The following is a 72089-nucleotide window of genomic DNA, read 5'->3' as shown; positions in this document are numbered from 1 at the left end:
ATCAGATACTTTGGTCATCCTGATAAGCCCTTAGAAACAGTTATCACTGGAGTGTTTATGTAATTGTATTTAATGCCTTGCTTGTTCTTTGATTATTTGTGTTTATTGTCTTGCTTGTTCCTTGACTATTTGCATCTATTGTATTGCTAGACCTTCAACCTAGAACTGACCTTAACACATGCATGTAATTAAAATAGTATTAAAGCAAAGGGGATGGGATGGGGGTTTTAGGGAGGGGCAATGGGGAAAGTGGATGGCATCTGTATTATAAATAAATAAAATTTAAAAATTAATGCAGAGACTGTCACCCAGCAAATATACAATGCGTGTTAATCATTGATGTTGTGGAATCACTGAGTATTAATAGAATATTTGGCACATGTTAAGAATTGTAAAGTCTTTGAAGTATTCACAGTTCAATAATTTGAACAACAAAGCAAAGGAGACTCCATTGAAGACTCCTCATTAGTAAATAAAATTCTCTGTCATTTAAATACATTTCGTGTTTATACAGTCGTAATAAAATTAACATTTATTTTATTTACATTAGCAATTAAAGAGTTTGCATAATTTTGATGATTGATTTGGTTGTATATAACTTTATTATATATAGTAAGTGCTCGTTGCTTAGGGACCTGTACATTCTGCCTGAATTCTGTAGGCTGTCAGGTCCTTACTCTGCTTCACTTACCTGTACTCACACATGGACTATCTTCATCTGGGAGATTTCTTGGAGGCTGATGTGGCTGGAGCTCTTCTGTGGAAGGACTTCTTTGTTCATAAGTATTCAAGGACTCTTTGTTTCTACATGGTATTGGCTCATTAAGGATGTCCTTGCCTATTTCTTTGCTAGTTAAGTTTCCTGTCAGTGACTTCTATGGAGTAAGTGATTATGACAATTGTTCTTGTATCTCACTTATGAATATTCACTGGTAGATGTCACATGGAGAAGACAGAGTTATTGTGGGAAAGGTCTAAATAAGACATGACATGCTTTGTAATTTGATTCATTGACAGATACCAATGGTTGTCAACATGCAGACAGTGATGTTTCTTATGATGTGAATTGTGTTCGACTGCGAACTATGCTTCACAGAGACTCTACTTCCTTATACGATGAGAGATTGTAGTACAGTAAAAGAGAGTGTGCTTAAAATTGGAAGTTGTCACTTGCCACTATTACTTTTGCTAAAGTTAGAATAGTAGTAGGTCAATACAAAAATGCCTGATATAATAGTGTAGCAGGAAGTATAAAAAGAAATGCCAGGCTTTCCCCACTACTGCTGCCAGTTCTCTGTCCCGGTGTGATCCCTTCTCTTCCAGTACTACTGTAAGCACCAGTGGGCCACCTGGCCCCAGCGGTGTGTTCTCATCTCCGCAGACCCTTGGTCTAAGACCCCTGAGACGTGGTCACTGCCTCTGCCTGCCAACTCCGCTGCCTCCACGGCTCTAGGCCGTGTAATGACCATCTACCCTCGAAGTCAGATATCACAATATCCAGTAACCCAGTAAAATCAAAACACTTGAAGCTTATAATTAACAGTCAGATTTATATATCAACAATTGTCAAATTACCAGATGCTCATACAATAATTTCAAGGCCAATTGATAATGGTGCAAGCTGCCGCTGTAGAATAGACAAATTATCACAATTATTCTAACCTTATAAGATATTCACTACTACCTGTGGCTATTTAAAGCCACGCTGGTTCAGGATCTTCTCCCTGTCTGTCTTGATTCCGTCCCCTTTCTTCTCTCAGTCTCTTCCTCCCTTCCTTTCTCCCCCACCCCCCCCCCCGCCCTGCAACTCTTAGCTCCACCTTTCTTTTCCCTGTCCAATTACAGGCTTCCTGCTGCAGTAATATTTAAATAGGACAGGGAAATTCCTGCCACATAATCGAACCTTCTGACCAGAAGTGATCTTAGAATAAAAGTGTTTATTTGCTTTATTAGATTCATGTTTACGATTTTGAGAATTCCATTTTAAAATTATTTTTATTTATTTATTATTAAAAATAGATTCTCCTTGCATACAGAACATCACAATCAGAGTTTCCCCTCCCTCCACTACTCCCACCTCTTCCCCTTTCATTTCTTTTTTCAGAAAACTACAGGGATCTAAGAGATGATAGTCAAACCAGACTAAACAAGAAACAGCAAGGAAAGGCAAAAGCCCTCATATTGATGCTAGACTAAGCAATCCAATAGGAAGAAATGAGTATCAAGAACAAGTAAAAGAGTGAGATATATACCCAGTCCCGCTGTTAGGAGTTCCACAAAAACACCAAGTTAAGAGCATAACAATATGCAAAGGACCTGTTACAGACCCATGCAGGCTACCATAATTGCTGTTTTATTTGCTGAGCCTGTACTGCCAATATTGCTGAGCCTGTACTGCCAACATTGAATGGTTTCTTTCATCTTTAGAGGTTACTTTCCACTGATAGGAAATGAAGATAGGAGCTCAAAGCAGTGACATGAAACAGGAAATAAAGCAGATAATATTCAGGATTGATATTTACTTGCTCACACTAAGGCTCATTTCAACTGCTTTTCTTATAGATTGTCCTTGAGGTGGTACCATTGTGGTTGATCTCTCCTACAATGATTAGTAGTTAAGAAAATACCCCCACCGAAATGCTCACAGGCTAACAGATACAGGTAGTGTGTCATCTGAGTTTTCCTCTCCCCAAATGTGTCAAGTTGACAACTGAGATTATCCATCATAAATATTATAAAAATAATAATTCATGAGCTACTGGAAAATATTACAGAATGTAGTCATTTTCATTTCCATTGATCAGGATTCCAGGAAAAGAAAAATTACTTTGTTTATAAAGGTAAGACCATGATGTACTTGCTTGCAGGCCATTTTCATTTATTTCATATTTAAAGTTATCTAAATGAACCTTATTTTCTAATTAAGGAATTCTTTCATGGTCAGCAAATTGCTTTCAAGTTTGGCCTGTAAGTCTACAAAATGTCCCCATCATATTCTGACTCAAACATAATAAAGCAAATTTCTTTATTCATAAGAAGAATGTTTTCTGTCCAGAATTGCTTTTGATTAGTGTGGGGTTACATTACTGGGAAAGAACCCTGAGTGTATTTTGTCAAAGTGCAGTAATTGTACTGGAAATAAGACGGCAATGGGGTTTGATTGCTTTGACTTTAATGGCTGTAAAAGCCATAGGGAAATAGACTTTGTGCTACTTTTACACAGAATAATGACTGCCCATTGCATGCCACTGTTGTGCTCTTAATTTGGGTAAGAGATAATGCTGGGTGTGTACTTAGGGCCTTTCTATTCTGAAGCTCCACATTACCATTTTGAGTGTGCTGCCAGTGTATATGGAACAGTCAGTGAAGATGGTCTTGACCTTCTGCATGCACATCTAAATGGCAAGAAGCTTATTCAGGGGGTGAGACACAGTCATAGGTTCAAAAAGAGGCAGCTATATAATGACACAAAGCAAATTCCAGCAAAGCTTCTCAGCATAAATGTAGCTCTCTCTTGCCTTATCACTACACACGCAGAATGCCAATTCTGTTGAGTCATTGTGGATTCCTTTATTCTTCTAAAGAAGATACATGTCTCCATTAATGTGTACGTTTGTAAAGGGACTGCATTACCATATACTATAAAGTCTATACTTAAGAAAAAATATGCTTTGTATTAAATTATTTGGGTTTATTTCTAAAAAATGACCAAAGACTCTTCTAATTTCTCATTTTGTGGTGTGTTTTGAGTATATATTGGTCCCATTGACGTTTAAGATTGTGTTTCCAGTGACTCTTTTATTTGGAGAGTTAAGGAACTTACAAGGTGGAGCCTACCTGGCAGAAATGGGTCACTATGAGCAGATGACAAAATCTCTAGCCTTGTTCTACTTCCCACTCAGCCTCTGGTTCTCAAGTTTGCCGTAGTGAAAAAAGAGAGCTTATTCCTGCTGTAATGTGCTTTTCCAATTGTCATCTAGGTCTTCTCCATGATGGACTATGTCCCTCTGGACAATAAGCCAAGAGGAGCACTCTCTGTATTAGCACTCACCTTGCTCAAACACACTAGAATACTTTAACACTGTAAGGAGGAAGTATCTAAGACATATTGGTAGTTCAAAATGATGCAGCTGTTTTAGAATATTAGAACAAAATTGAAGCTTGACTGACACCGAGGAAATAGAGAAAAATTGAAAAAGGCATCAGGGCAGCTGGAAATACTCATAGGATACATGTAGTTGAGAGATTCAAATGCTTTGTTCCCCAATATGTAATGAAATATAAGAAAGTAAAGGATAGTTGACTGACAAGGACCTAGAGAGGTGGCCATCATGAGGGATTCCTTTTGATAGATAATACGGACAACTTAGTCCTGTCCAAGAAAATTTTGAAATTCAGTCATGATTAACTTGTTGCTAAAATATAGTTATCAGTGATTCAGTTTACTCTAAAAATGTTCAGTCAAGATGTCACGTCCTAAAACCTAGAAATAATAATAAAATCAAATTACAAGTCATCCTGTGATATTAGAAAAATTCAAGTAGCAAACACCCTAATGTGCTCTTTGGATTACCTTTATTTAATACCAGAATTATCTCAGATCAAAAGTTATTTTACAATTAATTTCATGCAAATGAATAGACTTTTCAAATTCCCCAGAGGATTGGGTTTTATAATATGAATTAGATCTTCAGTATTATCCTGAAGTAATCCATTTTCATTTTGCCAGAAGTTATATACTTATTTTATTTTGTTGCTAGCTCTTTTTAAAAGATTTATTTAGTTTTCATTTTATGTGTTTCAGGTTTTGCCTACATTTATGTGTGCCCACGTGTGTGTGTGTGTACATATATGTACTCTGTGTGTGTGTGTGTGTGTGTTTGTATCTGTAAGCCCAGAGGCCTGAGAGTATGTCAGATCCCCTAGAATTGGACATTCAAATAGTTGAGAACAGTCATGTGAGTGCTGCAGTGCTCTTGACTAATGAGCTATCACTTTAGTCCCTTTGGTTCATTCTTTGAACAAAATTCTGTTCTGTTATCTAATAGAACCCAAATGATCAAAAATATTTTTCTTTGTTCTGTGGTTAGATAAGCACTTGCCAAATGAGTAACCTTAAAGGGTTAATCTTTTTCATAAAATTTTTATTAATTACTTGGGAGTTTTACATCATGAACTCCAAGCATACTCACTTTCCAGCCCTCCCAGGTCTGTCTCCACATTTGTGGCCTCCACTCTCCAAGAAGAATGAGCAGGAGAAGAAGGAGGTGAAGGAGGAGGAAAAAGAAAAGAAGAAGAAAGAAGAAGAGGAGGAGGCAAAAATCAAGTACAATTTGTGCTATCTATATACTCACTGGATCATGGTCAACCTTCTATGTTCAGCCCCCTTAAAGAAAACTGAGACTATGAGAATCCATTAGTTGTGAAGAACTAAGTTTCACCATCCTTATATTAATTTTTAAGAGTTCATTTTGGTGGCTTTCTGTCTAGGCTGTTACCCTTTTTGGTGTGGTGTGGATTAGGGTTGTCACAGTAGCTTTATATGCCTCTCTTTCATAACTGAGTATTCAATCATCATTACCATGCCAAGAGTAGCTTCTTTGCCATTTACAGTCTCTGTCTGAGGCCATGTTGATGTCTGAGTACATGTTTCTGTCCAGGGCTATGTCTGCCTGCAAAAGCCTACTGCCAGACTCTGTGTTCATGTTTGTAGCCAATGTTATTACCAAATACCATGTCTTTGATCTGTACTGCAGCCTGAAGTCATGTTGATGTTTGTTTGTTGTTCTGCTGTAGAGAGTTTAAGTAATTTTGATAAATAAATTAGAGTAATTTCCTCAAAATAAGAAGACATAGTAAAATGTATGTGATATGCAACTACAAATACTAAAATAAAATATATTTTCTATTTTTCTGTTTTTAAGGACAAGTTTAGATAAAAATTAAATTAAATTATTGATTTCTTATTTCTTCTTATTGTGATATCAGTGTTGGGAAATTCTCCTACCTATATGTATTTCATGCTAAAGGCAAATTTAAAGGAAGGAATGGCCAGCCAGCCCAAACTGTACGTTGCCTTGAAAGCTGGCATGTTGGTTATAGGCAAATGGGAGAATGATTTTAATATCTAGGGTGCAGCACTTTTCTTTCTTATTCTTCATCTCTTTTTGGGTGACAGCAATTTATTAAATATCAATGCACAATGATTTTCAAACATAGCTAAAATTTTGTTTTCAAAGAAGCCCAATATAAAAACAATATGTGAGGTGAATAAATCAAATGCTATATTTAAAATAATACTAATGTCTATTACTTATTAACTGGTAGCACTGAACTACCAATTTTACATTCAAGCAACAGAGTTTGTAAAGAAAAGTACTCAGAGACTTGGGTGTAAATTACCCACCCAACAGAGAGAAAAATAAAGACATAACTTAAACCTTGTAACTATAGCAGAAAATCTCAGTTCTTTTATTACTATGGACATAGTTTCATGTAGGACAGCTTTCTCATACATCAACTTCATAAATATTAAATGTTCAAAACAGAGAATTCCAAACATCTCTAGAAGTCAGTATTAAAAGATGTTATGATTTATGCTTATAAAATCTCTTAAGTTTTAATGATTGTATATACATTCATTGATGAAAACTACAAATTATTAGTTAAATTGCTTTTTAACTGAGAGTAGTAATAAGATAGTTAAAACACATAGGATAAAATATTTCAATGCTTTAGCCCCTACTGTGTGCCGGCTTCAAAGAAGAGTATCCTCATATACTAATGTGTTTACTTGTCTAAATCACATGGAAACCACATCAAACAAATGGATATTTTATCTTCTTCATCAGCATCTTACCAAATAGAAAGCTCAGGAACAAAGAAGAACAGGAAGTTGTGTATCGTCATATAAACAGGAGCTACTTTGTAGACCCATGGTTTCCATATGGATAGTATAAAATCTTAACCACTTGACCCAAATGCTTTTTTTAAATGGCATTTCCTGCAATAAAGTTAACTTGATTAAAGAGAATTTAATAGCACATTTCCACCTACAGCAATAGTACATTAAACTTCAAAGAAAGAAATGTTTACTAAATCACCTAATTCCAAGATCTAGTTGGGTACATCAGTTATTACTGCTTAATTTGACAGAAGGTCATCTGTCCTTTGTGAGCGATAATGAGTTATTAATTAGTATTGAGATACCAAAAGTATGCTGATATCACTATATTTGTTTAAAATTTATGTTGTACAAATTATTTTTAGCAATAATTACCCTAGTAGAAATTCTGAAATAATATTAATGATAAAAAACACAGTGGTCCTAGAATATTAAGACTATGTACTGAACATTAAGTTGAAGTGAAAGAGAGAGTTGAAGAGGAAGAAATGGATAAAAGCTTGTATATTATTGGGAAGAATCTGTTTTGCCTTCATTGTTCTCTCAGGTACAAATGTCCTTATGCTAGGCAGGGGATTTGTGAGTATGAGAGGTTTGGGAAGGACACCAAGAAGCAGAAGTGATTTTAGAATGAGTAAATTCCTAAGAAGGTTTGTCAGAGAAAAGTTTGAAGTAGTAGATGAAATAAAGAAATGGAATGTAAGCCTAAGGCAGAAGATAAAGGACAGATGACAGGGACCTGAAGCATCACTAATAAGTAAGAGTTATCAAATAAAGACTATAGTACATGAAGTCAACAGGAAAAAATATTATGATCATCAGTGTGGAAGTGACTAGAGAAATTTGAGTGGGAGCTGTAAGAGGTTACTTGGCAATACATATAAGATATGGAGAAAAGAATCCAGTGTGTGTGTGTGTGTGTGTGTGTGTGTGTGTGTATGTGTGATGTTGTCAAGGTCTGTATATGTTCATGTATAATGCTTATATAAGATGAATTGAAAGTTTGATATTGGATGCTAAAGTCATGAACTATAAAGTTATTAACATATATTTACAGTAGTAAGATACACAAATAATTATAAGAACACATAATCTAATATGAACAAAGAAATTTGGCCTTTAAATGACAGTGTCATAACTCAGTCATACTTTATCTGCTTAAAGGAATTTGTTATAATTTACATGTCTCCCAGTATAGGGACCACCCAGTTGCCACAGTTGTACAATAAAATTAAAACTAAGAAAGAGCATTTGTCCCTGTATCCATTAATTACCAATGTCCAAATCCTTTTCACTGTATGAATGACTCTTATTGTCACTCAATGAGGTTAATGTAGACAAATAATGCCCAAGAAATCATCTCCACTAATAATGAATTCTTAAAAATACATGTGGCCACCTATATAAGTATATACATTTTGTTCAAAAATGCTATCAAACACATGAGGTGAAGCACTAGGGTGTCAATGTGGTACATTCACCAGTTTCTAATGATTGGGCCCATCACCTGAATCTCTGACCTAGGAAGCATAATGTGTCATGAATTCTTTATTAAGGTTCACATCTAAAAGCAGGTGATGTTATGGACCTTGGTATAATCTTTAATCTATGAAAGAAAGAGATAAAAGCAGAAATATTAAGCTGAGAGAGCTGGCAAGAATATATATTTTCTGATTTGATCTACGGGATCCTATCTAGTAATGCATATCTGAGTTAACCATTCAACCAGGAATAGAGGGTACAACCTTGCCTAGTACCCACCTCCATCACTTCTGTTTCTCAATATTGACAATTCTGAGATTTCTCACAGGGTTGAGTCATATAAGAATAGCTAACAAGTGTTAAGGAAAACATTTGAACATTCAGTATGAAATACATATGTACAGTATACATCTTTTGTACTGGAGTACAAAGAGCTCAGTATCTGAGTAGTTCATGTATGCAATGGCCCTTACCAACCTCAGTGAGTACCTTTTTCAGTCCCAGAATCACAGCACTGACCAAATTCAATTAAAACCTGAATTTGATTACAGCTTTGTTACAAAGCTAATCAGTCTTTGATCACATATAAACAATCACATATTGCATATACACTGGCTAATGCAGCTTGGTATGATAACATATACTTTTGTTAGTATCATCATTACAAAGTAAACACATATTCCTTTTGTTGGAATGAAAAAAAGTCCAAGGCAAATAGTTGAAACTTTAAAATGAATACAGAGAGAAGTACAACGTTAATTACAGACTAATTCCCAAAATGAATATCAAACTAACTGTGCCATCAAGTATTAGAACTGTCACTTCTGTGGCTGAGGTATAAAACGTCTGCTGTGTTTCAAAGCTCTGTATCCTAGAATTTCTGTTTCAAAGACCACTAGATGTATGCTTTTTTTCTTCACAAATAGAAATGAAGGAAAATAAAGATGAGTGCCAGGAAAACAGGTCTCCAGACATTTTACATATTTTATGTCACATGGTTGACCAAGCACAGATGAAAGGTGCTGTCCACACCAGGTTTAAGCACAGAGACATGTTCAAAAGGTTTATGGAGTAATGTGATCTGAACTTCAGACTCTAGACCTATGAAGCATAACCTTTTGATTTGTCCTACTGGTATCACATCAGAAATGCATGTATATAAAAACATTAGGCCTGTGATTATTTATTAATGAGGCAGAACTTAGAGTTATACGCAAAGAATTAAATAAAAGGATTCATACGAGCCATAAAGAAGTCTGGTTAATTTAAATAAAGTGAGAAAAAGCATCAGCATTGGAATGATCATTAATATGTCCATGAATGGACCTTGGTTCTCCACAATATGAGGGTTAAACTTCACATTTTCTCTAGAAACGTTTTACACACTGAGCACACTTAGTGAATTATGGATTAGCAGTATAACTGAAGCAGATACTGGTGATTGCTCCCCATATTCCCCTTGGATGACACAGTTTCTTCCCACAAACTGAAGATCTGTTCTTCTGTAGGGGAAGATATATCCCTCTCACTGGAAACTGTCTTGACTTTGAAGGAAATCTGTGTCCCAAGATGATACAGTCACAAGTTAGTGAGCAGTGCTCCATGACTGGTACACATGATCCTGTTTGTTTACTGCAGTTTGTATGGTTACTCATGAGCATCTGAACTCTTGAGGGGCTTTTCTGTGGCTTCTGCTGCACCTGTCATGTTTGTCATCAATTATTTTTGACCCGCATTGCTGTTCTGAAGATGAATCTTGGGTTACATATAGCTTAGGAAGTTCCCTAAAGTTGCTTCTCATTGAGTGTTTATAAAGCTCATTATTAAACTACAAAGTTTCTTCACCTTGCAACTATTGTACCAAACTATTTTTCCACAAATTCTATGCTTTGTAACAGAAAGCCCTAAATAATAATTTTAATGCCATTAAAATATTTTTCAAACCCTTACAATGCCCAAATTTAAATCATTGTTTTTTCCATTGAATTGAGCTTCCTATGCTCAATTTACATCATAGTGTATACTGTCACTGGTTTTGAAATGCTATTGCTGTTTGACAATGTATTTTAATCAGGACTTGTAAAATATTTGTTTGTCCTGAATATTATGTTGAATAAATTGTACATTAATGTGTTAGTTCATAGAAAAATAGAACAATTAAGCATCCAATACCAGGGTGACATTTATCAGACTATTTTCGCTGTGAGTTTAAATGACAACTGTGGAGTAATCCAATTTGTGTTTCCAGCAGCTTGTGGAAGCATCAAGGTGCCTGCCGTGCTTGTGAATGAGCTGCCAGTGTGAGGCACTGATTCTAAAAGGCATTCTGCTCAGATATCAATTTTGTACACTTTCCCAGATCAAATCAAGCTATTAAGGAATGTAGCTTCTCTAGAATTAGCTGCAAGAAGCATTAAGCAAAGCACAGCTTCCATGCCACTTGTAGAGAAAAATGACCAGGAGAACATTGTTTAAAAGCATTCTTCTCAACTGGAGAAAGTACACACATTTTATTTTATAACTCTCATCACAGCATCCTGCTATAAGAACAAGGGTCTGAGAAGATAGAAGTGAAATCGAAGAAAACAACCAATTCCCCTACAGATTTCTCTACTTGATCCCAGGTGTCTGCAATTTCACATCATTGTGTTTGGTTTTTAGTTAGTTAATTTTTTATTGAAGTGGTTTATCTTCTCATAAAACATATCTTGATTATGCTCCCCCTACCCTACTCTTCTCAGTTTGTCCTCATCACCCTTACTTTCTGGATCCACTCCTGTTCCGTCTCTTATTAAAAAAGAAGAAGCTTTAAAGAGATAATAAAACTTAAAAAATATAATATAATAAGATGAAGCAAAAACTTTCACATCAAAGTTGGACATAGCAACCCAACAGGAGGAAAAGAGTACCAAGAGCAGGCAGAAGAGTTAGAGACCTACTCATTTTCAGTCAGAAGTCTCATAAAATTACTAAGCTAATAGCTATAATGTACATGGAAAGGATCCAGTGTAGTTGATTTTAGCCTTTCTGAATGTCTAAGATGGAATATCAAAGTATCTTTGCTTTGCAGTTCATAGGTGGCTAAAAATATTGAACATTTCTTCAAGTATTTCTTGGTCATTGGAGATTTCTCAATTGAGAAATTTCACACATTCCTCCCATTTGCTCCCCTCCCCTTCTCAGAAAAAAAGAGAGCCCTCTTAGGTACCACTCCACCCTGGGAAATCTAGTTCCAGCAGGACTAGGCACATCCTCTCTCACTAAGTCCCAACCAGGAATTTCCAGGTAGGTGGAAGGGGACCCAGTGGCTGGAAGCAGAGACTGAATAGTCCCTATTTTACTTGTTAGGGACCCACATGAAGACCAAACTGCAATTAACTCCAAGTGTGTTGCAGATCTAGGTCCAGACAGACATGTATGGTATATACGCACTTCTGAGTGAACACTAGGCATAAAATGTAGAATAACCAAGGTACAGCCCACAGACTTGAAGAAACTGGAGTCTTAATAAGGAGGTCTTAAGGGAGGATGCATGAATCTCACTCAGAAACTAAATAGTCATCAAAGGTAATGGGGAGGGTGTGAGGAGGGGAGCAGAGCTGGTGACCAGGTGTTGGCAGAGGGAAAGAAGAGAGCTGAAAGTGAGAATGGATATGCAACTCATTTTTAAATTAGAGTATTTTAGTTTTTATATCTAGATTCATGAATTTTTTATATATTTATATATTTTAGATATTAGTCCACTACTGGATGTGGAGTTGAAAAAACCTTTTCCCATTCTGAAGGTTGCTGCTTTGACTAATCATCTGTGTTTCACAAAGTTCCATTTGTTAAATGTTGACCTTAGTGCTTGCATTATTAGTGTTATGTTAAAAAAACTCATTTCCTGTTCCAGTTCATTCAAGGCTATTACTTTCTTTTGTATCAGATTCAGTGTATCAGGTTTTATGTTGATATCTTTGACTTGACCTGACTTGGACTTGAATTTTGTACAGTGGGATATGCAGACATCAGTGTGACCAGCACCATTTGTTGAATATACTTTCCTTTTCCAGTATGTATTTTTAGCTTCTTTATCGAAATCAGGTGTTCATGTGTGCTCAGATTCATGTCTGCATCTTCAACTCCATTCCATTGATCATCGTAGCTGTTTTTAAGGCAAAAACATGGTTACTTTTTAAATAATAATAATAATAATTATTATTATTACTATAGATGTGTAGTACTACTTGACATCAGGGATAGTGATACTTCCTGTGGTGATATTATTGTTTAGATTTGTTTTAGCTGTCCTGTTTGTTTGTTTGTTTGTTTTGGTTTGTCCATTTGAAGCTCAGAATTGTCCTTTCCTAGTCTATAAACAATTTGTTAGGATTTTGATGGGGATTGAATTGAAACAATGGAATGTTTTTGGCAGGACGGTCATTTTTACTATGTTAATTCCACAAAACCAAGAACATGGAAGATATTCTTTACTTCAAGTTTTTATCATTCTACTCTAAGCAAACAGGTGAGGTAATATAAAATACCAAGTACACCAAGCTATTTTTATATTATGTGAGGCTATTGTGAAAGGTGTTGTTTCCTGACATTTGTTATTTTTATGTAGGAGAGCTACTGATTTTCTGTTGCTGTTATTGTTGCTGTTAGTTTTGTATCCAGCCACTTTGCAGAAAGTCTTCATCAGCTATAGAAATTCCGTGGTGGGATTTTTAAGATCATCTATGTATACTACCATATCATCTTCCAATTATACTTTAAGTTCTTTCCAATTTATGTTGTTTTTATCTTTTTCAGTTGTGTTACTGCTCTAGCTAAAACTTCAAGTACAGGATATGTACAAGGACTAGATATGAAGTGAGTGGACAATCTTCTCTTTTTCCTGATTTTCATGGAATTGTTTTGAATATCTCTTCATTCAATTTTATACTGCCTATAAGCTTGCAGTCCATTTCGTTTATCATGTATAGTTTATCACTTTAATCCTTAATTTCTCCAGGACTTTTTACCAGGGATGGGTGTATAGAGACATATAGAGACATTCAGTGAGATCAGCACTATTTGTCGAAGATGCTTTCTCAAAGAAAGTTGTTATTGGTTAAACAGCATGGTATTTTTTATTATGAATATAACAGAAATAAATATTATTTGATATATTAAGATTAGTGTATTTAGCATTTGGGATTGGAAAGGGATATAATTATTAAATAAAAATAATGTCATTTTAGAGTTCAAAATTCTGTACTTTTTTTCTTTACTCATCCAACACATCTCAGTAAAATTAAAGAAAAATTTAAAAGCAAGTATATAGGATAAGTGTAAGTGCAAACAAGTCCTCCAAAAGTGGAAGAGGGAGCTTAGGGTTTTAGCGGGGGCATGTTGTTCTAAACTGTCAATACTATTTACCAACAGGTTTTTATTAAATTTACAAATCAAAGTTCTTTTATGGGTTAAATACTGCCATCCCAGAAGTCTAGATGTAACAGTCCATGTTAATGTCTCTGTCCACACTCAAATTCTGAAATTAATAAAATCTCAGAGTCCCTCAGACTTTTTATTGCTTAACTAAAGTACCTGGTTTTGAGTCAACACAAGTTGCACAGACAACACAGACTTCAGAATATATTCATAATAATACAGTGCTGCTGATGCAGTCTGCTTGATTATGACCCTAAATGAGAAGTTTTTGTTACGTTCAATAAAAATTGTGTTCTCTTATTTCTATGATAATTTAGAAATAGCTTTATTCATTCATTGATATTTTCAGATATTTGTAAAATGATTTCATGTTCATCTGTAAGTACCTTCCTCTTCAATTCCTTTAGTACCCAACCACGTCTCCCTCCCAACTTAACGTCTGCTCTCTTTGTTATTCTCATTAACCTTTGAAGTCCCGTTAATAGTTAATCCTGTCTGTATTTTCATAAGTATTTGAATATCCCCTTGTAATCATATATTAAAAATGTCAAATCTGTGGGAGGTGAAGAGGTTGCTCAGTGCTTAAGAGCAGTGACTGTTCTCACAGAAGACCTGGGTTCAATTCTCAGGACCCACATGGCCAGCTCACAGCTGTCTGTAATTCCAGCTTTAGGAGATCCAACAACCTCACACAGACACACTTGCAGTAAAAACATCAAGTCATATAAAATAAAGTTAAACTATTTTTTAAAACCCGAGACATCTGTGATATAGGGAAAACAATGCAGAGATTCGTTCGTGTCAAAGATAAGATAGAAGATAAATTGTAGATAGGTATATAAATGATAGATGATGAGAAAATTCACATATTATATAACTAAAACATATAAAAGTACTATTCACTTTTTTTCCTGCACTTAAAATTGGTTCTTGAATCTATTAATAGCAGAAAATCATCTCATGCTAGGTCAGATCCAGACTTAGATGGTCTGTGACATTTGATTCCCCATTTTTCCATTTCTGTATGCAGGGGCAGAAGTTGGAGGTGGCTGTATATTACTTAGTGTCTGCTCATATTTAGGTCACTGTTGACAGGATAGTATTCTGATTAAGGCTTAATTTCTGTATCATTCAAAAGATATAGAACATATCTGTTTCTTAGCATTAATAATTCAGTTCAATTATTTAATTAATTTACATACCTAAAACTGATTAGCGTGTGGTAAGTGATGGCAGGACCTTGGCAAATTTCCACCAGCTTCTTGTGCAATATAATTGCCCAGTATCCTTGCCAGCATATTTTTGAGTGGATATATGATGTCTTGAATATCTATAGTCTCCAGTCACTCAGTGTGCAGAGATAGAAACCCCAATGTCAACCTTTTTGGGTGCTAGTGTGCCTCTTAGGTTTGTGATCCCTTGTGCTTACAACCTAATTAATGTTTGGGGCCTTTTCTATGCAATCATTCCCACACTTCCACATTGATAGCCCTGCCTTCACTACAGATGTTAGAAAAGCTAGAAAGAAGTTCTCTGTCTTCTGAGAGTTAGCTAAACATGTTCCTAAAGATTGCATCTTTGTATTAAGTCACCCGTCAAGATTTTAAAACTTCCAGAAGGAAAGGCTTTGCTTTGATTGGTATCAACGATGTTCCACATTACTGCTTTTCAGTGTTTCTGGCTCCTTTCTTCATTGATCTTGCTACTAAGGAGATTATGATGGGTGGTCAAGAACTTGCTTGAAATTTGCTAGAGATCCTAACACTCTAACATTAAGTCTTGAAGGGTCCAAAAAACGCCTAAAATGAGTCTTTTCTCAGTGATCCAATAATGAAGGCCCTAGACTGCCCCTATGAGCTTTCAGTCTGGAATTTAGTTGGTTCTGAGGAGGACATGAGGACTCTTTAATAGTGGCATGGATCATCGCAGGTGTTTCAACACATGGGATTCAACATCTGACCATTGGGATGCTTTCAACTGTGTTGATGTGTTTATAAATTCTAAACTGAATACCCCGAAGAGATATTGCAGGAGGCCGATTTGTGAGAAGTGAGGGGGGTGGGACTTCTGATATATCCTTAGAATGAGACTGTTCATATCTTTAAGTTGACATTTTCTAAACTTTTCCAGTAACCCACATCCACATAACCATCATTACTACTAGGTTTACACACTTATTTTGTATTTCTTGGTATGTAAAACTAAAAAGAAAAAAAGAAAAAGAAAATATAGAAAGCACCTTTTCCTGCTATTAACTATAGAATGCCATATAGAAATCTTTCTCATTCTACCTCTCTCAATATTATCCCATGTGCTTTTTAAATCTAAACATCGAAAAGCTTAATGTTTATAGGATTCGATGATGCTGCATAAAGACACTTGTTTGCTAACTTTAAAAAAATAATTGCTTCAATTTTAAGGCTTTTATAAAGAAACAGAGATATTAAAATGGACATTTCATATTTTTATCTTTGAGTAAATAAATTTTGTTCAACACGAGCATTGTGAAAGTTACTAAAGTTAAGACATCATTTCCCATAGGATTTAAACCATTGGAGTTTGTGGTGACATTTATCACTAGGAACAAGAATTTTACTGAAGAGGAATAAACACATTTACAATGTGTCTAAATAATGTCTGAGGCCAATTTTCATTTGCATGCTAGTGACCCCTTCCACTCTTTCTTACAACTTTCCCTTCAACTGCATGATGTTTATTGGTTCATTATTTGTAAAATAGTAAAACCTCAGCTTAAAAAAAATGCATTGTGTCTTTAATTTAAAACCACCTAAGGGCCCTATGGGGTATATTAAATCTGTCTCTTTGCCGTATATCTTGATGTACATTTTACTTGAAACCAGGTGTTTTGTATATTGAACTTTTTAACACTGCAGGGAGGTAAGTATTCACAGCTGGAGTTTTATGCTTCGCACATTTTCATGTTTGAGAACAAGAAGGAACCCCTAGGAAAAACCCCTCCAGCCTGAAGAGAGGCCAAACAAAGCGCTTCTGTATCTAGTGGCAGGACACGGATATGATGAAGTCACTGATAGCAGCCCTGAATGCAAAATAGCTGCCAGGGAAACCTAGACAAAAAGTTTAAGGGAATCCAAACGCACAGGTTCTCAGATCAATCACAAGGGAGAAGGTTGTCACTGCAGAGAGCCACTAAAAGGCAGCTTCAAAGGCTTAAAGAGAGGGGAGACAAGCTTTTGTCCGACAGGCTTTTGTCTTCTTAACCAACATTGGAAGCCAGCTCCCATCGACTGAAAGGCCAAGTTAATCTATTTCTAGTGAACATTGTTCCGCTGTGTTTAGTTAGCCTCAGATCATTAAAGAAAAATAAGTAGGTTGGCATGACCCAAAAAAAAAAAAAGTCGTGATTTTCCAGTAGGGTACATTTGTATAAATTGAATATTTTGCATAAGTTCTTGTGTGAAAGAGAGCAAAGAAGTGCCTCACCCCACAAAATAAATGTACACAGCCCAGTGTTTCTTAGCCTTAACAGCGAACTTGGTGTTTGCAGATCAAGTAATGAGACGATAGCTTAAAAGTTATACCTTTGTGGTAATGACCCGTTCTCTTCTGGATCCAGTTTCTTCTCTGAAGTCTTTTTAATAATCTTACAACATAAAAGTGTTCTAACACTGTTTAATTAGGCTTCCCAGAGATATTTATCATGGCATTACAGGGGGATTTCTTTCTTTGAGGAGTATAAGAGTCACTGAGTGGTTCAGGTGGGTTCTGTGCTGGGAATAAAGGAGGTAGCACGCTGATGAAGATACAAATTCTCTATCGCGTATTATGATGGAATTCTAATGCTGCCTAGACACAGAAAAAAAAAGTTCATTTTAGCTCAGATGGCCTCAGATAGTGTACACTCTACAAATGCATCTACCATTCCATATGAAGTACAATACTGATTATTTAAGATTATCACCCTTTGAGAGCAGGTACCTTTAACAGGCACAGTGCAAACTGTGCCATTTTTGTTTTAGTTAAGTGAATAATTCCCACTTTGCCCTAAGACCTCAAAGACCAGTATTGCAGAATTGCATTCTGCAAGACCCCTACAGTGGGCACAGTAAGATTCCATGCCAAGGAGAAAAAAATATATAACTGCTTAAAAGTGAAAGAATAATCCACCAAGAGAGAATACGCCTTAATGTCACCAGTAGGTACAAAGGAAAGAGTAACCTGCATATGACAGGAGGCAATAAAACTAAAAAGGAATTTGACAGCGCTATTTGGAGTAAATTGACTAATTCTTCAAACTTAAATCTAAGCCTACTAAGTTTGGCTATTAATTCTCTGAATATATTTTTTAATACTTTGAACCACAAAAGGTCACTTGGATTGTTCATCAGTTCAAGCTGGGAGCTGGGAGTGTTGTAAAATGTAGAGAAAAAAAAATTCATTTCCCTGGCTTTTTAGAGCACACCATTGCTTTATAGATGTAACAGAAAGCCTGTATGTGATTGTGAACAAGTAAATTGAGGGATTAAATTCAGGACTTACAGACACTGTGGTTGATCCATTTGGGATAGTTGCCCAAATAAAAAAACACGACTATTAAGTCAATGGCATGATTATGATATAGAACCACATGGATAACAACACAGGATGACATTGAATGTGGCTGGGAGAGTTTTTCTTATTCATGCGTCTTATTTTTTCTCTTTCTTATACATGTGCATATACATATTTAGACACATAATATATACATACCTATGACTTTGTGCACAGTTGTGTACATATTTTTTACTTATACTTCCAGCAATTATTTGTGTGTATTTTTTTACACTCCCTAGAGAACAAATTATTTAGGTCATAATAGAAATTTTTCATAGTTAGAATGAACCTGATTATTTAAAATCATATGTTCTACTAATCCCACATGAATCAGAATTGGAAATCTGGAGAATTTATGAGCTCTTGGGAAATTCAAGAATGTTTTTTTTCATTTCTTAACTTTCTTTCCAATTAAGATACAGTAATTTAACAGTGAAATTTTGAAAATGAAATGTGTATAGACATAAATAAGTGGTAAAATATTCCTCAAAACAATCTATTATTAAACACTTCAAATATTACTAAATATTTCAAAGACACCAATGGACTGATTATTGAGTGATCACCCCTGAGTATAATCCAATGTTTTCACTATAAAGATGCATTTCTAATCTGTATAGACCATGTTGACTGAATCACACTTCAAATATACTCCTGACAGCTTAATTCTCTTTTGTCTTTTCTAATTTTCTCTTGTTGTCATGGATATTTGCATTAAAGAACTAAGAAATTATAGTTTTGAGTTATGGTTTATTTTTAAACCAACCATTAAAAAAAAGAAAAAAAGAATGTTTATTGGCTACAGACTGTAGCCAGTGAGTATATAGGAACTAAAGAAATAAACTAAGACCAGATCTACTTTACATGGATCTCAAAGACCAGTGTAACTCCTAGATAAACTAGATCAGTCTGTGAGCCTGTGGGATTCCTATTGCAAAATGAACAACTAACAAGAAAGAATCTTACAGTTCTTACAAAGTGTTTGATTTTACTCTATTGTTTAAACATCTGATTAGTGTCAATAAGTGTGTGAAGAAATAAGTCACATTATACTTGATTAAATGATCTGTTCAATAATTTATGCGTTACTCAAATGATTTTCAATCATCCACTGTATAATGGGACTTTGTTAGCAACTATGTTTACAAATATACTTGAGATACTTTTCTAATGGGCATAAGTGCTATCTCCTTGTTTCTAGATTAATTTGTTTGTTTAAATACAGGGGAAAGAAAACAGAAAAGCAACAAGTAACTTGAATGGCATGTATAAAATGCTGGCTGCAGTTTTAGAAGAAATGTTTGCATTTATAAGGATATTTAATGAAACTTGCATGAACTGTTATCTAAATAAGGGGTGTATCATTTAATAGCACTTACTGGACATTGAGCTTTCTTGTCCCCTTCCACTCTGGCCCCATGTTAGTTTTTTCTTTTTAGTGTAAAACAATAAGTAAAATCTTTTTCAAGAAATCATCTAAACATCAAGTGGAGATATTGCTTAGAGTGCCAGATTTCTAATTGTTGAGGTAACATTAAAAACACAGACCTAGGCACTGAAGGGCATTGGATCTTAACGAGGCATACATAGGAGATGCCAGGACCTGGTGTGAGCAAGGTAAATTGTGTTATGGCAGAGGGGGCAGCAGAACTGTATTTCAAATTGCATATTTTACCTCTAGATTACCTCTATGCTCACATGTGTACAAACTACAAATCTTCACCAACAATTAAATCACAGGTTAAGTTTTGCAGCTGAGATGCGTAATGTGCCATCATTGATAAGATTTCTCTGACATCATATCTGATAACCTGTTCCACAGAGCACTGGATGGAAGTGAAATAACAACTTGAGATCTTAGTTCATTGAGGCTGATTGAGGATTGTCACTAGCACTGGATCAGGACCTCTTCCTTTAGTCCAAGATGATAAAGCCAGGCAGAGATCAGGAAGTAGCAAAGAAAGGTGGTTTAATTAGGGTTCCTAGTGCTGTGGTGAAACACCATGATCAATAACAACTTGAGGATGCAAGGGTTATGTTGCCTGATAATTAGGAATGGAAGTCAGCAGGTTGCCAAGGTAGTAGGAATTTAGAGGCAGAAACTGAAGCAGAGGCCATGGAGGAATGATATTACTAGCCTAGTTTTTAAAACATCCCCATCCTACTTTCTTATGTAACCCAGGACCACCTTTCCATGGAGGTACCACTCCCAATGGGCTAGATCCTCTTACATTTACCACTAATTAAGAAAAATGCCCCACAGGCTTACCCATAGGCCAATCTGATGGAATTTTCTCAGTTGAAGTTCCCCTTCCAAAAGACTCTAGTTTATATAAAGTTGACATGAACCTATCCAGCATATTTGGTGTAAACCTAGTCAAAATATGATTCTCAATACCTGCCTCAGAGACAATTTTCCTCCAACTATGTCTCATTTTCTAAAGCTAACCTCTCAAGCAACACAAGATGGGGGCTGAGTAGGAGACATTTCATTCATTAACAATAGCAGGCAGTGTCCAAGCAACAATGAATTCTGGATAGAATGCCTTTGGGGAGGCAGCCTTAGATGGTTCAATTTAATCTTTTAATCTGAATTTCTCTGAGCTAATGTGATAATGTCTATCCACATAGAGCACACATCATCACATCAATACAAACATGGAGAAAGGAAAAGAAAGGAAGAAGAAACAAAACATCTTTCTCTGCTTCCTCTTTCCACTGCTAATATTGACTACCACCAAGAATGCATAGAGAATTGTTAATAATCTAGACGAAAACCTTCATTTTTACTTTGAGATGTTAGCAAACTTGAGTGTCAATAACACAAACTGGGTATGATGATGTGACTCACATTTATATTCATAAATGATATTTATTTATTTGTTTCTTTTACAAGGAGAAAAATAAATGTTAATTTGTTATCTCAATAAATCATAAAAGTTTGCTATTTGGGCATGTTGCATATACTTCAAAAGTTAAATATTTCATTAGCTACATATATTATGTTAAATTAATTTGCTTAATACAGAGAAGGAACTTCAACAAGTTTAGAAAATTAAACTATGTAAAATTAGGCCTTTACTAATCAAAAATAATTGCCTAGGCAGAAGTAAAGGCACATTTTATTAAGAGTATTTGTAATTTTGTTTGTTCCAAATATTTATATTTCCAAGTTTTATATTTTAGAATCTTTCGCAAAATTAAAAAACTGTTAATAGAATATATTTTGAATATTTTTTTTGTCCTGCCAACCCTGATTTGTTTACAGACAAGTGAGAAAGGAGATGTTTTAAAAGTTGGTTATAATATTTAGCTATCTGTACTTTATACTTATGTGTACTTTATACTTCTTAGTAGATAAACTATCAGGAAGATATATTTATATATATATGTAATCTATATGTAATCTATTTATATATATATATATATATATATATATATATATATATATATATATATATGTAATCTCACAGTACATAACTTATAACTTGACCATGATAAATAGAGTTTTAAGTCTTGCCTGGTAAGGATTTAATCCAGCATAAACTGGGCTGTTTTGTCAGCAATCAAAAGAAAATCCTTAGATTCTCACAACAGAAAGCTCCAAACGAAGCAAGATAAAACATGCATTAGGAGCTCTGTATTGCAAGCTCAAAAACAGGAACATCTGTGAAAAAGGCATTTACTACTGCTGAAAAGTTCACTATGCCAAATTCACTACATACATGTCTTACCAATCACCCTAGGCAGACAGGTAGTTTTCCAGAGCTGATGCATGTGTTCAATTCTCTCTCTGTACTCCGATTCTCATAGGTGGCCAAATGCTATGAAAATCATCGGAAAATGAAGGCTTCATTTTGATGCTTCGGTTTGATGGTGATGTTGTTTCTCGATATGCATATAGTACAACATGTTTTTATTTATGTGCTATATAGCATGTTCATATACGTCTATACAGAAACGCAGATTTTTTTTTTTAGTCATCCTCAGTGTTTCAGTAAGTAGGAACTAACATCTTTGCCATAATTCCCAATCTTTTGCTGTGGTTTTCATCATATTTTTGTAAGTATGAGTTTCCCCTACCCAATTCATATTCCCGCAGTTTTTAATTCCTTGAGAATGTCTGACAACCAAAGTTCACTGAGTTCATTGGAATTTAAGATTTCCATCTTTGAATAAGGCGTGTATCACCTCTGGTGAAATCATTACAAATGAATGCCAATAATATCCAAGAAGACAGAGTCTTAATATAAACCAAATGGCATCCCTTGAGGGAGAAAAAAGAGCTTACCAAGGGCTTAGATGTACATGTGTTCACAATGATGATTACCCAGCATGGAGATCTCAGAACAAGGCTGCTTGTTTACAGTGGATGTAATGAGGTTTCTGTGCTAGAGTTCAACTCCTTTTAGAATTCTGAACAAAGAAAGGGAGCATTGGAAGAGCCCTTCAAGTTACACCATAAATTGGACTTGCTGCCAAAATAGGGAGGAATCTAAGGCCTTGACTCGGGTAAGTGGTTCTTAGTGAAGTTCATGACAAAATAATGAAAGCTGGGGTGTTTTTACAAAGAACATATGCTATGCACTGTGCTCCTTTCATACTTAAAGTGGTCCACATTTATTTTTAGCGTTGTGTATGCAAACATGCCTAAGGAACAGAAAAGATGCAACACTATATACATTGTTTGATAAAGCCTCTTAAAAGGAGTCAATGTTATCATCAGCTAAATGTACTTAAGTCAGCAAGATGACAAATTTTGCCTATGAAGTGAGCTGAAGTGTCACAGAAATGCTAAACTTCTAGGGGTAAATATACACATGTTCTGATTTCAGCATTTTAAACATCTTTGAAAATTCAAATACAGAATCAAAACTCCATGATAGATAAACATGACTGAAAGGAAACATAGTGCTTGCTAAGTGACAGACAATAAATATATAGACATAAATTATAAATCAGATAATTAAGAGAAGAAAGTTAATGCTTCTCTGAAAGTGACTAATAATGCTGGCAAATGTGTCGTTGTTTAGTTGGCTCAGAAATAGATAATTGTTTCCTTTTCTTTCAAATCTGAAAAAGTCAAAGACGCACAAATCAATGACCTACTGAAATGGGTTTTTCAATAGATTAAAGCATCCAATTAGAACCTCATAAGTGCCACGTGTGGTCAACAGTGTCTCAGACACTTCCTCACTCATACATCTGCTGGGGTCAAAGCCTTTGAGTTGATTTTCTGCTAGCAACAAAACAGAAAATACCAGAGGGTAGAAAGGTTGACATTTGTATAGTGACTTGATTGCAATAGTCATCATTTTGAAGTTAGTGTTTCTTAAATCTTTCTCATTTACTGTCTTTGAGAAAACAAATAGACATATTCTAGATCCAATTTAGTAAATTTATGTAGGGGTATGCTAGGTGTTGCAGAAGTACTCCAGTCAAAAGCCAGCAAGAAAATCCTACAGGCTTAGAGAGGCAAAAAATCTATCTACCACTTCAGTGGGTTGAGAGGATCTTTCATCTATGATCAAGCAACAGATAGGAACACAGTCCTAGGCAGTATTGACAGAAGAGGGATTAACTACATAGGCCCAACATTTCCCCCTACAGAAATGGATAAATGATCAAGATGCATTTCTTTTGGTTCTTAAGTTTGTGGCAATATTTTCAGGTCAGAATTGCAAAACATTGGTAATTCTACTACACAATTAATACTCTTAGCACTAGTCTTGTGTGATTTTGTGTCTGAGTATGTGTGTCTTTGTCATGGTTGCAGCTTAACTTGGAAAAGATGAGAGTCTGATATACATCTTAAATCAGGTCTTGCAAGCAATGAGTGTATACACATGCATTTGTACCTCCTATATCTGTAGAAACACGAATGCCTATATACATAATGCAATATATTTATGTATGACTATGATATATTCATTTGTTCATAAAACATGGGCAAAAGTTACTTATTTAGATATAAATAATACTAATTAAAATGTATTATTCTAAATTTTGAAAATGAGACTAAAATAAATCCTGTTAATATACAAACATGTCTATAGTTTTATATATATATATATATCCATAAATCTTTTAAAAAGACAATAATATATTCACAAATAACATTAAAAATTAGGAAAATGTAAAAAGAAATTAATAAAATTATATGTACTTATTGGTATTTACATGTAAACATATCACTTTGATAGGCATTTGTTCAAATGGATGAGTGTCATTTCTTGGTATATAGATGTAATTGTTTATGTATATATGTTTATGCATTTCAAATTCAAATTCTCTTTTCCATGAAAAACAATTTAAGGGTGTTTTCTTTTTGACAACCTCTGTAACATTTCTTGTAACAATTATGTTTATTAAAGTTATATTTTAAGATGACCACTATTATTTTCACAGACGAGCCAAGTTTTAGGAAACTCAGGAACATTTTATAGCACTTGACTTAAGAAACAAAATCATAATTATGAGATGATCAGGTAAAATTGACAGTGTAACTGATCAACAAACTTGGTGCCCATTAGTTTCTTCTTCCATAGTGGAGAGCAGGTCTTGATAGAACACTATGGCTGCCCAAGATTTGGCTCACTGTGAGCCACCATGTGGTTGCTTGGAATTGAACTCAGGACCCTTGGAAGAGTAGGCAGTGATTTTAACCACTAAGCCATCTCACTAGACTTTCTACTGTACCTTAATATTAGGTTTAAGAAAGATTTAAAATTACCCATGTTTGTATTAGTTTTCCAAGTTGAGAAAAATAATTAAAGACTTTAAATAAAGGAAGACATTATATCTTCAAATTTTTAAAAGAACTATACCAGATGGCAGGCTATTAAGCAAACAAACAGAGTCCACAAAAGTGTTTTGCGCAAATACAATAAACAACAAAAAAATCAGGGAATAAGTTATGATTATCATGATTATCAAAGGACAACAGAGAATCCTATTGTGGCAAGAGAATGTTCTATGGAAGTTGAGTTTAGAAATCATGACATATTTACTCTTCCTCATGCCTGGAACCCTGAACAGTTGGCAGGTGTTAGGAAAGATTGTGTTTATGATACATGTTCTTTTCTTCAATTATATAATTAAGTTTATAGCATCACAGGTGAAATATGGAAAATGCAAAAAATGTGTGTGTGCATGTGTGTTTGTGTGCATGTGTGTGTGTGTGATGATAATAGAGAAGAGGTTGTGAATTTGAATGGAAGTGCGTGTGTACTTTAGGGGTTGGTAATGAAGAGGAAAGAATGAAAATGATATAAATACCATACTGTTGTATGACTTATTAAGAATAACTAGAACTTAAATGTAAGTACATATACTTAACATGTTGCTATAAACACTTCTATTCCTTTTGTTTTAATTTGTAAACATATAATTGACCTACACAACACTATACAAATCAGTAGAGATTTTCTTTTGTGAGCCCCTCCCCTTTGTTTCACTGTCTTCAGAATCTATCTGTTTGGCCTCTGTGACTACTCTCTGTCTCCTGAACAAAGAGAGACTGTGGTTACATATTTCCCCAATTGTAATGTCTTCTTTGTATCAGTTCAAGTATAATTCATAGGGGATTCTTCATACACTGTGGTTGTCCCATGTCTCAGAAGCACTGCATATGGTGTCATCACATCTGGGTTTTACTGTAGGGACACACTTTTCATAAGAATTAGTGCTTTAGAAGTTAGTTTTAGCAAGTGCTAACACTAAGATGCACCTTGAGCTATTAATTCAGTTTATTTTCTTAAAGAGTGTGTACAATTCATCATATCTAGGGTTTCCTGATTTTTCTTTTGTGTTTATTTTGAGATTTTTTTCTTATGCCCACTTCTCAATCACTCACATACACGTCTTCTTTTAGTGCAGATTTCTAATACTGTTGCATACTAGAATTTATGTGTATTGATACCACTTCCATATTCAATGTTCCTGCGGTTTGTTTATCTTTCTTAGATTATTATTTGCTTAGCTTCAGTATAGATGTTTTGTTGTTTTGTTTTTGTCATTGCCATTCTGACGAGAGATAAAAGGCCCTTCAATGTGGATCCTGAGCTCAGAAATACCACAAACAGATTTTGTGTGGGGAAATCTTGATGTGCTTAGTCTTTTCTAGTTTCAGGAACATGATACAGGACAACTAATTCAGCAATTCAGACAGGAAGTTTTTCTGACCATCACTTTTTTTTTGTAGACTTGAGATGAAACATCTTACATTCTATGCTTACTCATTTTTTGAAACAAATGATGTCCCAGTCACAAGATGTATATATCTCAGAGGTTTATCTCTGCTAACAGGCTTACTGGAAGTAATTTTTCTTTCTTACATGAAATATATCTGTTAGTCTTTATCCCTCATCCAGTGTTCTCAAGTGGCAATTTTTCACCAGGGTAGATCCATGGAACTGACATATCCTGTGTAGACAGCCATCTATAAGCCATAGGTATACATTAGAATGGAGCTCCTCTCTAATGTATCTTTATAGTCCTTGGGATTTTGATACTTAGGGAAGCTAAAATAATGAGAGGAGCTTCTTTGTAGAAGAGTCATGGCTAGTGTAATGTTACTGATGATTACATATCAATGTGTGGCTTTCTACATTTCACCAACTACCATTTCTGTCAACAGAAAACCAGACAATATTCAACAGAACTGTTCCTTGTCTACATCTCATCATAATATGTGACAATTTTGACACATTAATTAGGATTTTAAAGAAATTACCTGAAATTGTAACTTTAAGTGAAAAAGCTTCATTAGATGCTTATTTGAATGCCATGAATAAAAAGTCAGAGCCAAGAGTGATTCCATATCAATCCTTCTTCACTTTCTTGGGATCACACAGAAATGTGGTTTTCTCTTTGTTCTTTACTGCTAAGAAGTTTGCCTTTAATTTGATTTCCTGTTCAGTGTTACCTCAAGCAGAGTCAACCACTTTTCAGACAGCTCTTGTGTTGTTCTATGCCTCTCTTCCATTGTCACATTTTTCTATTGAACAGGTGAATTTTATTTATTTAACTAGTGGATACCACAAGATTATTTCAAATTCTAAATTATAACTAATCTATGGAGTAATAATAATTATACCTAATAAGTAGGGGTAAAATTATCACACTAGAAGGTTTACTAATTGGCTCTCTATTCGTCATTGAATTCTAGTCTTCTTAATTAAATTAAATTCCAAAGGATGCCTTTGAGGAGTCTAAGTTAATAGCTTCCACATTGTTCTCTCTTACACTTAAAAATCAATTGCCAAACGTTCAGTTTCACATACCTACATTTGTAAAGTTGTCCAAAATTTGACAGAAACTACATCATCCCACATCACATGAAACCTCACTTCTCTGTGTCAATGGTGCTTAACATTAAGAGCAGACCTTTATATCTTAGCTATGTTTCCTATAAAATTGCAAGGGGGTGTTGTGTTCAAGATTAGAAATCTATAATTAATTGGACTTTGAAACTTTTATCAGTATTACTTTGTTAAACTGCTTCTGATAAAGTAAAGGGCTATATTACAACACGATATAATAAATGAATACTATCTACTATTTATTTTAATTATTTATTTTATTTATTTTATATTATTTACTTTATTTCATTTATTTATCTGCAGGATATTAGGATGTTGCAGGTATCTGCAGTCTGTCTATGTGCTGGCAAAACTAACCTACATTATGACATATTCACAAGGCAGAACATTTTACTTACCACCCTGATGGTTTAGCCTGATAGGTCACACAACTGCTTCTTGGGCTAAAATATGAGAATAAAGCATTTGATATAAAAGCCACAATTCTAAAATTTTGAGGCTGAAAATTCCCCTTTATCAGCACTCCTGCTGCTGGATGAGCAAATGGCAGTGACCTGTGGGCAGAACACTCTTAGACCAGGGTGCTGACAAGGCCTGGTTCATAGATTCAACTACTGCAAGGACTACTTAGCTTTATGCTGCTTGATGAATTTCAACTGCTCCCTAACCCCAACTAGCTACAGTGCCAAATGTCATTAAACATAAGGATGCCAGAATGAGAGTGTGGGTTGAGGAGAGAAACTCCTTGCCCTCTCATGGAAGAAAGAACTCAACATATGTTTCTCTGACAAGGCTCAGTGACTTTATCTACACATGAAGAACATCACTTCTTGGACACAAACCAAATGAGGTCTATTCTACTCATGCATGGAATGCTATTCAGCTAAGTCAGCTACAGCAGCTCTAGTACCAGGCATTCCCTGCTCAGCACAGCAAAATAGCATATGGCTTTAATTAACAGTATAAACCCTAAATATCAGGTAGCTGAAGCAGTTTCCATGAGTAATTCTTCATAAATCAGACTGGTAATGACATAACTTTGGTGATCCATTATCATAGCAAAAGCAGTGAGCCTATATGGGTGCTATATTCCATGAAGACAGATGCTTATGTAAAATGTAGTTACTAATACTAATGTATGAAATATATGATATTAGATGATAATATTAATATCAATAAATTGTCTTTAAAAAGTAAACATAAATATCAAGTATAATGCATGATATTGGATATTTTCCTTGTTGGTGAGGCCCGTAGATAACATGTTAATTCTAACTAACTAAAATACAAATAACAGATATGCTTGCCTATATATATCAGTATGGCCTCAGAATACTCGTTAGAAATTATAGTGTTTTCTAGAATTACAAGACAGTTCTTCTTCCTAATAGATCTTTTTATAATTCATTTTGCTTTAATTAAGCATATCTCTGTATTGTCTGTGTATTTGTAGGTGGCTACCTGATGAGGCTATAGGTGTGAGATATACTTGGAGTTGGAGTTACAGGAGCTTTTGAATCACCTGATGTGGTCATTCAGAATTTGCTATTAACAGCTAAGTCATCCATCCAACCCCCTTGATATTTTATACTAAAAAATGTTCACAGAGGACATTGCTTAAAACTGGGCTTGACATCTGAAAGACCTGAGTAAGTGGGAAAGAGGGAGATTAACAAGGCTGTGGGTGAAAATAGGCAATGTCTAAACTCTGTGGTGAGGTGTGGTGATGCCTGCGATCTCATTTTCACCTTGTAGAGATTTGGAAACTCCAAATCAGATTATCTACAGAGAATACTGACGTTCAAGAAACCTGATATGAACAAATGGGTATAGTAGAGAATAGCTGGCTCCTCTTTTAAGACTTTGGACCTACAAACTCAAACTGAAAAATAATTAATACTAATCCATTTTATCATGCCATAGAACCACATCTAGCCATATACAGTCAAATCAATCTATTTGCTTTTTGCTTTTGTAACCGATTCATGTTACGTAGTGCTGTCTGGCTTGGTATTCTCTACATATCCTTTAAACTCACAGATATTCTCCTGCTTCAGTCTCCAGAGGTATATATCAACACATCTTAATCTACTCTAGCTCAATTAAGAAACTCTATGCATTTATGAGTGTGTATATATGTATATACATGTATATGGTTCGTAAATATGTATATATGCAACAATAATTAATGAAAAAGAATCCATATAATTTAAAGAGCTCTAGGGGATATATGGAAAGGTTTTTAGGAAGGAAATGAAAGCAGAAAATTATGTAATTATTATTTCAATAAGTAATTATTTTCAAAATAGTATTTCTGTAATCACAGAAGATTGAGATGACTTTCTATCAGTGAGTAAAATAGAATCCCACAGGGAGAAATAAGGAAATTCAAGTTGTCCCCCATTAAGTCAATAATCATCTCTTGTCCACTACATGTATATGCTTTCCTAAAGTCCTATCTTACTTGACATAAGGACAATGTGACATTTATTATTTATCGCTGAGAAAACCACAGTCACAAAAGCAGCACCTCATGAACTACTTATCATACCAACTTTAGAGCCTCTAAAGGAAGGAAAGTATCATGCTATGGAATTATACTCTCTGAGATACATTCATTAAGTACCATCTCCTTAGAAACAGTAACAGTTTAAGCCACCAGATTGTCACATGACCTCTGCATGTCTTTCCATATTGAATTCAGTCTCTTACTGTTTCATCCTACCACAATTGTTCTTCTCAAATGATTGTGGTGGTCATTCAAGCTATAAATCAGATTAGGGTAAAACCATTTCTGAAACAGCTTGTTGCTCTCTTATGCTAATTTTTTAAAAGGCAGAGTTTTATAAATCAGTGTATTTCATACACTATTCATCTGTTCTGAAACTTTCAGGCAAAATCTAAGGTTTTATGCACACACACACACACACACACACACACAATCTCTCTCATACACACACACTCACACACAGGTTTATGTGTCACTATCTTTTAAAAACTTCTACAAGAACATGAGACACTCTTCCTGGATACCTACTTGCCATTCTGGTCTGGTAACCAAGCAGGCTATCTTCACTCCTTTTCCCTGCCTACAATTTTAATATGCCAGTCTCATTCACAGCCTAATAGCAGACCACCTGCAGTGGACTGTCTTTCTTCTCTTCCTACATTCTCTGTGGATGCCACTAATCCTTCTACCAAACCTAGCTCTCCTTTCTCCTGTAGACACTTTCAGCCCCTCACCCATTCCACCCTTCTAGATAATCCCTATTTCATGTCAGTTTCTAATACCTAGAACCATATTCTACCCAAAACCTCCAGTGGCCATACTTGAATGAAACTCAAAAGGATTCTGTACTAGGCAACACACAACCACCACACTCTTCTAAGATCCAGCAACCAAGGAATAGAAAACACATCCAACAAAGATACCTAGAATTAAATTCACCACAAACCCAGACACATATACAACAGGATACAAGCAAAATCTGTAACAGCTAGGACAACAGGTTTCTTTTAGGATATAGCAACCATATCACAGTAGGCCCTAAAATATCATATAACTGGAACAGAAGGCAAGAACTACAAAATAGTTATTATGAATAGGTTCAAGAACTAAATAAACCCATGATGAAGTCTAGTAAAACACAATCTGTGGAACAAAGCAAAGAAAACTGTTCAGTACATGTAAGGATAAATAGAAACTAAAAAAGACCCTGAGGTAAACTAGAAATTCTAATAAGAACCTCAGAGGCAAGTCTCGCCAACACAATATTAGAGATGATTAAAAAAATTCTTGTTTATTGAAGAAAAATTTAAGAAAGAGATATTATAAAGCAATATTAAATCTAAAATAGCCATACACAAAATATCCAGGACATCTGGGACACTATGTAAAGACCAAATAAATGAAGAATAATAGAAATAGGAATAGGGAAAAGGAGAAGAAACCCATGTCAAAGGAAAAGAAAACAATTCAACAAAAACCATAGAAGACAAATTTTCTAACCTAAAGAAGCAGCTGCCTATGAGGGCACAAGAAACACAAAAACAAAAAAATACACTGAACCAGAAAAGAAACTAGCAATGACAAATAATAGTCAAAACACTAAACATACAAAGCAAAGAAAGAACATTAAAGTTGCAATAGAAGAAGACCAATTAACATAAAGACAGGATTATTAGAATAACACCTGAGTTCTTATAACAGATGAGCCAGGGCAGATAAGTTACAAACTCTAAGACACCACAGATGCCAGCCCAGACTGCTATTCCAAACTATTCTTTCAATTAAAATATATGAAGAAAGGCATTCTATTAAAAAAAACTATTAAAAATTATCTATGTACAAATCCATCTCTACAGAAGATGCTAGAGAGAAAACTTCATCTGGTAGAGGGTAATCACATCCAGAAAAGCACACAGAATTAATAATCTCAGATTGACAAATAGCAAGAGGAAATATATCATAACAACAAAACAAAAAGAATCAACAAACACTGGTCATTGATATTTCTCAATATCAATGGTATCAATTCCCCCAGGTTACAGAATAACAGATTTGAAAAAAATGTCCAACCTTCTGCTGCACTCAAGAAAATATACTTTAACGTCTTGGATAAACATTACCTCTAAATAAAAGAAGGAAAAAGAAACTCTAAGAAAAAGGGCCCAAGAAGCTAACAGGTATATCCATTTTAATAACTGTCAAAATTTAACAGCAAAACAAATCAGAAGAGATAGAGAAAGATATCACATCCTCATTAAAGGAAAATCTACCAGGGGAACACTGTAATTAATAAATCTATACACCAAATACAATGATGCCCAATTTCTTAAAAGAAATTCCATCTCATATTGATCCTCACACAATGACAGTGGGAGACTTCAACATCCCCTTTTCTCCAAGAAAAAAAAATAACAAAGACATATTGGAGCTACTTGATATTATAAACCAAATGAACCAAACAGATAACTCCAGAACCCTTCACCAAAACACAAAAAAAATACTTTCTTCTCAGTACCGTATGAATTTCCTCCAAAATTAACCACATATGTGGTTACAAGGCAAGTCTCATCAGACACAAGAAAATTGAAATAACATTCTGTATGCTATCTGACCACCATGTATTAAACCTGAATATGAAAACAGCAGTAATCTTACAAACTCAGGAAAACTGAAAAGCCCACTATGAATAAAAATGTGTCAGGACATAAATTTCAAAAAAATTTAAAGTTTTTAGAAAAAGAAAAAAACCACAACATTTCCCAAACTGAAAATAGTTCTGAGTTAAGTTCATAGTACTAAATGCCTACATTAAAAGAATGTATGAATGGATGAATGAATGACAGAAAGAAAGAAAAAATAAAAACCCTGGAGAAGAGATCTCCTTTTAGAATCGTAAAAGCACACTTGAAACTTTAAAATAGAAAGAAAAAAATAAATCCGTACAGACTAAGTGGGAAGAAGTACTCAAACTCAAGACTGCAATAATTAATAAAATAGAAATAAAAATCTACAAAAACCCCAACGAAACATAGTTGGTTCTTTGAAAAGAACAAGTAAGATTGACAAACCCTTAGCCAAATTAGCTATTATTTGGAAGCCAAATTATTTGGAAGAAGGTCCAAATATTTAAAATTAGAGAAGAAAATGGAGACAAAAAATAGTTATCAAGGAAATCATGAGAATCATAAGATATACGTTAAAAACTTATACTCCACCAAAGTAGAAAATATAAACGTGGATAATTTTCTTGATATATACCACCTACCAAATGATCAAATGAACATTTTAAACAGAGTTGTAAGATGTAGTGAAATAGCAGCAATAATAAAAGTATCCAAACCTAAAAATAAATAGACAGATGGTAGATAGATAGATGATGTCTAGATAGATAGATAGATAGATAGATGATAGATAGATAGATAGATGATGGATAGATAGATAGATAGATAGATAGATAGATAGATAGATAGATGATAGATAGATATAGATAGATAGATGATAGATAGATAGATAGATAGAAAGATAGATAGATAGATTATTGATAGATAGACAATAGATAGATTGTTAGACAGATGATAGATAAAAGAAAATGAAAATAAGCCAAGGGCCAGGTTTTAGTGCAGTTAGTAGAGAATCCTACCAGTCTTTTAGAAAGAGGTTCATTCAGAGAAAATGCACCTAACCCTCAAGAGACTGGAGGCCTCAGGGAGTTTAGAGGTCTGGTGGGGTGGAGGGTAGGGGGTGTTAGGGACATCATTGTGGAGACAGGGTTAAAAAACAGTCAGAGGGTAGGTTGGGAGGGGACAAAATCTGAAGTGTAAAAATGATTAAATAAAATTTAAAAAAAGACATAGAATGAACATTGCTGAATTCTTTTCATGTAGTTATAATTACCCCAAACCTAAACCACATAACATTTCACCAAATAAAGAACAATACAGACTAATTGCCCAATGAACATTGATGCAAAATTTATTAATAAAGCACTTGTAAAGCCAATACAAGAATGAGCAGTACAAATGGCGACTTAGAGGGATGAGGACTGCGAGAGAAGGAATACATGAAGGGATAGCTAAAGCTCAGAGCCATTTGAGGGGTTGTGTGGAAATCCGGTTCAGTAAAAATCTCCTTAACATATAGAAAAATATGAAATCAGTCGAAATGGAATTGCCAAATAAACAGAGAAAACTAAGGCTCAATCTGAAATGTCTTTTGGCCAAATGAATCAAACAAATGGGTTACATCTAATTAAGTTCTTGCACAAGTAGGGTCCCATAGAATTCCAAAACAACCCAGGCTATTGCTAAAGCTCTTGGTGGGGCTCTCCAGAAAGTAATAGTTTCTCTCTATTGCTGAATAAAACACCTACACAACTTATTGAAATGAAGACATTGAGCTGGTTCCTACCTAGACCCTTCACCCCTATGCTAGTGTTCATGTTACTAGAATGTACTCTATGGTCTACCAAAGGAGAATGATAAACCTGAAGCCTTCTGCAAATCCTATGATTTATAACGATAACCTACCTGAAAGAAGTGCTAGTTGCACAAAATATCTGATTTGAATTAAAGCTCACTCCATGAGATAGACCCCATCCCTGACACTGCTAAAGTTGACTAAGGAAACGAGACTAGATAGGCAAAAGATCTAGCTAAAAAAAAAATAAAATAAAATTTGCTTTAAAAATAACCTAGGAATTATAACAACGTATTTTTATAATCATTTTTTTTCACAAAAAACAAAACAAAACAAAAAACCACAAGGCAGACATGTGTGTAAGTGTATGTGTTCAACTATTTTCATTTGATAAAAATAAAGTATATTATGATTTGAACCAAACCTAAAACATTATTTATGGAAAATGCACAACTAGAAACTGTCTAATAAATATAGTTTACTTTTTCCAAAAATTTGATTACATGTAAGTGTGAAAACATGGAAATTAATAAAGAATTTTAGTATTATAACTTTTCTGTGTTTAATTTAATTTGAAAGTAAGCCAGGATGATAATGATGTGATTCTCAGTTTATATTTTTTCTTGTATTTAAGTAAAATATTTTTAGAATAGAAGACTATTATAAAAGACATTCTTATATTATCATTGATAATGCTAAAATTCCACTATACACCAAAAAAAATTTAGAAATGTAGAGCCTAAAATAACTTTCATATTCTTGATTTGTACTGTCTATCCATATGATAATTCAAACAAGAATAGTGTAACAGGTATTTTTTTTAGTGTTAGTCCTGAGTCATTGAATGGGGAATTAGAAGTCCATAGACATTTATCACAATAACTTACAGGAGAAGTAAGCATAATATTAGAAGTGAAGGATAAAGATTGTGAGACAAAGGAGGTCATAGTTCGGTTGTTATTTCATTTTTCCCAGTTCATATTTTTGTATCTTTGGATTCCATGCTGAAGAAAAAAATGTTAGAGAGGGGAAAAGTTACTTTTGCAAAGATAGTCACTGACTTCTTGATTTTTAAAGATTGTGAATGATTCAAGGAGTTTTCCTTGGTGATTTCAATCCCAGCAACTTTGATTTTAACATCTGACTTCTGAGTCTGATCTCAATGTAAAACGTGATGGAAAGAAATTTACGTGGGGTATACTGCGCAGAATGAGATGACCTTCAGATAGTCTGAGACCTGACTCTGAATGTTTCAGATGTTTGTTTTGTGTTTGGTCATGTCCTCCTCCTTGTACAAACCAGCTTCATGCTACTGTGAGGATTAAATAGGTTCCAAGTATTTATGTGTGTAGCCTCTGGCATATTATTTAAAACTTACTAAAGTATAGAATCGAAAGCTATTTATACTTCAGTAGAATCTCTTTAAGTAAGTAGGTTGATGTCTGCCTGGAGCGTTGGGAATCCAAACTTTTCTGAGATTCTCTCTCTCTTTCAGATCTAAGTATTTGGATTATCATATGGTCCTTATTTCATGACCTATGATGCTTACAGCATCACAACTCACGCAGGACTTTACTTAATCCCTTGTGTGTAATATTTCTAGCATTTCCTTTTGCAAAGGCTCTGCAGTTCATTCTCTGGGACCCTGTATGGACTGAAAAGAGAAGAATTATTTTATAGTATCAAATGTAATTTGTTTAAATTGTGATTAGGAAATCTGGTTTTCAGGAAATATAAACTAAGATATACCATATACAATTATATATAATTATACAACCAAGCATTGATATTCATTAAAATCACCACTCAGCAATATTCTATCACATTCTTCTAGATGTTGGTGTTAAATTCTGTCATCCAAGGTGCTATCTGGGACATTTTAAAGATACTTTTTTTCTAGTTACATAACACATCAGCAGTCTTCTCATGGAAGGTTGGGATGCCCTTGCCGCTTGTTGAGATAAATCCTGATTGGTAATTGGAGAGAAATTCTATATAGTAGCATTAATAGCTCACATTACATGTGTCATGAGTGCAACCCTAAATATTACACCTAAGAAATTCATTTGATGCAAATCTGATGCCATTTATCTCAAGTAACACATAGTTATCAAGATAGATGACTGCCCCTCACTCAGATAATTTAAGAATATTTGAGGCACTATTCTATTTATTAATATTTTAAGTTCCTAAAATATTGTTGTAGGAAAGAAATTAAAAAGTCTGAACTATGGCCATACAACTACTGAATCACAAGTAAGTCTTACAAGAACTTCTGAGCCTCAATTGTATGGATTTTTTAATAGAACAAATGATTCTCATATTTGTTAAAATAAAACTCTGTATTCATCTTAGAATGTGTAATTTTTATAAGTTATAAAGTATGTATTTCCCCATTTTAGATGGTGGCCCAGTAGAGCTTAAAGTTTGCTAAGTACAATCAACCACCAGGTAAGATTCCAGTATGGACTGGAGGTAGGGCTGTCTAAATCCCACCCTGTTCATCTGAGGTCCTGCTGGCAATTGATGGCTTAAGGGGGAGGACAGCCAGTTCTCTTCAGGAATATTGCCCCTGAGAAGCTTCCCATGTTCTCTTACATTGTTCCACACCTATGTACATACAGGCAACACTAAAGTGAATGCAGATACTAATGTAGACCACCTCTGTACATGTAGTTTCTCAGAAATCAAACACAGTCTCTTTTGTTGCCTAAAGGCACATTCATTATATTTTGACCCTCTTTAACCCATCATCCCATATCAGAATACATGAATTACTACTAGATGGTTTGTGGTATCATGTTTTGTTCTACTGGGACCTTCGGAAAACTCCTCTGCTTAAACCTTCCTGGAGTGAGTGTCCAAAATATATCCCATTCATTTATCAAATACAACACTGTCTTAAATCCCTTCTTTGCCTTCCTTTTGCTCAAATAGATCAGTGCATCTGTTCCTGTTTTCCTAGCTACTATTCGTTTCCACATTCTACTGTAATTTTTTCTGTCTGAATTTCTTTCTAGGAGTAAGAGGATCATTTTGTCGATTTCTATATTCTCAGCAGAGACTACTGACTCATTTTGGAGTAGCTAAGCATGTCACCATTTAGTTGACTTAATAAAAAATCCATACCAAATCAAGAAAATGGAATGTTTGCATCTTAAAATTAAAAAGAAAGTGAACAAAACAACAGTGATAAATCTGTGTAGGAATAAAACTGGTATTAGGTTTGATCTAGTCTGTATTCTGTATAGTGGCCTATATTTAGTTCTATGCTGCTTTCGAGGGGGGATATTTAAATTTTTCCTACTCACCCTACTTCAGTGTGCTGATCTGTATAGGGTTATTTCTGTGGTAATTGGGACTTTCAGCAACTGTAATAATGTAAGTTTCAGTCATTTACAGGCTGCTCAGACTACTGATTCACAATAGGAGCAGCCCCTGACAATGGAGTGCAATGACAGAATTGAATTGGGCCTTTCAATTCTGATTTGACTTGATTGCCCAGGGTAGAGAGAGAAAGGTAATTATAGGACCCAGAGAAGTATATCATGACAATGACACTTAATAACTTGCTCTGAGATATGATTTTTCCATGATAACTACATGAAGAATAGAGATTTTAAACCCTCAAGAGTAAAATTACCTTAGACAAATATAATATTTTCTCTGTTTGTTCGTTAAAGCACTTTAGGCACTTATTAAGCAATTCTTGGTAGTTTTATCCTAATCCTAACTTATTCATGCTACAACTTACTTCATTTTCACTTATCATTTGCATGTAGTAGTATATTTGCTTCTTGAGTAAATTTAGTCAGTATAAATGTAAGCATCTATGCCCCCATTCTTAACTGTTTATATTACCTATGAAAACAAAAGAACAAGTTACCAGTGCTTCAAAAATACTTTTTCCTAATCCATAAAAATGACTTAAACAATTGTAATAGCTATCCAGTATTGTTAAACTTAACCTCAGACTTCACGTCTTTGTGATGTTCTCGTGTTTACAATAGTGCCACTCAGGATTCCAGAAAGGAGGTTCGACAATTGTGCTGTTGTTGCTCATATCAAGTTCATGTGAACAAGGTTTTCTGAGTGTCCAAAATAACCCAATTTTTAATCTTATTTTTTCAGTGCTGAGGAATGTAGGGCCCCACATTGGCTGAGCAAACCCTCTGCCATACCAGACTTATTTTCAGTCCCTCCTGATTGTTTCCACAATGTGTCAAAATAAATCTATCTAATGATACCAAGAGGGAAATTCAGTACCAACAAATTTTAAAAAAAGTTTATCAAGATACTTTTTTTGTGAAAAATGAAACACAATGAATATTAATTGTATAGAACACAACTAGAATAACTAGAGACTGTATTTAAAATCTGTATTGATATAATATTTAGAGTATAGTACGTAAACTTTCTCTGATTTTATTATAATTCTAAATATAAAAATATTCTTTAATAACATTAGTTATCAATTTAGGATAAAATGGTTAGTCCTCTTCATCCACTATAGGGTGGATATTGCATTTATACTCATATTTTCCCATGACTCAAAGGAATAGTCCCTAGGATCAGTTTGTTGGAAGACACTAAACTTATCATTTTAGACTTATCTTATTTCTAATGCCAACTATAAAAAAATCAACATTAAAAATATAAAAACTGTGACAAATATTTTTACTTACTCTGAGTTTGCAAAATTTTTCTGTGATCAAATATACAATGTTGTACTTTACATTGCATAAAGGTCAAAATATAAAAAGGAAATTATTAGGCAACCATTAAACAGTGAGAAGCTGAATATGTGTATGAAAAATTTTGCCAAATACTACAAAATACATCTGAATCTGACGTTACCTGTCACATCTCCATGCAGCAGCTGCTGTGATTGAACCATTTATATTTAATGTGATTATTAATATCATAGTATTCACGCCTACATTGCCGTTTCTTGGTAGCTTCTTTTTTATTTGTTCCTCATCCAACACCCTTTATGCTGACATTCCAGCTTTTAAACAAGAGCATTTGAAATAAATCCATACCCATATTTTCTAGTAGCTTATTTTTACATTTCCTTTACAAAGTGTATGTGGTTGCTTTAAAGTTACAATTTCCATTTTTAAATGTTCTTTGTTGAAATCATGTCATACAGCTTCTCACATCGTATCAGCTCTTCGTAACATCCCTTCCCACACCCGTTCTGCAACCCTGCCATTTTACATATCCTATAGAAACAAAATACTCGCAATAAAAATTTGTTTTAAGAAATAGTTACTTTCAAAAGTAGAATAAAATAAGTAAAACGGTAGCTTGACTGAATATCTTTGTGTCAGCTGCTCGGAGAGTTCTAGGAGATCTCAGAGCCTGGACTTCTCGAAGTTCATTATTATCTATAAAATTTTTTCTATTTTTCTTTTCTTTAAACATTGAAACTTTCTATCAGTTTATTTTCTATGTAGACTTTTTCGTGGTATTTTTGTCTTAGTTTTATCCTTTTATATATTTCACTACGCTAACTTTTTTATTTGCAGGCTGTTGAAAAACTTGTTCTCTTCTTTTCCTCAGTGCTTCAAGATAATCTATCTTTCTGTCATATATATATATATATATATATATATATATAAAAATCTGGCTTCTTTCATATATTTAATTATTGTGACTTATTTAAGACGTCTGTCTCATTTTTCTTTGTTGTGGTAGTTATCAGGGTAGTCTCTGTCACTCGTTGGTTTCTGGTATGGTGTTGGTTGGTACTGTTGTGTTAAATATTTAATAATGGCCTCCGGTCAAGCTGACTATCTAAGCTGTGGTGGCTCTGCCTAGCTCAACCACCATGTTTCTCAGCTGGAGGCCACATGTGCGCTGTAGCTAGAAATGGCCTGCCAGAAACATCAGCCCTGCCACCCACAAGATTTCAACGTGGAAGATGGCTCTGCCAATCTTCCATGCTGTCTCTGCAAGGCCAGAGACAGCATTGCCCAGACCATCTCGCCATCCACGCCAGCCCCTAGAAAAAAATGAGACTCCAATGCTTATATGTTTGGTAAAGCTCAATAACAATATGCTCATATAAAGAGAGTTGTTTCCAAATTAGCTAACCTAAATAAAAGTAGTTACCCGGACCACTCTCCATACCTGCCAGGCTTTCCGTCCTCCTACATCTCTGCCCCTCTAGCTCCTCCTCTTCCTCTCCTAACTCCTCCCACCTTAGCTCCTCCTACAGGTGCTTAATGAAATCCTTGACCATCATATTTTATGTTTCCTTTGCATTACTATGCTCATGAAGTTTTTCATTTTAAGAAATGGTTTCAGTTTCAGCTACCATAGTCAGAAATGTGGCAGTATTTCAAGGTAGTGACTGTGAGGTCGTCAATGTTAGCAATCATGACAAGCCCCTGAGATAATCAGCCTGCAAACAGAAATGTACTCTGGTTCAGAGTTTTGAGATTTCCATGCAATGGCTGGTGGGATTTGTTTTGAGCACTTCATTGAGAATGGCAGAAACACATAAACACACAGATAGAGCGAGAGTGAGAGCGAGAGCAAGAGAGCGAGAGGGAGGAATGCACTTAGGAGCAAGTTGAAAGAGGGGAGACAGAAAGAAAAAAAGAAACTGAGTGTATTGGGTCAGTAGTTGTTGATTGTATCCTAATGCTAAAATGGTTTCCTAAAGATGTGGTTGCTCCTATTGAGCAGATGCCCACATACTCACAAGATGACATGTGAAATATCTCCCAAATTTAACTGTTCAATAAAAGCTAGAACCTCAGAAAAATGTATTATGTTAAAAAAAATAAAGAGCCATGTTAATAAATAAATAAATAAATAAGCCATGTTTAAAAAAAAGTATCCATGTTAAAAAAAAAAAAAGCTAGAACCTTTCATTAGGAGTAAGGTGGGACTGGAGGTTCAGGAGGTGGTTGTAGGGGGAGAGGTAGAGGAGGACTGTTAGAGAGGAGAAAGCTACCATGGACCAGAACCATGTGGCCAGGAGAAACAGAGAATAACAAGGGGCTTGTGATGGTTGGTATATGCTCAGCCCAGGGAGTGTGTCACTATGGATGTGAGCTTTAAGACCCTCACTCTATCTGCCTAGAAGTCAGTATTCTGCTAGCAGCCTTCAGATGAAGATGTAGAACTCTCAGCTCCTCCTGCACCATGTCTGCCTGGATGCTGTCATATTCCTCCCTTGATGTTAATGGACTGAACCTCTGAACCTGTAAGTCTCAATTAAAAGTTGTCCTTATAAGAATTACCATGGTTATGTTTTCTGTTCACAACAATAAAATGGTAACTCAAGCAGTAGTTGGTACCAAAGACTGGGATATTGCTGTGATAGGCCTGACCATGTTTGTTTGGAAGAATGTAGATTTTGGAACTTTGGATTTGGAAAGCATTGGAATGCTTTAAATGGGGATTAATGGACTATTTTGGAAAGAATATGGAAGACTTTGTTGCTGTAAGTGATTTGAACTATACCTACCTGCTCCAAGATGTTTCAATGTAGAGTTTCAATATGTGGCCTAGAGACAGTTTTTGTGGTATATTGTTGAAGAATGTGACTACTTTTTGCCCTGGTCTGAAGAATCTGCCTGAGGATAAGGTGAAGAGACTCAGATTAATTGCATTGACAAAAGAAGTCTCAAAACTGTATGTTGTAAAATCTATTGTATAGTTACTGAAGTTCACTCTTGTGAATAACATTTTAATGAAAAGGAGCAAGTTGAAAAACAAAACATATAAATTATATGGTTCTAGTATTAAAGGGACAACAGGAAGTTAAATGGAGCTGAATCCTGTGTTCAAGGATATTAAATTGAATTAAGAAAGTAATGACCTTGAAGCAAGATCTCACCCAGCTAAATTTACATCCAAGAATGGTAGTACAAGCCTTTAATCCCAGGTAGTGAAGACGCAGATCAACAGAAAACTAGTGACAATGTAGTAGAACAAGGAGGCCCTGTTTCCGTGCCAGCAAGCAGCAGAACTCCACAGGTTTGGCCATGTGGGTCTGTCTTTAGAGTCCAGAATAGAAAGGACTACTGGGACAATTGATTCTGGTTAGCTGGAGCTAAGAAATTAGTGGTGATTAAGAAGAGGGCAGCATCTCTGAGGTCAAATCTTCTGGGATGTGTTTTCTGAGAGCACAAAGAAGCTGTGTTCCAGAGAGAGCCAAGGTTGTACCTCCTGCACCAGCTGTACTTGGCAATGTTTAAGAGTCACCAGGTAGTACTGGTCAAGGCATGAAAGGATCATGGAGAACAGCTGTGGCTTGACATTGTGAGAGGCCATGGAAGTCCATTAGTGAAAGCACAGCTTCAGTTGCAGTTGATGGTCCAGGACTGAAGGGGTCTGGCAAAGGAGTTGAGGCTTGGCACCATGAAGAGAGCCTATGAGAGGCTACAGGTGAAGCTTAGTTACATCAGAAGATTCTAGTATCTTGGAGATGTCAGTACCATGGGATGATCTCCAAGAACAGCAGCAGCAGTGGAGTAGATCAAACTGAGCTTAAAGTGTTACATAGGGCAGAGCTGGAGAAATGACACCAGCTTGCTGGAGGAGCCCAGACACTGACGCAAGAAGCTATAACACTGAAGTTGCCTTGGATACCCCAAAATGTTTGAGATGCCATAGCCACCGTGGGATATCTGCTGAGGAAAGCTGCTAACAGGGAGTGGAACCAGCCCAGGAGAAAGAAGCTTATTGCAGTCAACAAAGATGAAAAAGGAGTTAGAGATCTGAAGACTGCTTTGCCATCAGACATGGAGATGCAGAGTTTGGAGTTTGCCCAGCTGGTTTCTTGTCTTGCTTTAGGAATTACAGTTAAGTGATTGGATGAATCTCAGAAGAGACTTTGAACTTTGGACTTTTAGCATTGTTGAGATTGCTGTAGACTATGGGAACTTTTGAAGTTGAAATAAATATATTTTGTATTATGCTATGATTAAGTATGGCCCCCATAGACTTATATGTCTGGAAAAGCCTATGGGGGCCAGTGAATGGAATATGATGGTTTGTATATGTTTGGTCTAGGGAATGGCACTATTAGAAGTTGTGATCTTGTTGAAGTAGGTGTGTCACTATGGGTGTGGGCATTAAAACCCTCATCCTAGCTGCCTGTAAGCCAATATTCTGCTAGCAGCCTTCAGATCAAGATGTAGAACTCAGCTCCTCCTGTACTATGTTTGCCTATGCTCCTGCCTTGATGATAATGGACTAAACCTCTGAACCTATAAGTACCAATTAAATGTTGTCCTTATTAGAGTTGCCTTGGTCATGGTGTCTGTTCACAGCAATAAAACGCTAACTAAAACAGGGCTTTATAGCTGGGGAATTAGAATAGCCAGATCTGTCTAATCTAGGCACTTGGCTTTTAAGCAAATTATCTGGATTGTATGTCTTTTGTACAGGCTTATTAGAACTATAATTCCAACAACAGATGGGTGACTAGGAAGAAGAAAGAGAATCATGATAAGGATTCAGGTGAGGATGAGGAACAAGAGATTAGAGATTTTGCCTTGTCATTATTTGCTCTAAAGACAGTGTCTGTATGACCTTAAGACTTCTCACTCAGCTTCACCGCAGTTCCAACACTTCTCAATATTGACGTTTCAAGGACAAACCCCTCAGAAGATAAACCTTTTGGTGAAACTGAATTTGCTTGACCTAGATCTGCCTTTGCTTTGCTCCTGGAGGTAGTCTTTGTGGCTTTTTGCTGTACCCCCATGTTATTTTCCTCAGCAGTTCTCACTGTAATGATGGAGGGTGAGGAATGACAGCTATCTGAGGCCCTGAGAAGCTTCAGTTTGAGGCAGACACTATATGACTGAATCCATGCTGCTACCTAAGTAGTTTTGCTAATATAAATACAATATAATAGATCAGCATACTAGATATGTAATCCAAAGTTTTGGGGATGCTGATTCTTGTACTTTAAGTCTAGGAAATAACCTAGAAATTCCTAAATATTTTTATTCGTAATCTCTTTTTCTCTCTTTTATCTTTAAGTACACCAATTGAAATAGGTAGATTATAGCTAGAACTGCCTATTTGTTTAATATTGATCATAAATCTATTATCTATCATCAGACAATTTGTTTCTATTTATCTCCTTGTGCATCATCTATTTATCATTTATCTACCTATCAATCTAAGATGGTTACATAGATAGCCAACCTTCATTAGACAGGCTTTATCTAGCAATTTATGGGAGCCAATACAGAGCACTACTGCAAAACATTGGGCAGAGTCACGGAGTCTAATGGAAAAGAGGGAGTAAGAATTGTAGAAGTCAGGGGGTCAAGGACATCATGAGAACACATCCGTAGAATAAATTAAGCTGTGTAAATAGGGGCTCACATAAACTAAAGCTGTAACCACAGACTCTGCATGGGTCTCAGCTAGGTCAACTGCATATATATTATGGTTGTATATTTTGGGTATAGCTTCTTTGGGAATCCTAACTGTAGAATGAAGGGTGATCCTGACTCTTTTTCCTGAACTTGGAACCATTTTCCTCCCACTTCTTTGCATCATCCATTTTGATGTAATGATTTGTGCCAAAGTCTGATTATAATATGTTATTTCTTGTTCAGTTGATGTTCCTTGTGAGGCCCTCTCTTTTCTGACAGTAAATGGAGGAAGAGTGGATCAGATGGACATGGTAGGTAAAGGGAAACTAGGAGATGAAGAAGGAAGGGAAGGTGTGGTTGGATGTTGTTGTTATAATTATTTAAACTCAGCCTCTGGTTAAGCCGACTATCTAAGCTGTGGTGGCTCTGCCTAGCTCAGCCACCATGTTTCTCAGCCGGAGGCCATGTGTGTGCCACAGCTAGAAATGGCCAAAAAGAAACATCAGCCCTGCCACCCACGAGACGCCACTGGCAGAACCATCTCCCACGCTGTATCCGCAAGGCTGGGCATTGCCCAGACCATCCCGCCATCCACATGGGTCCAGTAGAAAGATGAGACTCTAATGCTTAAAGATTAATCAAAGGCTTATATATTTGGTAATGATTAGTAACATGATACCCATACAATCGGAAGTGTAACCCAATACCCAACCTAGATATACCAACTACCTTTGACTGCTACAGACACGTGAACATCCACCTCCATCTCTTCTCTGTCTCTCCTCCTCTCCTAGCTCCTCCTCTTCCTTTTCCTCCTCTCCTCCTTACTCCTCCTCTTCCTCTTCCTCTCCTAACTCCTCCCACCTTAGCTCCTCCTACAGGATGCAATGTATAAAAGAAGAATTATATATATGTTATAAAATTATATATATATATATGTGAAATTCATGATCAATATTTAGTAAATCGAAAGATCTGTCTATAATTTATCTTTATATCATACATATAGTACATATGATATATATACATCCATTTATTTATTATAATTTTGTATCCATTATAATGGGATCTTTAGGAAAAATTTTCATTTTATTGTCAGAATATTATTAATTTTCTCAAAAGAAATAGGAAATTTGACCATGTGACTATGATTGAGAAGTAAGTTATGAGTCCTCATGTCACTTGTTACCTGACTGAGTCATAATCTGTCCCATTTCTTGTTTCTGTGTAACTTCCATTTTCCATTCTTAACACTACCACTGGTGTTTGTGTCTATGAGTTTTTTACTCTTTTTCCTTATGTTTAATCTTATATTCTTTTATGATGTTGCGTTGCTATCCATGATCTATCTCAGAAGCATAAAATTGTACTACTCATACTGATTTTACTTGCTTTATTTTTAATACAGAAATGAATAAGAAACAAATATTTTTTATCTGCAAACGTTGCTTGCCATTTAATAAAAATTAATTTTAACATGAATTTCTTTAAAAAACTTGTTTCTTTATGCAGGACTATTTCTCCTTCATAGGAAATCAGTTATTTAAATTTTATTTATTTATTTATTTATTTATTTAGAATAGGTGTCTTATGTTCCAGGATGGGGTTGAATTCTCTAGCTAAGGATTACCTCACACTTCTAATAGCTTCTTGTCGTCATGTACAAGCTTTGGAATTGCAGATGTCCACAACCACACTTGATACTGGAGAAGTAGTCCAATTCCTTCCTGTAAGTTAAGAAATCTACTAATTGAGCTGCTGCCAAAATATTATCTCATCTCCTTTATTGATATGCATGTTAGAGTTACAGTCACCTTCTTCCACCATAAAGTATGTTAATACATGTAAGGTTATGGCAAAAATGATAACATGCTCAGAATTTCGCTTTAGAACACAGTGATTATTTGTTACCTAGAAATCAATATTTGGAATGATTGTATAATTCACAAGGGTCATGCAGATAATGAGTACAACAAAGATCTGAATTGATTTCACTTGTTCTAAAGTGGAGTTTCATTCCCATTAGATACAACATATTTGGTCGTGAGTACTTTCAGCTAATCATGATCTCTACAGTAAGTCTGAGTATATTCCTCACTGTATAAGTCCTCAACACAAACCCACTGTAACTCTTCACTTAGGATAAGTCTGAATCATTTGTATTTTGAAAAAAATTCAGAATACATTGATACCATTAGCAAAAATAATAATAAAAAAAAAAGTGTTCCAAAACACAGCTTGAAAGCAAATAGAAAGGTGTGAGCACTCTTACTGGGAAAGTAAGTTGCAGAATAAATATCATCTTTATAATTTGTCAACAGTACTTAGGTTCCTGTATTGTGTTAGTTCAGCATCTTGACACGTGTGCAAACCAAGCCTAAAGCAATACTGTAGACAGCACAGAGTAGCACTGAATTTAAGGGGCGCTTACAAGGGTCAGGAAACTTCCGTTCTTGTCTTCAAATTTCACCAGCAGCATCACTTAGGTCAATCAATTCTGAGCTCTGTTTTCTTTTTCAGTGAGATGAAAGATTTAGTCCGAATATCTTTAAGTCTGAAAATCTATATCTATGATTTTAAGTGTGTTAGGACAGACAGTGTGGGGCTCTGAATGCCAACCTAAGGATAACAGACTTGATCCTGTAGTAAATGGGAGGTATTCAGTGATTCCAGTCTTGGCAATAGTTATCTGAAAGACTTAAGGTAGGAGTTAGCATAGGAAAACAGTTACATGCTGAGTTGCCACTACAATGGATAGAAAATGCCTGTACTAGAGACTAACACATAGCAACAGAAGGGACAGATCTAGAGCCCAGTGTCTGCTGTAATTTGGAAGAAGTTTTGGAAGTGTCTTAGGAATTTGAGGCTACGCTTCGGTATACATATAGTTCATGTTCATTCATGTTTTTGGAACTTCCATAACAGGTTTGCCCACTTGACTTTCAATTATGAAAAACAGGGAATCACAGGTTTTTAGAGTTACGTGGCTCCAGAAGTATCCACCCCACGAAATGTCTTAGGCATTTATTTATAGTGAGAAGGTTGACCATACAAGTTCAAAATTATTCATGATTATCCTGACAATCTGTGGATAAATTGATTTTTATGGCAGAAAGTATTGTCATTGCACATAGAGTTAAGGATTCATTCAAATGTCTGTGAGCCAGAGAGATTATTCTAGAGAAGGAAGTGTGGTCATTATAATGTCTTTTCAAGAGACTAAGGCTGGAGAGTACTTTCTCAGTGATTTCAAATAAAAAAGAATTCCTAATAATGGTGAGAACTTGGCAGAGGAAACATATGGCACAAAGAATGTTCTTGAAGCTGATAAAGTATAAAAACAACAAATACAATTTTCTGTGGCGCCGACAGCAAGGAACCTTCAGTCAAGCCCAGGGGAAACACTTGAGACATCAGAAGTCATGAATTATATGATAATGTATTCTTGTTGATTGAATACTAGAAGTTTTTGATGATTTTTGTACCATCAATATGAAGCAAAAACAATATTTGTGAAAACAACCTAAATTACTAATGACAACTGTAATACTACTGAGTTTTTCTATATACATGTTAATATATGCTTGTATGTTAGCATGCAAATATATATATATATATATATATATAACATTTGTGTTATGCAGGAAAATAAGAAAGTTTTATAAATAGCTGTAATAATATTTTATAATCCTAATTAATTATTATTAATATATATATGAAAGATTAGTATTTTATTCTGAGCTATGGGTACTATGATTTAACTATCACTGAAAATATGTTTAATCTGTTTATATGGATGAAAGATAAGAAAAAATGAAGTGTAGTACTAACGTACTTAATTATATATAGATCATTTCTACATAATAAGAATTAGAAATTCTTATTTAGTAAACTCATTTAGAATTGGACATAGCTACAGACACAAAGATGTGTAAAGTATTTTCTATGTTTAGCACAGTCTAAGTTCTGAATACAAAATGGATGTTAAAAACTAGGGAAAGAGTATACTCCATAAAGCTATCCTATGACATTTACATGTGCACCATGGCAAATACATGATTCCCCAAACACACACACATACAATAGTAATAGTACATTGAAATTATTTTAGCTATGAATTATACTCAAAATTAGTATTATGTCACATATCACAATTATAATATTCTCATGTACTGTTTTCATATTTATTCAAAAAATAAAATAATTCTAAGTAAGTTTAGCAAAGTTTCTATATATTTTCAAGTTCTAGAATTTAAAAGGTACTAACATATTGCTTACGATATTCCATATATAGAGCAGATTGAGAGAATTTGTTCAGTAAAACCTATTTATGTGTTCTTTGTGCCCTCACTACAGCTCTAATTAAACCCTAGAGGTAAAATAATAAACTGTGTCTGATTAATTTAACCAGCAGCTATGGCTGCAGTCATCCTTCCTGACCCCTAATTTAACATATTGACCCTTTCTATAAGTAAAACCAGAGGAAGCTAGAATTAGAAAGACTTTATTACTTCACCTTTTTTATTTTTTATTTTAATATGTCTTACTTGAAGCATTATAGAGACCAGAACACTGGATTCACATAACTTATATTAGTAATATCAGTGGATGAGGTCAAGTTAGAAAGATATAATTATTTCATGGAAATGAGCTATAGGAAAGCAAAAGTATGACAACCTTAGGAATGAGTATTACTTACTATTTTCTCAGGCTATTTTATCTACCCAAAATTCCTTATTCATTAAAAATACAAATATATACAAGAAAGTCATATGACTACATTCAAACATAGACCATACAAGGCACTACATGGTCATGTGCTTTGTTTTTAAGAACATAATGTTAAAAAGAATCCATTCTCCTAGTGATTATCATCCATACTAGACTGTTACTGATTCCAGCTCCTTTGTTTTTTTTTGTTTGTTTGGTAAGGATTTTTATTTTAGTAGGGTGTTTTGTCTCTGTGTTGGTGGTGTGTGTGTGCATGCATGTGTGTGTGTATGTGTGCTTGTGTCTGTGTATGTGTGTGTGTTTGTATATGTGTGTGTGTGTGTACATGCACATGTATGTGCTTTGTGCATGCAGTATTCATGGCAGCCACAAAATGCACTGGATTTCCTGGAACTGATATCATCTACAGTTGGTTGTGAGTCACTATGTTGATTCTGGGAACTGAATCATGGTCCCTTCCAAACTTTTAACCACTAAAGTGTCACTCCAGTCTCAGATATATTTTTTGGCACCTAGAATTTAACCCACAGAAAAAGAATGTGGAAAAATTTAAGTTAGTAGTACAAGGCACCTAAATCTAAATTAATTGATTCATGTATCACTAGAAACATAGTTACATTTAAACAGAATTATTGTATTACACAGAATGTTCTTTCATATCCATGTCTTTACATTTACAGAATACTTCAGTATATATGTACTTAAGTGCATATGAAAGTATGCACTTAGCTGGGTGTTGACAATACACAAAACTAAATGAAGTTCATGAAGATTTTCTTTTTTCAAATGAGGCACATCACAATTCATTCATTAAACTACAGAATATGGTCATATCAATTTCTAACTTCTCTCAAATCCTTCAACAGAACACATCTTGCTAATGTATTATTTTAATATTCCAATCAAATTTGTTCATATCATTGCTTGTCAACCAAGAGCTTCTTTTTTTTTATCCCAAGGGAAATTTGGGTATATTTGGAGACAGTTATTTCTTTCTTGTTACAAATGTGGTTGGAGACTGAGCTGTTAGTGAGAGATCAAAATCACAATGATGCTACAAATTCTAAAATCTGTAATAACGTGTCCTGCTAAAGTGTGATGCTTGGGAGTTTGACAACCTTCACTCCATTTACATTAGAATAAATCAGTCAAGAACTTCTTTTTTTAACTTTAGCAAATAAAACACTAAAAAAGTGTTTTCTAATAAAGTTATTTTACCATCCTCAGTGCCTTGCTGAACACAAAATCAAACAGAGAGTCTTATGTAATATATCTAATACAGTCATGTCAGGTTCGGCAGTCGTATTGCTTACTTCTAAACTTAAAAATAATTCAATCTCTTGCATATGCAAATAGCTAGTTTTGATTTGTTTTTCCAAGCAGAAACTATCATATAGGGGAGCTACTTAGGCTTTTATTCTATTCCACCATGTTCATGAGGAGACAGAAAGTTCAAGAGAGGGATGGCGAGATGGCTCAGAAGTAAAGAAAACTGGTCACTCTTCCAGAGGTCCTGAGTTCAATTTCCAGCAACTACATGCTGGCTCAGGACCATATGTAATGGAGTCTGAAGCCCTCTCTGTCTGAGGACAACTACAATGTTACTCATGTATATTAAATAAATAAATATTTTTTAAAAAGTTCAAGATAGTCTTACCACATGCCTTCACTGAGCAGTCACAAAGGAACTCAAATAATTTGACAATTTTTCCCATTGGGTATAGTATTTCTTATATATAAATAAAATTTGGTCATACAACACCATAATAAAGTTTATATTAGTCCTTTGTTATAATGTATTTTAACATGTAAAGTAACTCACCGAAACTCTTAATTAAAAGAAACACCAGGGAGTTCATTTCATTCCTTCAAGTTCGGTTCATTAGCCTGTAAGGCAGTCTTTGGCCTTCTCTTGTTTGTCTTTGTAATGTGTCATTGTTGTTTTCCTGATCTGTGTTACCATCTGAAAGCATTTCATGGCATTTTTTATGTGTGTAACATAATACAGTTTGAAGGAGACTGAAATATTATATGCTTCCACACTCAGGAAAATGAGAGGTGGGATTCAGAGCTGTGTCTGTTGTCTAGGTCATTTGGTCGTAGGTGTTAATTTGTCAAGGTATTTCTCAATTAATTGTCAGAGCCTAAGCATTGTTCTCTCTTATTGGATAAGTATTTACGAAAAGACTTAAAGAAAATACATCCCTGGCAAGTGTTTACTCCCTGTTTCATGTTTGATCTTTTCACTACAATCTCCTCAGAAAAGCTGGAATCTATTTTCAATGACGACATATGAATGCGGCGCACGTTCTGCGGCCTAACAGATGCCATCTGTAAAAGCATTTACTTTAAATTAGTGGGATAAGTAATCAAAAGGGCTTTGTACTTAATGCAAAACTTTTGGTGACTATTAAATGCTCATTAGAGGGTGTTTTTGCTGTATGACTGTCAAAATCAGCAGGACGTTTATGTTACGTTTCCTGAGTGGGTCAAGATTGAATATGATTTTACAGCCTAAATAACATAAATGGATGCAGGTTATTTCAGCATCTCCAGATGTTTTTTAAACTCGTTACCCCTAAACACAAAACTTAGTGCCATGTCAAATTTTGCAATGCCATTTTAGTGAAGATTAAAAAAAAATAGGTATTTGTTATCTTTAGATATACATAGACTGTACCTTCTTGCCCTCAATATTTGAAAATGAAGGAATAGACACCATCAACAATGCTAAGTGTATTGCAGCCAATATTTTATGGAAATGCATGGCCCAGGAACCCAGTGATATTAAATCAGCTTAACTATGCACTTATTACAATAGCTAATTATTTAGAAATTTTAATTATTGTATGATGGCTTACTTACTAGATTGTGTATATATTACAATTTGATTGAATCTCTGGAAATATGTCCTTATTACCACTTTGTTTTTAATTAAACATTCAATTGCAGTCTTGTTTGATCTAGAAAGATGCATCTATTAGTCTCACATTGTTATTTTTGTGGCATCATTCACAGGAACAATTCCGCAAGATAAAAACAATACAAAAAGACTATTGTTTTACTTAAATAATCATCTTTGTACCTAGTCAGTTGTGTCTAATATCTTGTAGTGAATGTCAATAAATGGTCTTCATCAAAAAGATTGGTTTGAAGTTCCTTCCTGCAATTATAGAAACGGCGAGAGAAACCTTTGTGGTTGGGGGAAACACTCAACAGCTGGCAGGTAGCAATGAGGGTAAAGCAGTTACACGTTGGTGCCAAAAATAGGCAAAAAACAATGTTAACCTGAAGTGGAAACAACAGTTTTAAATAATGCTGTAATATTCCAAACACATTTTCTTTCCATATTCTTAAATTGAGAAATGTATATATTGGCAGAGTAACTTGTTTCTCTCTTTTATTTGAAAATTGTTACTCTGCACTTTACTTATATATTACCTCTTATATGGTGAAGAATGAGACCTATTTCTTTTGATTTTACTAAGCTGAAATTGTCTGTCACTTGATCTCTGTGGGCTCAAATCACAATAGTCTCAGAAGAAGTGGTGTGGCTTGGTTCACTGTGTTCTTCTCCAGTAGCCACTCTCCTTTAGTCCAACCCAAGCAGACTTTTTGGTGTCCAGAGTCTCTCTAAGAACACTTTGTTTCAGAAGCAAACACATCCAGTGTCTTCTTTGAAATGAGATCATTTAAAAGAAGTTTTTATAATAACAGGACATTTTGTTGTAGGTTCTAGAAACTGCAGGCTCAAGGTTATACATCTACCATGACTTCTTAGACAACCCAATGTAAGCAATACAGAGCACTGAGATGAAATACTTTCCTTTCAGTCATTCTCATAGGCTGAAAAATGAATAAAGTAACATCAAATCAATTACTTTAACCATTAAATATTTACAAAAATTTCAAATGTCTCTTCAGTTAAATTTCATTTTTATACAACACTTTAAAAATTTATGTAGTCTCCATTTTGAGCCCCTGATAACTCTCGGGAAACATTTTAGTGCAATGATGAAATAAACTCATAATTCTGTGTTAGTGAATGAGAAGAGGGCACAAACAAAATTACAGAGCTGCGAAAGCAGAGGCTGTGCACTCCTGGAAGATGGCAGTTAGGCCGGTTCCTTGAAGGGTGACCAGGAACAGAGTTGAAGGATAAGAGATGAAGGATGAATTTTTCCCGAAAGGCTCACTGGGAACTTGGAGTGAAGATGTGAAGTCATTAATTTCTGCTTTTGTAGGGACCCATTCTCACATTTTACAAGCATGTTTTGTAATAAAAATTAAAAATAAATGTACAGATATGATTGATTAAAATTTTATTAATCTCTGAGACAGTTGGGCCCAAAAACTTACTCTTTCCTTACCTGGTGGGACCTGTGGTAGATTATCTCTATAATGGTTTCTTGGTAGATTTAGATGAGAGTGAAGAAACCAGATTAGTGAAAGGTAAATAGAAAGAGAAAAGAGGAGAAAGAGAGAATTCACAAATATTTTTGTCTTTGATCCTGATATTATTAGGATAATAATAGATAAATAGATATTAGATAAACTCATAAGGAAAAATATTTTTAAACTTAACGTATCTTAAGTAATAAAACTGTAATGAAATTATACTTATTTTTAGGATTCATTACTCAAGGATTATTGTCAAGGACCAGCCTCAGCTTGGAGACAAGTTCTGAAGAAGGGGTGTCTGGGAGAGGCAAAACAGTCAAATTGTGAGTAAAAGCTAGCAGCATATGTTCTGCTTGAAACAGCTTTCCAGATTGTTTTCTCCCTGTTCTGCTTTCTCTGGAGATCTCCAGATAGTTCTCTCTCTCTCTATTTTCTGCTCAAGACAGTTCTCCAAGAAATTCTCTCTTGCTATTATAAAAAATTCTCTGGATGCATCATATCTTGCAGATCACAAGCCCAGTCTTTTATTTGGCCCAAGAATCCTGTTATTTACTCCAGGTTTCCTTTTGATCATCCTATGAATCAGCATTTAGTGACCACAGCCCCTTAATTCTTAGGAGACAGCAAGCATACATTTTTATTTAACAGAGCAAAAGAATTCAGAGATCTTCCTGCCTCTGTTAAGCACAGAGGATAAAGTAGCTGGGTGTAGCATCCATAAATTACCATTGCTCTGTCCCAGGTCTGCCCTAAATTCAGGAATTTGTCTTCCTTTGTATGAATAAACAAAAAATTTAGTTGGGTGGGATCTCCTGCCATCACCACTGCCTAAATCTCTTTATCTCCTTCCTTAGTATCTTTCTGACAAGTAAGCTCACAGCACAGCTTCTTTTGTTCCTTTAGATTAGTGAAGCCTCTCACATAATTCATATTGCATCCCTATTTTTTGAGAAATTTTATATTTTTGAACCCATATTTTCCAGTCTTAAGGGCGGCTGTTCTGAAAATTTTGGTATTTACCATTTTCCTTTCTTTTTTTTGAGACATTAGCCATACCTTAGCCTCTTTGACTCCTCTTTGATTAACATGGAATCATTAACATTAACAGGGAAGGTGTTCCTTGAAGGAAGAATATAAAATATGTGCATTATTATACAAACAAGCCATATGCTCATAGCAGCCATTGACACTCATGGAGGCTCAAGCCTGCTGGCCCTCTCCCAGGGTCAGGAATCAATGTCATTCTGTCCCTACCAAGGGAATTTTGGACCCAGCAGATTACTACCATCATAAAACAATATTTTTTCAAAAGGGGTAAAGATACAAAACAACACAGTAAATAAAGGTCATTTATTTAACAGATAAAATTAAGGCTTACCAACTCTATAACCATACATTTGAAGTTTATGTATAATAACGTGTTTCATTATTTCTTTCATTTTTGAAATTACAATATGATTATATAATTTCCCTCCTCCCTTTCTTTCCTTCAAACCCTCTTCTATACTCCTTGCCTCTTTCAAATTTCTAGCCAATTACCCAGGGCTAGTAAAGTCAGAGATCTTAGCGTACCTACAACTAGTATATACCCAATTACATTTTAAACATTTATCCTTATGCTTACAGATAAAAGCTTCTTACAGTCCTGGTTTCTTTTTTCTCACTAAGAGAAAGGAATACTTTGACAACATTGATAACATTAGCTGCTCTATCAGATCCTAGTAGGAAGACAGAAGTTATTGCCACTTACAGGACCTATTTTTGTAGTGCTCAAAGCCCCGGATTCTGAATGTGACATCACACACATACAGTCTCTCAGTGAAATACAGATCAGCAAATCATCTAGTTCCCTTCATGAAATAACTGAAAGGGAATCCAAATGTTTTCTCATGGCAAAATAATGAAACAAAGCTATATTAGCAATAATCCTTTGGCTTTTTTCCACTGAGGGAAATCGTACTGAACTAGTTCTCTTGGTGGTATGACAAAGACGTTTATTTAACTTTAGAACTTTTTACAAGGTAACATAATTAAGACTCTGTGTCAGCGTCTCCTACAGTGAGATGATCCCTCCACATCAGCTGCTTCTTCACAACGCTCTAGAACACTCACTATCCCCTGTATTCTTTTGTTTTTTGAGCAAGCATATTTCATGTGATGAAAGTTGGCCTTAGGGCCTTTTGTTTTATCTGAGTAATATTAGTGTTCAGGAAGCTCAGAGGCCTCAATTCTGGCCTGGATGGAAAGAGGTACTGTAAACATGTATGTTGCATTCCATGTCCATAAACACTTACTGTGCTGACCTCTGCTTGTTTGTGAGCAGTTGCTGGTTGTGTATATCCTCCTCTTTCTGTGATTTATTTGAGGTGCTTCCTAAGAACTTCGCCATTTTGCCCCAGACTTCTTTCACAGTTGAACATTAATGACCACCTTTCTGTCTTCGACTCATTTAAAACCCTTAGTTACTAAATGCACCCCAATGTCCTCCATTTCTATACCAGTATCCCACTGTGGACCAGAGACTATGGCAGCTGTGAGTTACACACTTATCAGGTGAAGATAAATGTCAACTTGCTCTAACTCTTGGCCAAGAGCCCTCATGAAATCTGTACCCTTTAGGTCTGGAGGCAACATGTCAGAGGAGTTAAATAACGTAAACTGATGCTTTTTCCAGTAATTGGACAAAACAGATTCATTGTGAAATATCAAAGGCCATACAAAAATCTAATATCTTGGAAGGGGTTGAATATCTCTCAAGTCAAAAAACAGTTTTACATTGTCATAATTGCTTCTTCATATTCTATTTTCTTCTGCTGTCATCTCAGAAGCAATAAAAACATTAACATTATGACATATTACACTTGAATACATATTCAAAAATTATTACCTGTAACAGAGTGGAGGATACATTAAAAGTACTTGTGCTCCATCCCAAGTGACAGTGACTATCTTGGATGATATCACAAGCTTGAATTGCTGCATATAGCTTTCATCCTGCAGCTCTTTGGTTTGCTATACAAAGTACCTAGCACACAGACACTGATTATCCACCTCCACTGTGTATCAGAAATTTTCAAGTTAAATGAGGTTAAACTGTTGTCCATAGCATATCCACTGATCATAGTAACTATCAATTATAAAACTAAAAAGTAAATAAAATAAAATTGAAATTTAAAATTTAGAAATTTAAAATTTAGAAAATATTAGATCAGACGCCAAGTTCCTAACACTTTCCAAACAGTGCAGAATTTTTTCTTGAGATTGTTGACATTATTACATAACACTAAAAAATATTTTCTATAGAAATGTGTCAATATTTGGAATGTTACCACAGCTAAGCAAAGCACTGTTTTTTAAACAACTAATGCATGATGTTGTATAAAGGTTCCATCTGAAATGCAAACTGAGCTTAATAGGCCAATGGATTACACAGAACAATTGTTTAATAAAGCAGAACAAAGTTTACTGTAAAGGTTCAGATTTTATATTGCAATTAACCTTAAGACAGTCTCACTTAATGAGCTTGGGTATAGCATCAAAGAAGAATGTTCACAATTATCTGAAATGGCTATTAAATAAATATTCCTCTCTTCCCACTTTGTATCTGTGTGAGGCCATATTTCCTTAATATACTTCACCCAGAACAACATATTGAAGCAGATTGAAAGCAGAAGTCTATAGTAGACCCCAGCTGGCTTCTATTAAGTTGGACATTAAGGAGATTAAGAAAAAAAAGAAAAGAAAAGTACAATGCCACTCTTCTAACTGAATTCTTTTCTTGAAAAATATACTTGTGTTAAAATGTCATTTGTATTAACATGTAGTAAATATACTATAACTTTAAAGGAATTACTATTTTAAAAATCTTATCAGATTTAATCCATGAAATAATATACATTGGTAAATCTAGTCTATGAAAACAAACACCCTTTATGGAACTTCAATAATATTTAAGAATATAAAGGGGTTTTAATGTACAATTTCAAGGCTCTCTGGCCATTGATTTCCTTGGACAGCCGTAACAAAGTCATACATAACGAAATCATAGGATGAATTGTGGGGCTGAAAGCTTGTCCTGACCTGTCTTCTTGTTTAGAACAGAAAACCAAAATCATAGTGTTAGATGCCCTTGTCTCTCTGAAGTCTGCATAGGGGAATGTCTCCCATGTGTTTCTTTCAGACATTGCTGTGGCTTACACCACTTTTCCTTTTATGATTACTTCAATGCTCTTTCTATAATCCTCACACTCTTAAACTTTTCCTCACTTGGTGTTCTCTGTGTGTTTCTGTGTCTTTCTTTTATCTTCTGGATAAAACCAATGTGACACATTGACGGCCCACCCTTCCTATTGCAACTTCATCTTACTTTACCTCTGTGTACCGGCCAGTCTAGTTCTAGGTAAGATTATAAAGTCATCTATCACTAATTAGACCTTATATACACCAATAAAACATTTTCAAAACTAAACAACCACTGAAAACACTCTGCCTCAAACCCTCCCTATTTTCTGTGATCTACTTATTTTACCTCCCTTTTGTAGATAGTCTTTGCTACTTTGTAGGTTCTTCTTTTTCCCATCCTTTATCAGTGCCCTGCCACCAGCTTCACATACCATCACTAGATATGGGAGAAAGAAGGATAAAAGGGAGAAATAAAAGAGATTTGTGTATCTAATTTCTTACTTCTTATTTCTTCTTTGAGCACAACTACTTACAAACCACAAACAACCCCCTGACCAATCAACAACCAGCAATCCTGCCTCTCTGGGGCCCTCACATTTATATACCCTTTGTGAAGGTCTTAGAATTCCTAAAGTCACACAATTGTAGAAACTATCTGCAGCTGGCAAATCTATACCTCTGCTAGAGCATGAGGCAAATCATAGTCAGCTGCTGTTGATAGGGGAAGCAGAACAATATCCCAAGACCTGGGATTAAAATGAAAATATATTCATGTTATATTTCTGTGTTTTTTAAAGAAACCAAAGTTCCTAAATTCTCACTATACTCTTTACGTGTGTTTGTTACTATTTGCTTGTGGACACACTGAGAATATTTTGATCCATTAATTTTCCTGTGGCATACTTGTAGCAATTGATTAAAAAATTATACTCAGTAAGTAATTTGTGACTGAGTGAACTGATTTTCAACTAGCTAATTAATGTATTATAAGAGCCTTGGGTATCTCCTGTTTAGTCAAGAGCTGGAAACTCCATGGATAGACTAATGGAGCTTTTTTTTTTCTTCAAATTTTGTTGCTCATTGCTTTTGTACTTTTAAACCATGTTTGGATGAAGACTATTGAGATGAGTTTTGGAACCATTTAGTACATGTGAGTAATGAAAAAAAAATTGGATTGTTACAAACACTTCTGGATCAGACACAAATTTATTTGCTCATTCAGAATACCAGAAATGTCAGAGTTATTCTCAACTGAGATGGACCAAATTATATGCACCTTATTTCGTTTTTTTTTTTTTTTTTTTTTTCTAAATGATCTTATTTTCTGTTGGTGTTGAAGATAACTGACCCTCTAGCATCTTAAGTTTGGTTTCTCTCATCTTTAAAAGATGAGAGACCACAGGCTTCTGTGGCTTTAAACTATGCAGTTCATTGTATGACATTGTTATGGCTGCCCAAGGAAATAACTAGTTAGAAAACCTTGAAATATTTAAACGCCTTCATATTCTTTCTTTATATTCTACCTATATTCCTTTCTACACTTTAGCTTTTTGACTTTTGTCTCTTCACCACAGTAGGAAGTGAGTTACTCTCTTTTTGTTATCCATGACCAAGTTTTACTTGTTGAGTCCATTAGTAAGGATAGCATTATTCATACATCTGAGTTTTCAGTTACTCTGTAGGATGAAAAACTATGTGGCTCTGTATTTGACACATGTAAGATGATTAGTAATCTTTATTTCACTTCTGTGATCACTTAAAAATGATGACCTAAAGGAAATACACACTGGATTTCATAGATTTGATAAAACATCCTATAAGATTTTGTTCAATTAAAAAAATAAAAACAATGTTTGAGAATAAAATTTGTGTATTCCGTACAATTTGTACAGTCATTCTCTCTCTGTCCCTCTCTGTCTCTCTGTCTCTCTGTCTTTCTGTCTCTCTGTCTCTCTGTCTCTCTGTCTCTCTCTCTCTGTCTCTCTCTCTCTCTCCATCTCTCTCTCTCTTTCCCCTCTTTTTTCTCTCTCCTTTGCCCTCCTTCTTCTCATTCATTTCAGTCTCTCCCTATTCATCTTCTACAGCTAGTCTTCCTCAACTATTCTTAGGAGGTGGTGCTACATTGAAGTGTGGTTAAACTAACAGAAGTCGATAGCTCCTCAGCTGAGGGAGGGACACTCCTTTCATCAAACTTGTGTTTTTGTCTGGCTTACACTTTGGGTCTTGTGTATACCTGCTGCCACAAGTAAGTTAATACATGGAAATGTACAGCTATCTCCAGAAAACACTATTTCCTTGAAGTCATCTACCACTTGTGTTCTTACAGTTAATCTGGTTCTTCTTTTTATTCAAGGGAAACAAATGGGTCAGACATGTATTTGAATATTCCTAAAGCAGTGAGATGAAGGCTGGAGCTATACATCCCTTCAAATAATTTCAAAATTTGCATTTGAAGAGGAAAGAGATTCTGAATACAATGACTTTTTTCTAGACACAAGTTTGTCAGCCTTTTAACAACTTTGATTTCTACATATTTTAGAAAAACAAAAAAACAAGCCAACAAACAATAAAACAGTTCTGTTTTCAGAATTCAAAACACAGAATTTGATGGCAAGGAATTTGATGGCAAGGCATTTGCCTATCATATACAATGCCTTGGTTCAATCCAGAGCACAACAAAAAATAAATGAAATTTTAAATAATCTAACAATCTATATAATAACACCAAGGCCCTTTATTCTTTTGACTACTAGTATAACAACACATCCTGGAGCTCATGTTGTATACTGAGATTTTTGTTCATTTCTTATAGATAGGCCTGTTTGTTGCTCTTAAATAAAATGTGGAAACATGGTACATTTTCTATATTGTAGGATGTTTGGAGTCTTGGTGTAAATTGTAATCAGATTTTAAAGCAAGTATGAGCCCTGAAGGGAGAAGTGCCACTCACGTTTTTAGTCACAACTAGATGAGCAACAGTAACTGACAACAGGGGAATGCCAGCTTGAGTTTACCAGCAACTGAAAATCAGTTGGTATGCAACTGCTCAACTACCTGCTCTTTTGGTTGCTTCAAAAAGCTCTGTAAATGCACTTATTTGTTGGATGCACCCATAACACACTGGTTTGTGTGTACATTTATGACTGCTACAAAAGCAATGGCTATGCAATTGTCTCTTGGGAATTTCTTTAGGAACCAAGGGCTCAAAGGAGAGGCCAGTGCATATAACTCAGCTAGCACATTTTTATTTTGCTTTTCTAGAGTTATCAGGCAATAAAATTACAAAGAAAGAGTATCTTATTTTAACTGAAATAGTAAAGAAAGTAAAAACATGGGTACCACATACTTCAAGGCAATTCACAGTGAAATTTCATGTAGGATGGGCTCTGTATTGGAGGCCTTGTTTTCAAAGCCAACATCAAGAAATGAGTGCATGACTAAATTTAAACTGTATAAACATCAAGAAATGAGTGCATGACTAAATTTAAACTGTATAAAAATATTAGCCTGACAATAAGCTTACATTTTAAAGTGACTTCTTTCTGTGTGTTTGTTTATAAGGGAGTATGCGTGTGAATGTGGGTGCACCTGTATGTGTATATCTGTGAGCATGTACATCAAAGATTAATAGTGTCTTCCTCAGTTGTTCTTCACCTTTTCAATTATTTGGTTGGCTTTTGTTTTATTTTTTTGTTGTTGTTTATTTCTTTGTTTTGCATTATTTTCATTTGAGTTAGTATCTCTCACTAAATCTGGAGCTAACCAATTAAGTTAGGCTAGCTAGCTAGTGAGTTTTAGTAATCTGTGTTTACTTCCCCAGTGCTGGGGTTACAGAATTATATTATTGTGCCTGGCTTTTTATATGGTGATGTTGTGTTAGTTTGAAGGAGAATGGCTCTAGCCTATACTCTTGTATTTGAATGTTGGGTCCACAATTGGTCAAATTGTTTGGGAAAGATTAGGAAGTGTGTCCTTATTGCAGTAGGTATGTTATTGGAGTTGGGTTTTAAGATTTTGAAAACCCTCCCCATTCCCAGTGTGCTCTCTCTTTGTCTGCCTTGTGGTTATGGATTAGATGTAAACTCCCAGCTGCTGTTCCTGTGTCAAGACTTCATGACTGCTGGTATGCTCCCTGCAATGATGGTCATAGATTCGCACTCTCTTAAATCTTAAACTCTTAATTATTGTTTTCTGTTATATGTTGTCTTGATCATGGTATCTTGCTGCATCGATAGAAAAGTATCTAAGACAGGTGGTAGTTATTTGAATTTTGCCCTGATCTTTCTGAGGCAAACAATTTTACATCTGAGCCACCTCTCCTGACCCTTAAAGAATCTTTCTAGAAAAAAAATATTAAGATAACTCAACTATTTCAGTGGATATTCTTTGATTTGTTAAGCTACAGCCCTTTTTTGCTCAGTGCTGAGAAAGAAAAATGACTCTTTCAGAAGCTATCAATTGTCCATAGCTCCTCAGTGTGGGATTGGAGGGACATGTGATTTCTTTATCTTCCTTGTGTGTTCTCATAATGTTCTCATGGGTTTCCAGGCTCTCCCTTCTCCATGAAGAAAATTTAAATTCTGGAGGAAATAGCTGCATGGCTCAACTTATCTTGGGTTTAGGATATAAACAAAGATAGTTTATATCCTAAATAAATTACATTTAGAAATTTACTGAAATGTTATATTTCTACCTTTGAGGGTGAGGTGCTAAGAAAAATTATAAAAGGCTGATATTCTAATATTGTCAGTGGAAGAGAAAACATGGACGAGTTAAAGAAATTATGGAGTTGCAAGTGGATTTGAGATGAAAAAGACAACAGAATAAAAGCTAATGCTGACTGCTTAAGCATGGATGACGTAGAAATTAATGCAATTACTCTGAGTGGAAAGAAGAAAGAACAGACAGCAAGGTCAATGATTAATCTACAAGGACTGCAGAGACAGAGGGCTTCTTAAGGTATGCATAGCAGGCTCCCGGGCTTAAAAAATAGTCAGTGCTAGAGGTAAAGATTTGTACATTGTCTGAAGAGAATTATGGACTAATGTTATAAGATTGACAAGAAGCCTTTGGGATTTCAGAAGAATCTGAAGGGGGGAGTTAGACCTCTGATTTTGGGAGGCAGAAAGTTATCAAATATAACTTATTCCATATGGTACTGTCCTATGAGCTGTTAAATCGTATAATTACAGGGCTTTGTTAGTAGACACTGTACTGAATGGATAGGGTTTGAGGATTATAAATTAGTCTGCTTCCAGCTAGACTTGAGATGTGACTAGCCACCTTGCAAGGTTCTGCTGTCATAGATGGAGAGTCAACCATGGGCTTTACTTCTCTAAATTCTGAACAATGTAAGTTCTTATGACCTCAAGTTGTTATAATCAAAAATTTAATTTCAACTCAAAGAATGCCATTAATACATCATGGTTGTAAAGTGGAGGTTCATGAGGCAGTGGAGTCACAGATTATAGTGTGGCAATATCTCTTTCATTATATAGTTAATACTTTTTTATTATAAAACATTCAAAGTTGTTTCAATTTTTGTTTTAAGTCTTTCAGCTTTAATAGGCATGAAAAGTGCTCTCATTAATTCTCAGACTTTTTTTATTTAAAATATTTTATCCATGCTAAATATTGATACATAGAACTACTTTTACAAATACTACACAACGATCAGTTTTGTGCTCCTGAATACAAGGGGATATAATTTCTGAAAAATTCTGAAGTAATAATTTAATAAAACCTGTCTTCAATAGAGTTTGACAAGATCTTAAAATGTAAAGCATTTGAATGACTTAACTACAATATGGTCAGGAACACAAACTTTCTCAGAAGAAGGGAATGGAAAGATTGAGGATGCAGGCTGTGTGTTTCTGTTCAGAGACGCCTAGAGGCCTACATGATTATGATCCAAACCAAATAAATAGCATAGACTAAACCCTTGTTTTCTTCCAAATCCTAGTTTACTCAAACGTACCTACATATGTTTGAATCAGGCTAAGTTTGAATTTGGTTTACTTTACTCTCCACATATATTATACCACTGTATCTGTATACACACAAAAGTGGAAATTAAGTCAGGAAAATAATTTTATTGAGCATAATTTCCAGCTGCTGTTTAGATGATTTTGCCAATGCAACTGGTTTCAGATTTGGGTCAAACACATTTGATGCATTTTAACACTGTGACTTGTGACTCCAGTAGATACATGTGTGTATATGTGTATTGATTCTTTCAAAATTATTTTATTTTATTTTTATTTATATATATGCATGTATGTCTATATTGAGTATGCACACATGCTTGCAGGTGTTGCAAAAACCAGAGGAGGTCATGAGATTCCCTGAAGCTGGAGTTACAGGCAATTCTGGACATGGTGCTAAGAATCAAAAACCTCTCCTCTGGATAAGTAGTCAGTCCTCTTAACCAGTGAGTTCGTCCTTTAAATTTAAATTACAATCCCCTTTTCTCTGGAAAAATGAGATAGCAAAGCACAATCCATGACATCATGAACTGTGTGGCCTTCCCTTCTTGCATCTAAGGCTGGTTTCCAAGGTCTTATTTTCTTCCTAATGACCTTTCTTGTGAAAATAGGTTACCTGGTTATCCTAAGTATCAGTTGCCTGTCCTTGACTCCCTCTCCATATGAATTGAATTCCTTTTCCATTGAGGATAGACAATAAAAGGTTTATTCAGGCACTCAAGATCATGTCATTTGAAATGGAGAAAGGAAGCATTTTCTTTCACTTTAATTAGCAAAGAGGGGAAAGATGCACTGGTTTTCCCTGACTTCTTATGGCCAGAAAAGGTACAGCCCTGAAATTGAACTCCTTCACCTGCCTACCTAGGTCTATCTCAACCTCACTTTGCAGATAAAAAGAAGTTTCTGAGTTTGGAAATGTGAACTTTAAGATTCTTGGACTGTTTGTGAAGCTGTTCCCCAGAAGAAACTGTACAATATTCTTTTTCCTTGCAGCACACCCTCATGCTTGCCTTTACCTACTAGTTAAGATTGGCATACAAGGAAAGTGAACACATGCTGTATATCCAGTTAAACCAAGACTTCAGATTTTATGCTAGGAAGTGTGTATCTTTTAGGGCAAACAAGTACTATGTAATGTCATGTACACAAACTAATGTAAAGTTAATTTACATTAGGAAGAAAGCCTTGCCTGAATTTTATCCCTGCAATAGGTGAAGGTAAATCCTCAATAACCCAATGATTTTTTTTCTTAAGTATTCCAATCCCTGACTTCTCATGACTTCTCAATCCCTTGGAGGATGCTAAAAATGTAAATAGATTCTCTAAAGGTTCCAAAGTCCCAGTGTTAGCTGAGGAGCTACTGACAATTGATACCTGCTGGGAAAGGGAGAGTGAGATTTTTTTTTTCAAGGATGTGTTCTCTGATAGGCTGCCCATGTTCCAGTGACTGGTCACAAATCCATCCATATACTGCACCAAAAAAAAAAAAAAAAAATGGACCCAGTGTGAAACAAAACCAAACAAAAAACAAAACACCGTGAAGTTGAGAAGAAAATGTGATGGGGGAATATGAGAGAGTAGGAAATAAGTGGATGGACTTGATAAATTACATTATGTACATTATTATAAAATACTCAATAAAATATTTTTAATAAAATGTTCAAAATCCTCTTCCATTTTTACTTGCTTCCTCCTTTCTTTTCACCTGTGTTTTTGATAGTTTTTAGTTTTATTTTCATTCTCTTTTCTTCTCCCTTCTTTCTCCCTTCCTGCACCCTCTTTCCAAGCTTGCAGTTTACTTCGGGGAAATTCATGAAAGACTGTCTCCATCTCCTTACCTTCTGCCTTCATCTCCATTGAGCTTCCCACTGGGAGGTATGTAGGTCTCCAGACTCTCCTCTTGACTTTCCAGGAGCAGCAACAGAGAAGGCTCATGTCTTGATTAGAACACTCAGTTTCTCCCATTCTTCAGCTTCCAGGGCCTGAAGAATCAAGTTTTACATTACAGGATTTACCACCATTTTTTTCTCTTACCCCTAAACTGTATTATGAGCTCAAAAAAGTGTCTTTAGAGTCATATCATAGCCACAAAACAAGAATAAAAATAGAACAAGACAGAAAGTGTTCGTAATGAAAACGATCAGATATATGTACTCTGAGTTTCTCATACTCGATCTTCTTTTTAAAATTCACTTGTCTTTGAATGACTGAGACTCTATCTTTCTGTAAGTACCCTGATTTAAAACTTCTTATAAAATAAGAATGTTTCAGGAGTTCTAAGAGAGAAAGAACTTGGTATGTGTAAAATTTTGTATGTTACTAGTGAGGTCATATGTGTTAAGGGCAGAAGGAAAGTGGTGTTGAAGTCTTAGAGAAGATTTTATAGAAAATATGAAGACTTACATAATAAGATTTTAAAAAATAAACATAAATAATATGTTTTTATAATTGTATTATATGGGACAAGGCAGTAATATATCAGAAAGAGTTAGAATAACTACATTGTGACTTCAGTGAGTAGAAACTTTGCAATCCAGAACAAACAATACTGAGGATTTGTTATTCAGGGTAAATATTGTTTGGTGTTATCTACAAAAAAACAATGAGAAGATTTGAAGTGAATGTTAATATTTGTACTTTAATTCTTTGAATTAAAGTAAATAAAACAAACTTTAATGCCTATAATCTCTATGATGGTTACTCTTGAAAGGACTACAAAAGTTATAGCGTATGATAGCCACACCTCTTCATCTACAAATAAAAGCATAGACAAAATTAGACCATGTGAGCTCTGATGTAAAAATTTGTTAATGCCTTGATGTATTTGCAGCCAGATGGGTCTATTTGGAGATGATTAAAGGTAAAGGGTGAGACCTAATAGGAGGAAGGAAGTCACTGAGTCGGGTTTGCTGTTGGCCATACCTTACTCAATTTCTTCAGGTTTCTCCTTCTCTCTGTTTCCTGTTTATTCTTATAGGATTCTATGGCCACATATTTCAATTACTATAATGTTCAGCTCAAGAACATGGGTTAACCAACCATGTTTTGTTATCTCTAAGAGCATTAATTAAAATACTACCCTCTTCCTTAATTGTTTGTCAGGCATTTAGTTACAACAACATGAATAATAAGAAAAGTGATAAAATATTATCTGTAGCAAGGACATTATATGTAACTGCATATTATGGTAAAAATTTATTGGGGAACTGTAGAAGTTCCTGATTCTAAGCATAACTCAGTTAAAACTATAGGAGACAATTACCAATTCTTTTGCAGTTCCATTGGTAAGATAAAAATATCAAGATCAGCTGTCTAAATGGTTAGGTACAAGAGAGGTAAAGAGCAAATTCTTCAATAGCTTTTGCTTAGACTTTGTCATGATTCATCTATGACACTAGAGGAGCCTCTCATTAACTGTCAATAGTATTTTGGTAAATTCTGAGGTACTTCAGGAACTGAGAATTGGAGACCATGCTCACTAACTTCATGAGGTTTGGCGACTTCTAAAATAATAAAAAAAAAATGCTGCACATAAATTCAAATAGTGTTTGTAATGACCAAACTATGTATATATCTCAAAATTCCTAGGGAAATCCAAATTATTCTGGCTTCTATGCAGATTCTTTTTTTTTTCACCGTATTTCTGAATGATTTCCCAACAAGTAGTTTCTCTCATGTTTTCATTTGCACACAGGAGCTTAAAATTCTAAACTGGCTATAAGCTTGGAATTCCTCATTTGGATACAGCAATGTAGAAGCCCAGCTCTGAGAAGTAGGTGCTATCATGTTTATCCTGAGTCATGAAGATAGAGACATATCCAACTCTAGAATGGGATCTTCTCTATTTCTAGTCTCTCTGTGTTTTCTGATAAATCAAGGAAGGTCCTAGAAGTGAACAGGTAAGTTCATAGGTGTAACAAATAGGAAGAAATCCATAATATAGCTAATAAATCCATTTTTTAAAATGATTACTCATATTTAAATGTGAAAGAACAATATGAATCTCAGGATATATGTAAAGTAGACCAGGAGAATATGAAAAGATAAGCTGTCACAATAATCAAGTGGCAGATTTTTAATAAAATTAGAGGTAATTGATTTGACCTTTCAAATTAGCCATTAAAAATAAATTATAAATTGCATAGGCGGGAGATTACTCAGTGATCTCTAGGAAAAGAACACTGGGTAACCTAAGGTGTATAAAAGATGGAGTTTATTTTATTGCAGAGATCACAGAATTGAGGAGAGCTTATTGAAGAACAATGCCTACAGCAAACCTTATAACAAAATCACCCCAAAACACACTTTAGAACTGCTTTGAAAATATAGCATTAGTGACTGCAAAAGCAAAGAGAAAGTCATGTTCCTTCTGCATTGTATTCTTTGTGTTTTATTTAAAGCAGTTTTTTTCTTGTAGAGTATATCCTGATTATTCTTTCCTCTTCCTTTTCAGCTCTCAGTTTCTTTCCACCTTTCCTTCTCTCCAGATCCATTCCCTCTCTGCATCTCATTAGGAAAAAAAAGGCTTCTAGAAGAAAACAACCAACCAAACAGAACAAAAATAAGATGAAGCAAACTTTCATGCTGAAGCTCAACAGAACAACCCAACAGGAGGAAAAGTCCCAAGAGCAGGCAAAAGAATCAGGGAACCACACATTCTTGTAGTCATGACCTCAACCCTAATCAACTAATAGTTATAATATATATGCAGAGGATGTAGGATAGATTCATTTAGACCCTAAGATTCCTGTTTCATTCTCTATGAGCTCATATGTGCCTTGCTTAGTTGACTCAGAGGGTTTCTGGTGTCTTTCATGTCCTCTGATTTTTAGAGTATTTCAATCTCCTTTTCTGCAGGTTCCCTGACCTCTGAGGCAAGGAGTATTTTGGAGAATTCCAATGTATAAATTTTTCCTCATAATGTCTAGCTCTAGAAATATGCATCTGTCCCATTTGCTGCTGGGGAAACTTGTCTGATGACTGAAGAAGACAATGATCTATGAGAATACAAGAATATCATTAGAAATCACTTTATTGATTTTTTTTAAACCTGTAGTGTTTGTTTGTACCCTAGGTCTCTGGGCTGTTTTGTCTCTGCTTCTAAGTTACCCAAGCAATGTTGTATATGGGTGTTTTCTCTTGGAGTGGGCATTAAGTCAACTCAGACTTTGGTTGGTTACTCCCACAAGTTCTGTATCACCATTGCCTCATTATATTTTGCAGGCAGAAAAGATTGTAGGTCAATCATTTTGTGGCTAGGTTAGTGCCTACATTTCTCTTTTTGTATTCTGCAGGGTACTTTCTCACACCAAAAATATTAGAATTTAGAGGTAAAGGCTCTGTGTAGTCATCAGCTTGACTTGTCCACGTACAATGAGTTTTGTGGAAGTTGTTCTTGCCATAGGTGATTCCGCTGTCAGTTTGCAGAGAACAATTCTTTGTCTTAGCAACAACCTGAGTTGTTTGAAGATTTCCATGGGAATCTTCTGGCCAATAACACAATTAAATGAAACACAGTTCCATCAATGGAAGCTTTGACCAATTATATGAGAGGGCCAGTTGAGATTCTGTATTTCCATTCCTAGTAATCAACTGCATTAAATTTCTATACCACCCTGGAAATGGCCCCTCCAATTCCAGTTGTCTCTTATCGAACTCTGTATCTTCATCACATCTCCTTCCCTCCTTATCCCCCTCACCTAATATCCCTCTCCTGTCCTTATTAGCCCCTGGTCTTCCATTAAAATCTATCTTAATTCCTTATCTGAGGGTAATTTAAATGTTCCTTTTAGATCTCTCCTCTTTAACTATCCTTTCTGTGTCTACTGATATTAGCTTTTTTTTTTGTCATTTAGTTAATGGCTAATATCCACTTACAAGTGAATACGTAAACTATTTTATGGATATGGGTTACCTTACCAACGATAATTATTTTCTAATTCCAACCATCTGTCTATAATTTTTTTTAATGTCACATTTTAGCAGCTAAGCAATGTTCAATTTTGTAAATATAACGTATTTTTTTTATCCAGTCTTTGTTTGAAGGAAATCCAGATTGTTTCCAGTTTCTGGATATTATAAATAAAAATGTTATGAACATGGTTGAGAAATTGCCCTTGTGGTTGGATGCGGCACTGTTTGAGTGTATATGCAATACTGGTATAGCTGTGCCTTGGAGTAGATGGATTTTAATTTGCTGATGAACTGCTATATAAATTTCTATAGTGGTTGTACAAATTTGCATTCCCACAAACAATGGAGGAATGTTCCCCTTGCTCCACATCCTTGCCACCATGGGCTGTCACTTATGAGATTGATCTTCCCGTTCCTACAGGTGGAATTTCAAAGTACTTTTGGTTTGCCTTTCCCTGATGGCTAAGGATATTGAATATTTCTTCAATTGTTTTTTAGCCATTTGACATCATTTTATTGATAATTCTCTGTTTAGACTTGTATATCATATTTAATTGGATAATTATTTTTGAAATCCAGTGTCTTGATTTCTTTATATATTTGTATATTAGCCCTCTATCAGATGTGGAATTAGTAAAAATATTTTACCATTATGGGGGATGCTACTTTGTCCAGTTAACACTGGCCTTTCCTTATAGAAGCTTTTCAGTTTGATGAAATCACATTTATTAATTGATGACTATAGTGCCTGCACTATTAGTGTTCTGTTTAGGAAATTGGTAGTGCCAATGTGCTCAATGGCTATTTCCCACTTTCCTCCTTCTGGTTCAGTTTATCTTGTTTTACACTGAAGTTTTTAATCCATTGAACTTGCGTTTTAATCAAGGTTAAATGTTTGAATATATTTTCTATTATCTACATGCAGACATTTATTTTGACCAGTATCATTTAAGATATTGTTTTTTTCTAGCGTATATATCTAGCTTCTTTATTAAAAATTAGTGTCGATAGTTTTGATGATTTATGTCTTTTTCATTCTTTTTTATGACAAAAGTTTTTATTTCTACACCAAGTATAATACCAATAATGATCATTGGGGTCCAGGAGTCACCTCACAAACTACATGAACATTAATCTCTGTCATATAGGGATAGTTTATTGAGCATGTGCCCAGGACTGATAGACCAGGGGCACAGTCCAGACTCAGAGCTCAACTGTGATTTTGAGTTAAGATCCTATAGGGCATTTAAGTATAAAATTCACAAATATTTGTGCTTCGTTACTCAGCCAATGAGGATTTATAGACAGAGGATTTCCTAAGAACATGTCTTTCTTGTACATTTGTTCTGTTCCCCTTGATTGGGGTATTCAACTGTGGGAGGATGTGCCTTATCTAACATTCATGTCTTATCAACCAGGATAGGACTTGTCTTGTCTAAAATTCATGTACTAATTTGCCAACCAGGATGTTAGTTACTCATGTACATGTCTCTTTTTGCCAAGTAGGATGTCAGTTCTCAGTGAAGACTTGGGAAATAAACTTTACCCAACCACTACTCATAATTGAATTCTTATTCCAAATAGTTGCAGGTGTGTTCTTTATATTGGGGGTCCTTTCCAGAGGCAGCTTATAAAAGCAAATGCCCCAAAGCTTACACAGGTGCAGGAAGTTCTGCTGGGTGATTGGTTCAGGTCAAAGTTTATTGTGGCTAACAATACAAAGTAGTTCTAATGCCTTCTGTCATGATTGGTTTGCAAGATTCACAGAAAATGCAATCAACTTGTAACTTCTTAATAACAGAAGTAACAACAAGTGAGAAAGACTCCTTGTAATATTAGTAACAGTACAAAATGGCAGACTAGATAGGTAACAGTTACCTAGTCCTTAACAGTAAGTAAATA

Source organism: Grammomys surdaster, unplaced genomic scaffold (genome assembly GCF_004785775.1).
Source record: "Grammomys surdaster isolate TR1022 unplaced genomic scaffold, NIH_TR_1.0 167, whole genome shotgun sequence".
NCBI lineage: Eukaryota > Metazoa > Chordata > Mammalia > Rodentia > Muridae > Grammomys > Grammomys surdaster.
The sequence above is the reverse complement of the archived record's forward strand: the minus strand, read 5'-3'. Positions refer to the sequence as shown.